The sequence below is a fragment of the Prosopis cineraria genome, unplaced genomic scaffold (genome assembly GCF_029017545.1).
Source record: "Prosopis cineraria cultivar Desert tree isolate PC_DT_omini unplaced genomic scaffold, ASM2901754v1 PC8, whole genome shotgun sequence".
In the NCBI taxonomy this organism is placed as follows: Eukaryota; Viridiplantae; Streptophyta; class Magnoliopsida; order Fabales; family Fabaceae; genus Prosopis; species Prosopis cineraria.
The window spans coordinates 4792673-4861936 of record NW_026555339.1 but is presented as its reverse complement, the minus strand read 5'-3'; the positions used below and the strand labels follow the sequence as shown (position 1 = coordinate 4861936).

The following is a 69264-nucleotide window of genomic DNA, read 5'->3' as shown; positions in this document are numbered from 1 at the left end:
CTTTCTTTTTGTCAGTTTTTGTATCACTTGAATGTGAGGTTAACACTTCATCTCATACAAATTGTTTTAGAGGTTTGTCATTTTGAGGGTGCCTTTAGTCTTTAACTATCTTGACTCTGGGAGATTCTGAAGTACTTCCGTCTTGTATGTTAGAAATGTGATGCCAGAAAGTATATCCAAAACTCTTGTAGGAAACTGCTTTGCAAGGTTTCACAAATGCGATCAATCTTGGGCCTACGGCCTACCAACATTGATTAATCAAAATTCTCAGAAGGCAAACCAATCACATACAGCTGTGTAAAATCAGTGATTAATCAACCTGAACTAAAAAATGACAGGTAAACAAGATCTGTAAACCTTTAGTCTAGTAATTTGATCATCCAGTTCGCCTGCCCCCAGTCCATCATATCCCCTGTTCATAAGGCTTATATCACCACCAGTCACCACAGTATGATTACAAGTTAAAAGACACAACAAAATTTGAGATGATTACTTCCACCGTATATGGTTCTTTGATGTTTTTTCAATCAACCCTATTCCTTCAAGAACATTTGTAATATCATAAATTCTCCTTTTCTGAACCTGCCAAAATCAACGAGATTCAGATTAGTCAAACAAATTAAATAAAAAAAAAATCCAAGACTTGCCAGCAACCGGATTTAAGTATGCAATTTATGCTGAAAGCAGAAGCAGGTAGACTTAAATAATATCACCAGAGCTTTTCTTACCACGATTCACAAAAAGCTTGTAACATGCAATGACTAGATGAGTCTTGTAAAACTTAAATAAACATAATTACGTGTTCACCAGGTATAATATGAAAGACATTTTCTATACCTCCAACAAATGATAGCAGCGTTCACAGAGGAATAAATTGTTGCTGGTGCATGCATATAGTGAGTGGAAAGGACAAAATATTTCTTTAGTGTAGACATACCTAAGGAACTATCATAACGGCAATTAACTGGGGTTGAATTAGAAGATTCTGAAATGAAAATCTCCCAGCGTAAAATTAAAGCACAAATAAAATATAATGGCACATAGATAATAAGAGAGTCATCGTCTATAAGAATACCGGAATTTGATCTTTGATTCCCTGATTTCGCATTTCTTGAAACTTCCGATTTACCATGATGTTTTCTTATGGCAGGCTCAGTTTTGAGTGGAGAAAGATTAGCTATTTTGTTCGGAGCTGGAGCTACTTCAGTATTACTCATCTGAGGCCTGGAATTATCAATTTCATATCTTTGACTTAACTGCACATAAGAATGAGAATAAATAATTAAGAGATAAAAGATGGATGTGCACATTGAAAGTGTTAAGGATGCATATTTATTCTTGACATTCAAACCCTATCTGATACCGAAAGTTGACTTCATCATAAATATGCTGGAAGTCATAGCCTACAGAGCCCGTCAATCACGCATGAAAAACATTAAGCCTTAAGAAACTCTTCAGCAATTTCGAGAATTTATTGATAAATAACTGGAGCATATTGCGCTTGATCAGATGTACCAATCAGAAAATCTCTTGACAAGTAAGCCAACAAATGCAGAGAGCAGAAGCGGATAGCCAAGCCAAGAAAAAAATGGAAAATCAAATCCATACACCCGAAAGCTCAAACAGCTTTTGCATCCATACATTATTTCTAAGCAGACAGGGAACGGTGGGGGCAAACGGGGATCCAGCTGTTTACACAGAGTTGAACATAGCAAAATCTACAGCACAACAACAAAAACGTCAAATTCCAAAGGGAATAGATCAGGAAGCTAAGAAGATTGAGCTGGAAGCGTTTTCATAGTGAAACAAGGAAGAAGAGAAAAAAAAAAGAACCCGAATAAAGCAAGTAAGGTGGGAAGTGACATTTCGTAAAGAAAGAGAGAACTCACAGCAAGCTTTGCAAAAGCAGAATGGGCATCATCAGAAGCGAATTGGTGAGAAGGAGAGGAGAAAGGTTGAGAAGTAAGAGTGCGATCGCGATGGAATTGAGAATGGGGGTGAAGAAGATGGAATTGGAATTGAGGGAGGTGATGGCGAGGGGTTTGATCCTGACGGGAAGTCGACATTCGGATTGAAGAGAGTGAAGTGTGGAGGATGAAGGAAGCAGAGAAGGGTTCAATTAGCAATAGGAAGCTGTTAGTTCGAATACGCACGCCACCCGCCTTTTGTTTTTCGCTGCCGCTCCCACTCTCTCTCTCTCTCTCTCTGACTTGGGCTTCTGTTTCTATCCATAACTGGGCTTTCTCCTGTCCGTCAGGCTTCTTTGCGGGCTTTCATGGCTCTTTGGAAATTGTACATATTTTTTAAAATTATTTGAAATTTTAATTTTTAGCTCATATTCTTTGGTTCTTCCATTAAATAGAATTCTTCTACATTTTTCATTTAAAAAAATAATACTACTACTATACTTTTTGGTAATTTTTTGTGTAATAAGTTCTAATACATTAAACAAATTTTTTTCTGCAACGTATTTATCTTTTATCTATTAACCAATTTAATTTTGCAATTAAAGAAACAAAGCTAAATAGGTTTTTTAAAAGAGATAAAATAAGAATAAAAGCATAAAAATTATTACATATAATTTATTTTTCGGTGCTAATGTTATTATGTTTTAAAGTATATATATAGTTAGATTAAAAAATATATATTCAAGTAACGGATTCAAACCCTCTCAATGGAAATATGCCAGGGCAGGTCTTGTTTAAAAAGATTTGAACTTATAATAAAGGCTTAAAACTTGAGCTTGCATGCTTGATTTTAGGTTCAAATCTAAACCTATCATAAACCTGATCAAATCTGATACCTTTTGAAAAAAGACCTCCTTATTAAGTATGCTTTTAAAAAAGTTCAAGAAATAAATTTTGAAGAGCCTTCAATGAATTTTAAACATACTTAAATTATCAATAAAGCTCAATCATTCAATAAGGATAATATAAATAAATTAAATATATTTAATATAAATAATATATATATATATATATATATGTAATTAAATAAAAAAACTTAAATAGGCCAAATCCATAGACTTATAAGTTAGGCCTTAACAAAATAGGTAAAGTCTACTTAGCCAAGCAAGCCTTATATGTGGCTTAAAAAATTTAGCTAAATAAACCAACCTACCCCACAACAAGATCAAGTTGTATGCTACTTGATAAAAGCATAGTTTATTTCTATCCCTACCTCCCATGCATTAAAGAAAGAAAAGAGGGAAGATAGCTAAGATGTCAAAGAAAATTTGAAATTGAAATTTTATTAAAAAGATATTACATGCATATACTGCACATATAAAATAAAACTAGTCATCATTCCAGGTGACGCATGCCTTTCTCCGTCCTTGCATGGTTTATATGCTTCGCATGTTGCCCTTCCAGGGTCGCATGCTGCCCTTCCAGGGTCGCATGCATCGGGAATCTTACTAGCTCTTGCTAGCTTGGATCCAAGCAACTAGTTATAAATGCACGGATTCCTTTTTATTTTTACAAATAGAAAAAGAAAAAGAAAACTAAACATGATCAGCTATAGAAATTATATCATATCCCACACATTTTTATTGAAAACTGTAATAAAAAATACATAAACTTCGAATTAGCAGGGCTGTAATGCATTAGCATTATAACCATTATAATGTTATGAAAGTACACTATAATTGAATCACCTAGAATTAGCTTGGGTGGTCAAGGTAAAGTAAAATATGGATAGTGAATAAGGATCCAAACTCTCTCCTAACGTAACTACCAGATTTAACAAGAGATTGCACTTGCCAGCTGGAATTAAAAATCATGACAGTTGAAGGGATACAGGCTGTTAAACATTGCAAAAGAACACGTATCCATCAGGCAAGGCTTTGGCTGACCAGCAACAAACTAGGAGGACAAAAGCGTTCCTGAGGGCTGGAACTAGCTGATGCATATCTTAGTCCCGCTAAGAATATATCCACCAAATGCGCTCATTTGCATGGACGGGTGAGTTCTTGATGGAAGGACCTGCAAAATTATTATGAAATTGTTAAACCAAATGAAAACTAGCTATGCGACCGCTAATTATTACTTGAGGAAAAAAAATGAATGACCACAGTTATCTTAGAAAACCTCTCCAGTTGACTAATCTTTACCTATACCCTTCTCCCAATCACATACATTGAACCAATCAACCATAAGCACACTTGGAATTGCATGATTTTTTTTTTTTTGGTCGCAGGCGTAACGCCTGAAGGAACTACAGGATTGAACCCGCATGCTGGTGCCCCAGGGGCACATTTGATGCGGAATTTCATGATTTGATTATAAAGCCAATTAACTTGTACTATAAAAAGTAAGCAATAAATGAAGCAAGCCAGAAGGTCATGCAACTACAGGATTTCATAGAGTATGAATCCAATGAATTTATCTTTAAATTTCTGAGAAGTCAAGTCACATGACGGCGGAAGGGAGAATTTTTATAAATTAAATACACAAAACAAAACGCTTCAAAGAATCGAAGTCCGAGGATCCAGAACAGACTTTTCATGAGTTAAACTTAAATTAAACCCCCTCCCCCTTCCAGGAAAAAAAAAAAAAACACTCAATCAAAACCTACGCTCTATCAAAATACAGAAGAAAATAACTCTAACCTGGTATTCACGTAACCAAGGCTCTGATATTTGCAAGCCAATGGCCATTTTCCCAACCCGTAGATTGTGCATGCAAGTAGCAAGCGGCTGTAAATTAAACAGTGAACAAACCAGAAAACCTGTTACAAGGAGGGCGAATGCAAGGATAATGTGTTAAGCACTTAAAATAGATGAAGCACTGATACTTCAAATTGCCTCACGTCTCCGTATTAATATCATATCCGATACCGATACTCACCGCTACTTCTTCGATACATATCTGTAGAAAATTGAGATATTATTTTTTAATTTCGACACATATTTGATGCTTTTAAATTGCAAATTAATACTTTAAAGCCAATACTTCAAAACTATTTTTTAAAAAATATTTTGTTTAAATATTGCGATATTTATCTTTTTTATTCCTAATATATTTTTGTGATTTGCTTCTAAAATCAAAGATTAGATTTTCTTTAAAAAAAGCTTTACATATAATAAAAAGATAAAAATTATATTTTTTTTAACTATAAAAATGTAGGAATATAATCTTTTGGCATTTAGGTGGGGAACTATTAATAGAGATTAGGCAATAGACGATTAGGTGTAGATAGAATAAAAGTGTTAGGAATAATTACGTTTTGTTTGATATTATTTTACAGGACTACATATGTATACTATTTTGCATATTTTCTAAATCAAGACTATATTTTTAATGTTTTTTATTATTTTTTTATGAATATATATATATATATATATATGCACGTATCATATCCTATTTTTTTAAAAATGAAAGTATCAAAGTATTAGTTACGTATTACTAGCCGTGCATCATAAATTAAAGTAGAAATACAAGAGTTCAAAGTGCACCACCTTATACATGCATAAAGATTTCGAGTATATGTGGGCATAGGATAGTTATATTAATCATCATACGCTAATCAATGACAATTCCTAGAAATATAAGCTAAATCAGCCAGAGCACCCAGTTTTTGATTCACACCATTAAGGAACCAAAATTAAAAAAGGATTCTCAATTGACAGGTCCCAACCCACCGCTGCCACCAAAGCACATAGAAGGAGAGACAGGGAAGTGGCAAAAGCCAAGAAAATGGAGAACTATTAGTCCAGGAAACACACACACACACACACAATTTAAAAATAGTACAGAACAGAAAAAGTAGAGCAGCAAAACAAGGTAGTCATGATGAAAAGAATTGAGGGAGCAGTTAAAGAGTTGTATACAAGGGTATAAATAAGAGAAGAGTTTAGAAAGGAGAGGAGGAGATAACTTTGGTCAGGTTTTGGGTGGAGAGAGCCAACCTCTTAAGAGTTGGCAATTCTGCTAAATTCTTGAGGTTCTAGTTCTGCATTGTTGGGTTGGAAGCTGTGTTTGTTTAGTAAGTATTCAAGTCCTTTAGTTCGTCCTATTGATAGTGTTCTGAAACTGCCATCAGTGTCTTCACTCCATCAGTGACATTTGTATTATATCAATCGCCTTTCTATCATTCTATGTTTTCTTGCTGTATATTTGGGTGTAATAGGGTTGCTGGGTTAGATCTTGTAAGCTGATACAGTGTCACATTTGTTCAGTGGAAAAGTAAAAACTCAAGGTCACCAGCTGGCTGTTGGGATAGTAAAAACAAAAGTTCCCTAGTTGCTTTCATTTCTGTTTACATTGTTCTGAGTTTTGGTTATAGAACTAAACTGGTTCTTAAGAGATTGTCGTGCATGAATGTCATCAAATTTGAATATTAGACCAAATTACCTGAAGATATTGATGATAAATAGCAAAGGGAGCCGAATTTGATAAGAGAGGCAAGAGATCCCTAGCCAATGTCCAGGTATCCAAATCTGGCGCAGCAATGATTAAGCTGTACAGAGAAATGTAAAAACAAAATTAACTCACATGATTCTTTAACTAGAGAGTACAGTAACTAAAAATTGTAGCTACCTAGAAAAACCATTTTCTTTCCACAAGTTAATGGTATCTTTTTTTGCCGTTTCTCCAGCCTTTGTAGATTTGCACGCTCTTATAGCAGGAACATTGGTATTCTCAACATTCTCTGCACCTTGATCAGAAATTTCATTTCCTGATGGACCAGAGATTTCATCCACAGTGACTGATGTAGACATTTGATTCTGCAGAGTGCGCATATAAGATTGTCTGATAAATTTACCAAACAGTTAACTGATCAAGAGATTCAAGAAGGCTGCTTAGTACTAACACTCGTCAGGCTTTCCATGTTACAAACGTCATCACGATGTAGAATTTGTTCAGGTGATTCTTTTTGCGACAGCAAGTCAGAAATGGGAGATCGAACAATTCTGGACCAAGGAAAAGAAATCATGATCAAGGAAGTGGAAAGGGCATAAAGCCTGGAAATACTTTACACATAAAAAGTGACCACCTGATGTGGCTGCAAACCAGTCATTTAGACTTACTACTTGTGATTATTTGAAAGAAACATGTAATGAGTAATAACCTAATGGTAAAGTATAATAGATGACACATCAATTATCAATGGAGAATAAGCAGAATAGACGAATCAAAGCATTTACTTAAGCTTCTTGTTTATCCCATCTGAACGAAGAAATTTTCACAAAAATAAACAGGAAAATTTATTTTCCCAAAACTGCTAGTTTCACAAAAGAAGATAACTGCATTTATATAAAATAAACAATATTTAGTATTTAAAAATAGCAATATGTACACTAGAGAGAAATAATAGGCTCAAAAATATTGAACAATTTATCTTTCAATGACCAAAACAGCTACTTTTGAAGACAAAGCTAATTGCATTTATCTAATCTAAATAATATGCAGGTGTACACTAGTGACTAGCGAGATGTTATAAGCTTAAAAATATTAAATTATTTCTTTTTATATGTCCCCAATCAGTAACCTGCTCCTCAGAAGGTTATGAAAAATGTTTGATAAATTATAACAAAATAATCAGGTCAAGTACCTCTTGCAAATTTCGTCACTAAAGTTAAATATCCTCACAATATCCATGGAATATGGTGCTGTTCCAAGATATGAGTTGCATACGAAACCTGTACCTGTAATGATTATACTATAATTAATACAAGGCATGTAATAACTGCTAAAATGACTACAAGTTCAGCACTTACAAACAGAAACACAATAAACCAGCAGCAATGCATCTGCTTCTGTTTCATTGTCATTTATCATGTTTAAAATATTTTAACTTCTTCTTTTTTTTTTTTCGGTAACATTCAAAGTATTTTATTTTTAACATTCAACTAATCTCTGAGAGACAAATGAGCAAAACTTAGAAGTCAACTTATTTGAAATACATAAGATACCTCCTAAACGTTCTGCCACAGCACCAGTAAGAAGGCCACCAACCATATCAACGACAATAATGTCTGAGTGGGAAGAGACATTAGCCATGGAGAGTAGAAGAGATAATGTATCCACTCGCAAGAACCTGAATAATTAAAAAAATAATAAATAATAAATAAAATCAAGCATAAATACATATACTTCAATCAGAGACAGGGCACCAAAATCCGAAACAACAACAACAACAACAACAAGCCTTTATCCCACTAGGTGGGGTTGGCTACATGAATTGCAAGACGCCATTGTGCTCTATCATTTATCAAGCTTTTAGGAATATTATTAATTAAGAGATCACGTTCAACAACTTCCAAGAGTGTTCTCTTAGGCCTTCCTCTACCTCTCTTAATCGGACTCAAAGTTATATGTTCCACTCTTCTCACTGGTGCCTCCCTTGGTCTTCTTTGTACATGCCCAAACCATCTCAACCGATTTTCTACCATTTTTTCCTCAATAGGTGCCACCCTCACTTTTTCGCGTATGTGCTCATTTCGAATTTTATCTTTACGTGTATGTGCGCACATCCATCGTAACATTCTCATCTCTGCTACTCCAACTTTATGCTCTTGCTATCTCGTTAAAGCCCAGCATTCACTACTATATAACATTGCCGGTCTGATAGCAGTGCGATAAAACTTTCCTTTAAGTTTATTAGGCACCTTACGGTCACAAATAACTCCTTTAGCTTTTCTCCAATTAAACCACCCAGCTTGAATTCTATGTGAAATATCTCCACTGATTTCGCCATCATTTTGAATAATGGCTCCCAAATATCTAAACTTTTCCACTTGAAGTATAATTTGATCTCCCAATTTCACTTCCAAATTATTTTCGAATAGTCTTTTATCAAATTTACAATATAAATATTCCGTCTTACTTCTACTCAAACGAAAACCTTTCGACTCCAATGTCCTCCTCCATAACTCAAGTTTGCAATTAATCTCTTCTCTTGTCTCTGCTATAAGAACTATATCATCCGCGAAGAGCATACATTTCGGGATTTCCTCTTGAATATGTTCCGTCAAAACATTTAAAATCAAGTTGAACAAATAAGGACTCAGAGATAAACCCTAATGTAGTCCAATCTTTATAGGAAAATCCTTTATTTGACCACTAGGCGTTCTTATACTAGTTTTTACCCCCTCATACATATCTTGTATGACTTTAATATAAACAATCCGTACTCCCTTTTTTTTTCAACGCTTTCCAAAGCACTTCTCTTGGTATACAGTTATAAGCTTTTTCCAAATCAATAGAAACCATGTGTAGATCTTTACCTTTACAATGATACTTTTCCATTAATCCCCTTAGTAAATAAATCGCCTCTGTAGTTGATCTACCTGGCATAAAACCAAATTGATTCTCAGAAATACTTGTCTCCAATCTCAACCTGTGCTCAATTACTTTCTCCCACAATTTCATTGTATGGCTCATGAGTTTAATCCCTCTATAGTTAGTACAATTCTGAATATCTCCTTTATTTTTATAAATAGGAAGTAATGTACTTCTCCTCCACTCATCAGGCCCCGTAAAATCACATTAAATAACTTAGTTAACCATCTCACCCCTTCTTCACCTAAACATTTCCACGCTTCGATAGATATACAATCAGGTCCGTTGGCTCTACCATTTGCCATTTTCTTAAGAGCTTCCTTTACCTCCTTATCACGTATTATTCAATAGAATGACAAATTTTGTGCTCCTTCACCAGTTACTAAATCCTTCAAGTTACTAGATGAATCCTCTCCATCATTGAAAAGTTTAGAAAAATAAGTCTCCCATCTATTTTTAATTTCATCATCTGTAACTAAAATTCTTCCCTCTTCATCCTTAATACACCTTACCTGTTCTAGATCTCTTGATTTTCTTTCCCTACTCTTGGCAATCTTATAAATATTTTGCTCTCCTTCCTTCGTCTCAAGGTTCTTATAAAATTCTTCAAAAGCTTTAGAACGAGCTTCACCCACAGCTCTCTTAGTTTCCTTCTTAGCCATACGGTACCTCTCCCAATTTTCCTCATTGTTACACAAATGTATGGCTTTAAAACAATTCTTCTTATACTTGATTTTGTCCTGTACACTATTATTCCACCACCAAGACTCCTTATCTCTCAGACCAGAACCTTTCGATTCTCCCAAAACTACTTTTGCAACCTCCCGTATCTTTTTAGCCATATCCTCCCATATGATGTTAGCACTTCCCTAAGAATCCCAAATTCCTTTATCCAAAAGATTTCACTTGAAAATATCTTGCTTCTCACCTTTTAATTGCCACCACCTAATCCTTGGTGTTACTACTTGTCGACGTTTTTGAATTTTACTCATAATACACACATCAAGGACTAGGACCCTATGTTGTGTCGTTACAGCATCTCCGGGGATCACCTTACAATTTTTACAAAGTTTTCTATCTGTGTTCCTAACTAAAAGAAAATTAATCTGTGACCTTGAGGCTCCACTTTTGTAAGTGATGAGATGCTCATCTCTCTTCTTGAAACAAGTGTTGGCAATCTTAAAATCATACGCCAATGAGAAATCAAGAAGAGTTTGTCCTTCATTTGTTTAGCTCTCCAAAACCAAAACCACCATGCACCCTCGCATACTGACCAGCTTCCCTCCCGACATGCCCATTAAAGTCTCCTCCAATAAAAATCTTTTCACTCTGTGGTATGTGTCAAATCAACCCCTCCAGATCCTCCCAAAATAATTCCTTAAGACTGGCTTCTGTCCCGACTTGCGGCGCATAAGCGCTAACAATATTAACAGTCTCACGTCCAATTATCATTTTTAAAGAAATAATTCTGTCTCCAATTCTGCTAACTTCTACAACGTTCTTCTTCCACTCCTTATCTATAATGATGCCTACTCCATTGCGTGCACTTACTTTTCCTGTATACCAAAGTTTGAAACCTTGAATATCCTTAGCTTCTTCTCCACGCCATTTTGTTTCTTGCAAGCAAAGGATATTGATTTTCCTTTGAATCATAACCCCTACAACCTCTACAGATTTACAATTTAATGTCCCAACATTCCAAGTACCAAATCTAATTTTGCTCTTATGGACTAACTTCTTTAGCCGCGTACGTCCAAAATGACGCGATAGCCCTTGCTCATTTAACACTACATCAGGGCGCCGATGCAGCGGCTCTAACTCACTTATCACAGTACTCGAGCCCTGCAGTGCGTTACTTACGGGCAACGACCTAGCATTAACATTATAACATCTATTGTCCATGTTCATGATAGATTTAACAAATTTTTACATTGGCTGTTGATGGCCTAACACAACCCTCCTCCTTTATCCGGGCTTGGGACCGGCTATAAACATAGGCGGAGTTAGGGCACCAAAATCCAAACAATCAGATAAATATATATACCATAATAACTTCCGAATGACATGAGAAACAGTTCGCAAACAACATTTAGCAATATAACACGTGCATATAAATGAATCCACCATGTCAAAACATATAGAAAAAAGTTACCTGCAACTATTTACATACTGAATTTCAAAATCAAATCAGGGGGCTTCTTCTTCTAGACTCCATAGTACATATACACACAGAAAACAAGAACATTCAACATCTTATGTCAACTCCAATGCATGAAATTTCCAGAAAAGCACCAAGTAGTAGTGTCCATATATCACGCAGATCTATCAAAACAAATGCAGTGACTTGCTCAGTTTGTTTCTTTCTTTCTTCTTGCTGCTATTTCAATCCAAACAATTTCACACAAAGATACTTCTTTGTCATTTATCAAGGTTTAACCAATACAAAATATACAGAAATCTTCTTATCCACGTCATGATTGGTCAACATTGTTTGCATTGAGTTCCAAAAGAATTCACTCTAATCTCACCAAAAATTAATGGAAATGATAAACAGGATAAAACTGAATACCAAAGTACAGTCAAACACAAGATAAACCTCACCGAATTTTTGCTGGATGCTTCTTAAAGTAGGCCTCGCATATACTGAAAAAGTAGTGATAAAACATCGGTCATTTGGAAGATTCAAGAGACCCAAAAATACGAGGCAACATTCTTTTACATACATCTTTGAGATTCAAGAGAAAGTTATAGGTCAAAAATATGCAGGGAGCAAAGGATTGTGAATTTGTTAATATGTAATAAAAACAGGTAATGCTCAAGATCACCTTCGAGCAACAGGACGCCTCAGTAATACTTTCGGTGCATATTTCTTTTGCTTCCTAAGCCTATATTTCTCCTGCAAAAATTGAATTGAATATGAGCCTGTTACAAAATAATCTGTGCACTATTTTTAATACTTCAATATACCTGTGAAAAAGATGTTTTCTTTTCAAACGTTGCACTATTGGCAATGAGAGTCTCAATAATTTCATCACCTCTAGCACCCTGACTGCAGAAGAGTTATGGGTAGTAACAAGTAAGCATTGATCAAACTTCTAAGAAAGAACTACATCTAGAAATGATTCTCCACTGATATTTGCAAGAACTAAAAGGAGATAATGAATGGACAATTTATTTAACTCCACTAAAAGGATTAAATAAAAAAACAAGTGGAACAAATCAATCTGTAGTAGTATTTGCGGAGATATATGATAGCAGAGAGAAAAGATGTCACAAGAATAACATTTAAAAGCGATCATGTTGATGTTACTAATGTCATGTGTGAACTAGGTTCCAGGCAAAAGACGTTTTTTTTTTTTTAAACTCTGCACGGGAAGTAAAGATCTTCTCACCTCTTCATAGCTTGTATATCTTCACCAGTCAGCCTTTGGGCTTTGTTATTGTCAATCAATGTCCGGTTGTCCCTGGACTCAACATTTAATTGATTGTCGCTTTTCTCTTCAGTATCGTTACCTAAAAATGTAAATGCAGAAATAAGACACATGCAAGAGAGAAATTAGAGTCTAATGAAATATCTTGATTCTCGATGAACCAGTAAATTAATAATTTTAAAGGATGAATGAGATGCATACACATACAGATCCACGTGTTTTTAGGTTTTACTTAACCGTAGGACATCATAGACGTATTTCAAGTGGGTGATTTACACATTATTGGACATACAAAAGTCACCGCAGAAGTATTTGTGAATTTAAGAGGCCGCGTAGCGATTAATCGTAAATTTCTCCCACCACCAACAGACCACAAAAATGGTGGCTTGGTAGTAACGTTGTTTGGTTCTAGAATTTACTTAACTGTACCAAACGGCATTCGAAAAGCCATGTCTGCAAAGAGGCTGATCCTCTAAGGCCATGTATATGCAAACACATGCGTTTATCACGAAAGGAGAAAAAGAAGAGCAAATCAAACCTTGGACCGAAGGAGTAACCTGAGACAAAAAAGAGCCGTCAGGTCCAATCTCAACTTGAAAAAGAGAACCGTAGTTACACCCGATTAAAGGCTGCAGGGAACAGTTCTTATTCCCGATTTTCAACTTCCTGCAAAGCCATCCAATTCTTCAAAACGAGCGAGCTTATCGATCAAACAAAGAGTACAGAAAAATTCAAAGAAACTAACGCGGCGGAGGAGAGACGAGCAAAAACGAGACGGTCGCCATCGTTGATGTCGAGCAAGACACTGCAACCTTCCGAGGTGAGCCTAGTGTTTAAGTTTGAATTGGTAGGTTCAGCAGTTGACGACATCGTCTTTATTTTGATAGAAGAATAGGATATGCAGCCGTCTCAGGAACAAAAATAATAGCTCCCGCAAAAGAACACGAAGCAGCAGTTATGGCGGTTTATGTGTTTGAATTTTCCAACAGCAACCTGGTTGTGGAAGGAGGAAGCTCCAGTGAAAGGTGTGGCGCTAGAGCAACCCCAGTAAATAACAGCTCACTGGCTCCTAAATGAAGACTTTAGCCACGACAAGCCCACCGGAAAACCCTCACCTGAACCGTTGCGAATTGCGGAGGCGCAGTTCTTCCCCATTCTATACTGGGCTTTCTTGTTTCCGGTGTCTCTGTCGGCCCACCTACTCACGACATTGGGCTCGCCAGCTTCCAAACAGAACTCTTTTTCCGTTTTGTTATGCTCGAACATTCACCCCAAAAATGGTCGCGATTATCCGGCCATGAGGTCTCAAAGGTTCATGGTTGTATGACATGGTCCTTGAGTAAATGATTACAAGTAGGTCAAGTGCAAAAAATAATGCGTGACATTTATACTTTAAGATTCGTCTCCATACTATTTAGTAGAGAGGATACTCCTGATAATTTAACCGGGAAAAAAATATATATCCATGAAGTGAAAGGATACGGTCAATGTTGACACTCCCCCAACCCCAATATATCTATATCTACATAAAATATATAAGTAGTCTCAGTGTTTAGCCATGAACAATATGATTTACATTACATCCATTTAGATTCTATGTAAAGCAAGTAAACCTTTTTAAAAAAAAAATTGCATGTTTAATTTAAAGATCATCAATTTAAAAAAATGTGGGACCCCTGATGAAAAATGGTGGTGGACATGAGATTTATGTAATGTTAGGCATGAGACATTATTTATTATTTGTATTTTACATATGTAAAAAATAATAAAATGTGGAGGCCAAAAAGATAATAAATTGTAGAAAAACTACAAATAATATCTTCAAATAATAAATTATTTTTATTTTCTAATATGCAAGGGGTGACAATTATAATTATAAATTATCTATACAAAGTGTGAAGTTTAATAGGATTTATTTTTTGTAATCAAGTTTAGTGGGATTGTTCATCAAATTTTTTTGAACATTAATCCCATTAAATTTTTTTTAAAACTAAATTTTTTTATTTTTACATTTGGAAGAAATTTTGAGAAATTGCAAGAATGTGGGGCTTATGATTTAAAAGATAGTTGTGCCACACTTTTTTTTTTTCAAGTTGTGGTACCCATGGTAAAAAAAAAATAAAACAAAAAGTAAAAATAATGAATAATAAATGTGAGAGTTGTAAGAAAAAAAATGTGAGCTCTATAATGTAACAAGAATATTACAACCTTTAAATTTACATAAATTATAAAAAAAATATGTGTGTGATTTAATGGATGAATTTTATTGTCTCAAATCTTAACTTACGTGGAATAATTTTTTTACATAAAATACTTTTTTAATTGTGAAATAAAATAAACTTATATGGGATGAACAATGACTTTTTTTTTTGGGAAAAAAATTGCATGTCGAAGGATCATATGTGGTTTATAGTAAAAATGATACGTGAGAAACTTATCATATGTCGATTATATTTTTAAATGTACAAGATAATAAAGAGTAGAATAGAATACAAAGCAAAATAACAATTTATATGACAAATTTTTTATTATTTTAATTTTAATTTAAAAGTAAATAACACATCTTAGAATAATAAATTATTCTTTATAATTTTAACATCCATAGAGTAACACATTTCTCATATGTAATTTTATTTTAATATGCATGTGATATGTTATTTATATTTTTAATGTGTACATAGACAAAAATATTCAAAATAAGACAAGGTGTTATTTAAATTTTAATTTATAGATAACACATAAATTTTAAATTTTCATTTATAAAACTTTTTTTTTTGGCATGAGCTCCGGTATAACAAGTATTTGACCTATGCTAATCTAATCAACGATTAAGGACACCTTTTGAAGGCATAAAATAATAAATTTTAAAAACAAAACTTGTTTTTCATGCGTATTTCTTAAACATCTCTTAGTTTAATAGGGTCTTCTGTCATGCTACATTTGTAATTGATAAATAATATTACCAATAATCATATATATAATATCTCAAAAATTTAACCTCCAATAATTAAGTAATTAAGCATCATTAATATGATTTACGTGGTGTGTGGTTAGAGAAGAATAATAAATATTTTTAGTTAAAATTTTAAATATAATTTAAGTTCAAAGTGAAACTGGGTCACTTAGCAATCAAAAAGTAGAGATAAACAAATAGAAAAGTCTATGTGCCATATGTTGCGCCGTGGTGCGCTGCAGCACACAAGGCCATAAAATGAGAGACTGTCTTCTTTGTAGTGCATGCCATGGCGCGTGGGGACAAGCACCGCGGTGCACGGTGCAAATTTTGTAAAAATAAGCTAAGATAAGATTTTTAAACCCATTTTTTCCTTTTCTCTTTCACTTTTTTAAGGGTTTGAGTTAGGGTTTGAATGAGGATAATAATTTCAACCGATATAGGTTATGAGTTCAAATATGTTGACTTAAATGGAATTAATAAAAGTTGTTTAGAATATTTAAATTTAGTATTAATGATTTTAGTGATTGTTGCATAGTAAGTTCTATAAATGTTGAAAAATGGACATTAAATTAATTATTATGGTTGTTGAGGTATTAATGGCAATGTGGATATTCAATGAAATTATATGACGTTAAAGATAGTTAATAAACCCAATAAGTAGACCCAAATGTAAGTAATGTGGGCATTGGATGAGCTAGAAATGGAAAATGAGTTGATAATTGTGTATGATTGACATTGTTGATGAAATCTAGTTTGATTGATTATAGATTGAACTCTTAGAATATCATTGAGGCTTGAAAAATCAAACTTGAAAGCTTAAAATTGAGTAACACACCTTTGACCTCTTAAAAGTTTGAGGTAACTAAAGAAATTCTACTTTAGGTAGTTTTATGTAAATTGCTTTATGATGTAATTTATGTGTTTAGTTTGTGAATTTTGACTTGTAATGAGTTTAGCGTACAATAAAATTTTGTGTTTACATGATCACTTGATGTGTATTAAACACGTAAAAGTGATTGCGAAATGAGTTTCATAATAGCAAATGTGATGTTTAAAATGAAAGTCACTTTATATTGTGTTTTGAATGAGTAATTAGTGATGGTATGAGAAAGATGAGTATAAGAGGTTAAAAATGACGTGTTTGTGTGATATAAGTGGAAATAAAACTCGATGCTTACTTGGGTAGCTCATGATCGTGGGCCTAATATGTAATTGTAATGATAATAAATGAATATATGAAATTGAGTGAGCATCGTCTTTGGCATGATCAATGGGTGAAAGTTCACCTATGAATTGAGAGTGGAGAAAAATTCATGTGGTATTTAGGCTACCCTTCAGTGCACAGGGGTATATTCTCATCTTACAGTTTATCGAGGAATTGTTCCATAATTTGTTGAAGGACTAAAACCTAACTTTCTCTAATAGTTTATCGAGGACAATAGCTTAGGGAGTACGACACTCTAAATATTTGAAAGTAAGGGAAGCCCCAGTCTGAGAGTGAGTATTGTGATTTTAACCGGGTCACACCTCACAATCTATAAGCTTGAGTAGTCCGATCACGTACAATGCAATCAAAGGATGAAGATGAGGAGGGTTTGGAACTAGAAGATGGGGAGGAGCATGGAGAGACACTATGTGGGGCATGTGGAGTAGTCCAGTCACACAGATGGAGCCTTATTCAATATTATAACCTACAATTTTAGTCGGAGGAGTCTAGTCATACTAACGGAGTCTTATTCAATATTTAGCTAGGTCATACCTCATAATCTGTGAGCTTGAATAGTCCGATCACGTGCAATGCAATCAAAGGATGAAGATAAGGAGGGTCTAGAAGTGGAAGTTGAGGAGGAGCATGGAGAGACACTATGTGGGGCATGTGGAGTAGTCCAATCACACGGATGAAGTCTTATTCAATATTATAGTCCATGATTCTAGTCAGAGAAAATAAGGAGGATATAAAGCTGGTTGATTATTGCCTTTGTAAATTTATGACATGTCTCATGATTGCAATATGGCAAGTTGTGTGGGTATCGGGTCATGGTCACATGTTTTAATGTCTTATGACAATGTACCTAATGTATTTGAGATGAAAATGAGTTAATATGAAATATTTATTAAAAACTTAGTTTGATATGAATATGTTTGTCTACAATTGATATATGATTGTATATGATAGGTTTTATTTTAGTTACTAAGTGGCTAGACTCACCTCCTTCAATTTAACACTTTACAAGCTCTATAGCTTTAGTGTAGAGAGGGAGAAGGCTCAAGAGGTTAAGAGTTAGTTCATTCCTACAAGATGCCTCTAAGTTACATGTGTTTTGTGAATAGAATATTATTGCCAATTCTAAATTGCATATCGTTGCACTAGCACTATTTTGTTGTTATGATTAACTGAATTGTATTTTAAGTCTTGAATAATTATGTATGATGAAATAGAATTTTTGATAGAGTCAAAATATTAGTACAAGTATAGAAATGATATTTTGAACATGTCATGATTGACTTAAATAATTGCAATGAAATTTCCTCCCCCTTTTATTTTTGGCAAAAAGGGGTTGATGAGTGATTTTGCATTATAATATTCTTTAAGTGTGAATAACTTATTGTATTGATATTCCTAGGTTCAATGAGTATGGTCTGGGTGTTAGGAATAACTTTTAACACTTATTATAGGTTTCGGATACCCTTTTTGTTTATGAAAAGAACTTTTTGTAGATACCTAGATCATGTCATTCAAATGTTGGACGGAGAATCAAGGCGCGTTGAAAGTTTTCCAATTTTGTTGTCATAAATGTGCAACATGCCATGGTGCATGGCTCTTGAGTTGCGGCACATGATACAAAGAGCAACATGCCACGACGTAGTGTGCACAAGCTGAGGCTCATTGCCTTATCTCACAGTAAATATGTTATTTTTCAACTGAGTTTGATCTCTTTACTCCTTTAAGGTATTCCATACTTCCTTAACTTGCTTTTACTCGAATATAAAAATTATGATTGATTTAAATGTATTTTGACTATGACAACTCAAGATCTTTTAATTTGAAAACTAAAATTTGGTAATCTACTTGAGAGTTAATCTTTTGATTCTATGAACTTTATTAGTTAATTATATTTAATAGAGAGAGATTTTACACTACACATGAATCTCTTTCTATAAATAATTGATAATCTATTTGATAAGTTTTTTTTTGCACAAAAAATGGATCATTAATTATTTTTTTAATTTTATCCTTTAATATTTTTTTTCAAATAGAGGTAAAGGTTAAATATAAAAAAAATATCTTTTAAATATGACATATTTAATATAAATTCATTTTTTTAGACAAAACTAATTATTTAATTGCATCTTCTACTGTGAAGTAACTAAAAATGGCTTATATACAAGACAAGAGGGAGTATTATAATGTTGATTAAGCTATTTACTTAGTTTAAAAGTATTATTTAATATATAAATAATTTTTATTTATTTTTTAATTTTGATTATAATTGTAATTTACAAAAACTATTATGACATAAATTATAGTATAGAGTTTATTATAATATTTATTTTATTTCTCCCATGATCATGCATGGTTCAACAAATTATTAAAGAAAATAAGTTATTAATTTACCCAAGACAGTCAATAATAAATTCAAGAAAAAAAATATTGATAATTATGGGAGGAGAACTTAGTAGGAAATTTATTTTTTTAACTAAATGTCAAACTTTTTCACATACTAGTCAAAATAAAAGTGCAAATGTACCCTTGGGGATAACAAATTTTAAGATAAATTATTTTTATATTTAGTATGTATGGGCAAAACAATTTTATTCTAAAATAAATTATTATTTATATAAAGGTCTAAAGGGCATATTTGCCCCTTAACTATTCACTTAAAAACATTACATATCATAAATTTACATGTTATGCACTTTTTTCATTAAATTTTTAAAAATGATGCATTAAACACCATGCATTAAAAAGATTGATTTTGGCTGTTAATTGACATTAAATTTATAAGAAATGGCTTCAAAAATTATAAGAAAAGACCCATGATATTACACATAAGTACCTCATAAAAAATTAATATTAATTAAGTTCTCTAAATTACATATAAATTATATAATATAAATGTTATTTTTTATTCGTATAAAATGCCAAAATATGATTATGACCAATCACTATTCTGGAAACTTAAATTGATATTAATTTTCTTATGTGACACTTATTTAAAACTTTATGGATCCCTTTTTATAATTTTTTTGGTTATTTTTTTAATAATTTTTCAGTCAACCAATTGTTAAAATTAAATTTTACAATGACATGTTGCTCAATGCACAATTTTAAAAAGTTGAAGAAAGAAATTACACTATATAAAAGTTTACGATATTAGGCACTTCTAAGAGAATAATTTTGGGGCAAAAATACCCTTTAATCCTTATGTAAACTAATAAAATATGACATTTTGAGTTCACAATTTTTTAAATTTATATGTTTTATTTTATTTTTTTTCTCTTGAATATTAAAATATCTTGTGCATTGAGGGGGAATAAATCTAATAGTTGGATAAAATGAGAAGAAAATATTTGAATATGTTTTATCCATTTAGCTTTTAAATTATTAAGAGCCCATGATTTGTCTTTTAGTGATATTTATTATTATAAGTGGTTATAAGTCACCCCTTAGAGTTGCTTATAAATTTAATTTACTTATTGTTTGAGAAATTTAAAAAGGGAAATAGTTTAAATTTTTTCATACCTTAACTAAGGTCTCGTTTAGTATGATGAAATTTTTTTTTATGGAATCAACTTCACAATTGAAATTAGAATTGGAATAAAATTAGGTTTTAAAAATGTGTTTAGTATGAAGATGAAATCTTGATATAATTTTAATAAATATATGTATTTAAAATAGTAAAAGACCATGGTACCCTTTAAAAAAAAACTCATCTCCACCTATTTCATTTATTGTTGCATCTTCTTCAATCTCAACTTGTTGCATCTTCTTTGATGGATCCTTCAACGTCAACAAGAATGTAAAGTGATGGGTATTTAAGCGTTGGCGAGACCGCATGATGATGGGTCCTTTAGCATCGGCGAGAATGCATGGCAATGGCTCCTTCACTACCAACTATTGTCCTTGAATCGTATCAGGTTGCGACCATTAGGTTAAAGCGACATCATCTTTTTTATTGGTGTTGTTATTGACGATCTCTGTGATAGAGATTGTCACACGCAATAAGGGAGATAATGCTGCCTTGCATTGACTGTCGGAGAGAAGGAGTAGTGGAGGGGGAGTCACTGGGGAAACAGAAGGGTAATAGGAAGACAGAGGTGTGTGATGTCGAGATTGGAGCATTGAAGTGGAGGATATTGAGGATTGAAGGAGAATTCCATGAAATTCATCTGATTCCATAGATTATGTGAAAGAATTGGATTCCTTGAGAATCACAACTCTTACCAACCAAACGCACTTCCATTAGGATTTTGTTTCCAATTTAGAGTCGATAATTTGAGCCAAGCCTGACGGGCCATCATGAACTCGTTTGAAAAAAGTTAAGGTCGAGCTTGGCTGTATAAACTTTTTTAAAAGAATAAGATACTGTAAGTTTGATCCAAATTAAGCCTAACAGCTAGAATTTCTATCTCCATATGTATATAAGGTTGGTAATTTTGGCCAAGCTTGATGAGCGAACCCGAATCTGGTCAAAAAAAGTCAAAATTGAGCTTGATTATATGGATTTTTTTAAAATGATAGGATATTTTAAGCTTGATTGGAATAAACATGACCCACCCTAATTACTGGCTCTATTCTAATTCCATTTCTTTCTTTCTAATTTAATGATATCAATCAGGGCTTAACTTGTGAGCAATTCAAAATAGTTTATTTTTAAATAAAAGATAACATAATATAACACGGTAAAATACAGAAGACAAGTACGTGATGCCCTGACAGGGCTGATGTTTGGCAAGAATTATGTTATTTACTTTTTTTTAATCCTCGATGTCCCAGCACGAAATAATTAATAAACGTGACGACAACACAGTATCGGTGAAGTAATGATTTCTGTTCATTACATTAACTTTTAGTAATGATTTCTGTTCATTACGTTAACTTTAGCTTGAATGACACTACATGGTTTTATTCCATTTTTATGCCTTCACCTATAATACGAAATTAAAAGGAAAAGGGGTTTAAAAGATTTTAAACCTAATTAATGAAATAATGCTGGAAGTGACAACATCGTAGTTCAGAGGAAGCAAGTACGAGACACAATTATAATGTCTTGCACACCATGATTACCTCAAACAACTGAACCCTTCCCTTTCATTCTCATGCCTCTTCCATCACGGCGTTTAACTAATTAATTAACCTCCACCTTAATCATTAGTTAAACTCATCATAGGACTACAGAGTATGTCCTCGTACAGCTTTGTTTCGAGCCTTTGACTGATCCAGTTTGAACCCTTTGGACCACTGAATCTCTTTGGCTGCTCACTGCTCCATTCTTCGTGCAATCACACCAAGGCATTGCCAATCGTAGGACAAGAGTGGCTCAAAATTATGCCTTCCTATAAAACCAAATTATTCTTTACAGTCAACAACAGCGAAGATATTTGGTCAAAAAAAAAAAAAAACAACAACAGCGAAGATACATAGATATTAAGGATGCGATCAGCCACGTGCCAGTCGTCACTTGGCTCCTAATTCGTTCTCCTTACTCCTTGTATGTGAAAAGAGAAAATCATGTGAAAAATATAAAACAAAAATTGCGAAGACAGACATTCCATGGGTTCCACAAAGGTCACGAATAATGATTTTCGGGGATTCGTCGAGGTTTTATATATAGGGCAGTGTGGGCCGATCATCATTCACTCCCTCTTTTAATTATCTCATCCTAAACTTCAGTTTCATGGAAAGTTATTATTAATTAGTCATCCTCACAATTCGGCGCTTAATAATCTGGCGACGGATTAAACAGAGGGAAGTTAATTACTAGCTAATCTCCTGAAGGGATAGATTATTTTATTTTGAACCAGTTAAGTTGGGAAGACAAGAGCTGGGCATGCCAATGATTCGGACACATGGGAGTCTTTTAGTAGTAATCTCTTTTGGAATAAAATCGTAGGGTTTGAAAAAGCTGGTTCTTTTTATGTGCCCTTGAGAACCAAACCAGATTCATCATAGCAACACAGACTTGAAAGTTGAAACACACATTCAGATACAATGCACAATCCTCAGACTGAGAGCTTCGTGATACAAGTAAGAGGAAGTGAAGCGCTCCCTCGACCAACAAGTGCTTCCTCGTCTTCCAAGTTCAACTGGTCGGCCATGAAGCTGTTTCATCGCTTCCGCAAGATCCTCATGCGCCTCATCTTCTCTGTTCCTTCGGCTTCTGCGTCGTCGTCGTCGTCGTCGTCATCCTCTACTTCTTCAAGGCATAGAAACTCAGATCGTTTTGAGCCACCCAAGACCTCATGCAGCTCCTATTATTCGTCTTACTCTCACTACAACGAGGCCATTGCTGATTGCATTGAGTTCTTCAATAAGTCCGCGCAAGATGGCTTTTTGGATCCTCGGAACTCCGATGTTGTCTGACTACGGGCATATTCATACTGCTTTATTCCAGTCATGCTTCACTTCTTTTGTTTTTCTTTTGAGCGCATGGCATATGTTGCATGTATATGGGCCTGCTCAATTAAGATACTTCAATTCATTGGCCACTGCGATTTCTTTTCTTCTCCCTGTTTTTTTTTTTTTTTGTTCAAAGCTATGCTTCTTTCGTTCTCCAGCCAGATCTGCTTACGTACTTGATTTTCAAAAGTTTGTTGCTGGCGATTGATCAATGGAGTTCGTTGTCTGTAATTAAGTACATCTACATATAAAACAATTGCTTCTTCTCCATGTACCACCATACGCGCACTTCGTTTGTGTAGGCGAATGATGGGATCTAATTTGGAGCTCTACATATATATTATAGAAGTCGTTAACTGTCGGGGAAAGAAAATCTCACACGCACATATATATATAAGGGAAGGTCGGAAAATTAATTAAGCAAGAAAGTAAAAATGATCAATAATTAAAATCTATCACGCTTATCACACAATAATCCGACAAATAGCATCAGACCAAAGCACATCACAAACTTGGACGAGAGTAATATTATTCGAGATGGCACCATGCTTAATTAGGCCAAAATCCGACACAATCAGCACGTACTCGTCTAATTTACAGTCTACATCTCATCTCAAGTTCGAACTCGTTTTTCACTTTTTTCCTAGAAAACAGAGCTCCGACCAAAGGAATCAGAGGCTTTTTTTTCTTCCTCCTAAGTGAGGCAGCACCGAGGGTGGATCCGAAAACGTGGCGTGGCTCTTCTTTTGGAGCTCCATATTATTATTGTTTCTTGTCCCTTGTCCGGCTGCGGAAGCTGGTTTTGATTTCAAAACTTTGAACGAACTCGACATGTTCGATCTGGGAATTAATCCAGTAGTTCATCAGGTGCTGGAGATTGCTTTGTGAATTCAAGCTCTTCCTGGAGAGAAGACAGACAATGCGCCATTAACAAACTTTCCTCTCTTGCTCCCTGTCTCCTCTATCACTGTCGGAACGCTTGCAACCCTCCAATATTACTTCTTCTGCGTGTCTGGATTTGATAGTCATGGATGCTCCGACCAAAAAAACCAAAGAGAAGTGCAAGGAGGGAGGGAGGATCAGGACGCCGCGAGCATCTCGTGTAAATTTATTCACTGATAAGGCAACTTTATGCTAACTTGCTAAGTAAAATTCCAAATATTTTCTCGTTAAATTTAGTTTCACTTTGATTCTTCATGCTACACACAGAATTTTTTTTTTTAAAAAATTGCTCATAAATAACCTGCCGTTAGACTTTGGAGACAACTTTGATCGAAGGACAGTAGGGTATTAATTATGAGCAGCCGGTGAATATTTATAAGTGAATTTTTTTTTAATATCAGTTGGCTTGTAAATTAAAATAATATAATAATTTATAAGTCTTCTTTTAAAATTTTTAAATGTTCACTGCTATAAATATTTGTATATAAGATGCTATAAAAAATGATGATTAAAAAAAATACATCATGTACAAGAGAGGTAGGTGATAATAAGAAAATAAATAATAAATTTTTTAAATAACTATCATTTATTATTTTTAAATAAATGACAGTTATTTTAAAAACCCATTAGATAAAGTTTAAAATTCAGCTTTTCAAAAAACAAAAAATAATTTAATAATATATGACTAAGCTTTAAACGACGAGTGTTGGTGTCAGGTGTTTCAAACATCCATCATATATTATGAAATAAATGATGGGTATTTAAACACCCATCATTTATTCTCTTGTAATAACTCGCTCTTGTTCATTTTTAAGTTTGAGATTGATTATCTTCCTTTGCTCTTCTCTTCTCTTCTTGCAAACGAAATCAAAAGAATTCCCACAATCTTCCTCTATTGCTATCGTCAATTGTCGTGGACTAATCTGACGTAAAGCCGCTACCTCTTATATTGTTGTTCACTGTCATTTGCCGTCTTGGTTTCTTCCTCTTTGGGTTTTCAACCTCTTTGCTTTAAGGTGTGATTTCTTTTTTTTTTTTTCATTTTCTTCCAATATCCTTAGATTTCTAGGGTATGAAAATGATTTATTTAATATTGTGAATTATTTTATTAGTTAATTTTTTTTACATAAATTTCTACTCATTTGTTGTTTATTTTGGCATAGTGGAGTGTCAAAAATTGTTAATGTTTAATGTGTTATTGACTTGAGAATGTTAATAGATGATATAGGTAGCCTTAGAATGATTGTTAGGATGAAAATATGAATGATCAAAATGAGATATTTATGATGATTGTATGTTTCTACAAAATTTTCAACAATTTATTTGAATAATTTTTAATTTAAATTATGTGCCTTATTTCATCAGAGTAGTTTTATCGCTCAAAATTATATATTGAAATGTATTAGTGTGCCAAATTTCATAACAAATCCCATTCGAGGCTGGTATATATGGTGAAGACTACTATAATATGCTTTCACTTGATATTATTGAAGTGTTTTAACATGATATGACTAGCCTCACTATTCTTAGCTTTTATACATGGTAATTTTTTCATATATGAATAGTTAGTATTTTAAATATAAACTAATTCATTTAAAATATTTATGGTAGGTGCTTATAAAAAAAAATCTATTGTTCCTTTCGATCTACAAACAAAGTTTGTCTTTATTAGTTTTCATGAGGTTGGTGCATATGCTTTAATTAAAATGGATAAGATTTTAGAACAAGCAAAGTCATTAAGTAAAAATTTCAAAGCAAAGGCTCAAAAGAAAATATTATTCATAATACCATACTTTTAAGGGTAACGTACTTCTCACTTATCGTAATAATTTTTTATTTTTAATTTAATTAATTAATTATAATTTTTTAACACTTGTTAATACTACTAGGGATCATTGGATGTTGATCACCATCGAACCATTTGGCAACACTTCAAAAGTATATTATTTTGATTCTCTTGGAGAATCAACCATGGAATCAATAATTTTTATTAGAGTTAATTAATATGTAAGTGCATAAAGTATTTTATATATTTATTTATTTATTTAAATTTCATATTGACGTATTTTTTAATGTTTTATTAAGACGATTGTGTTATACCGCACAAATACAAAACAATTAATTCTAAGGTCCTTTACAAATTTTGATGCAGTCTCCACTTGAAGTATAATAAAGATAATTGAAATCGTTTATTGAATTGAAATAAAATACATTAATATATATTCATCTGTTCTTAAATTTATAGGGTCCAAGACAAGTGAAAAATAATTTGGAGTGGCTTTTGCGTCGTAAGGTTCACAAAGAATATCATTATCCACAATGAGGATATACTTCCTGAGATGGTATGTTAAAACAATATTTGCTTTTCAACCACAAAAACAAATTAATGTATTAAAATTAATTTATAGTATATCACTTATATATTGTAGTGTTATAATGATTCTTACATTGAATAATTCAAGAATGCAAAAATCAATGAGGTAATTAAAAAAATGATGTTAGCATATGTTTCAAGTCTGAACCTCTCACAAAGAAGATCAATAAAAATACCTAAAAGAAGTAACTAAGATGTTTATAATTTTAATAGATGGTTTACTTTATAAAATTACACTTGTTTATTTAATAGATTAGTATAAGAGATGTTCATCTAGTAATTTTGCAATTAAATACAATAAATCTATTGATATTCAAATCTCTGAATGTTGGAATGGATGTCTGCTATTATTTTATTTTTTTTTACAAAGGGCTGATATAAGTAACAGCATCCATATTAAAAAAATATATAATAAATTACAGTTATTTAAATAACTGTCATTTATCTTATAATATATTGTAGTGTTATGATGATTCTTACATCAAATAATTCAAGAATGCAAAAATCAATGAGGTAATTAAAAAAATGATGTTAGCATGTGTTTCAAGTATGAACCTCTCACAAAGAAGATCAATAAAAATACCTAAAAGAAGTAGCTAAGATGTTTATAATTTTAATAGATAGTTTACTTTATAAAATTATACTTGTTTATTTAATAGATTAGTGTAAGAGATGTTTATCAAGTAATGTTGCAATTAAATACAATAAATCTATTGATATTCAAATCTCTGAATGTTGGAATGGATGTTTGCTATTATTTTAATTTCTTTTTGCAGAGGGCTAATATAAGTAACAACATCCATATTAAAAAAATATATAATAAATTACAGTTATTTAAATAACTATCATTTATCTTATAATATATGACAGGTAAACCAAATGACTTGTGAATCATTTACCCATCATTTAAAACCAAAATAAATGATGAATAAATCATTTACTTGTCATTTATAGTGACAATAAATGATAGATAAAATATTTATATGTCACTTATTTTTTTCCTTGACAGCTTTAAAATTTTAAAATTATATTTTAAGTGACGGTTATATAATCATTATTTATTGAGAGACTTTAAATGTCAGTCACATTTTATGGGCTAAAATAACATCATTTTTATTGTAGTAGTGGTTTTTTCAAAAAATTATAACTCAACGAATGCATTTGAAATTTATAAATAAATTTGTTTTTTGTCCCATAACTCAAGCTTTATATTTAAATGTATTTTTGACAAGTTAGTTCTTTAAATATTTAAAAGTTGTAGTATAGATTTTGACAATTTTTTAAAAAAATCTTTAGATATTCAAAAGTACATAGAAGGCCGTGAGGGACATCATGAAGACACTAAAATAGATAGTTTTGGATCCTATAAAGAGGGATAAAGAAAGATCAAAGAGAATAATTATATAATTTATTGAATGAGACCTCTTGATTAATAATATATTCAAAGGCTTGATTGCTGATAAAGCACGTTAGCATTGTGCAGTTCAAATAACCAATCTCACTTAATGAGACAAGACTTGTTATTGTCATTGTAACATTTAGATATTGATAACTTATTTAATAAAGGCTAATCCTCTTGAATTTTGAGATAATTATATATGATCTCTTTATCTTTAATTATTTAAAATTAATCCCTCTAATATTTTTTTTCCCAAAAACCTCCTACTGTTAGTTACCCCGTTACATTATTAGCAAAGTTTGCCATGTTAAATTAAGAAAAGCCACATAGAAAGTTGCGTGGCATCTTATGTGACAAAATAATAAATATATAAAAATTAAGTTATTTTTATAAGGGTTAAGATATCTTCTTTTTTTTAAAAAAAAAAACCTTGCTTGCCCTTTTCCATCTTGCTGTCACATATTGGCGCTTAAAAATAAATTCTTTCAGGGTTGCAAAAGGTAAAGGATTCAATTCCATGAATTATGTCCATGAATGTATTTAATTAAACAAAGTATTATATTATAGAATTATTTATAATTAATTTCTTATATTTTTTGACAATTGAGGCATTGATAGCAAAACAATATTTAATTTTTAAATATTTATTTCTCTATTAGTTTTATCTTTTTTTTTTGGTTATCAATATTGGTGCATGGTTTTATTGTATTGAAAGATACATTTTTATTTATATGATTTTTATTAATGACAGCTTTTAAATAATTTCCTTTAATTTGTTTAATATTAAGGGCTGCTTTAATTAACAAAGAATAATAAAATTATAATTTTTCTTCTAATTTGTGTTACTTGTGAACAATGGGAATAGAGTCCCTTAATTAAAAAATCGAGAACATCTTCATGCATGTTAGAAGTAAAAATTATAATTTTATCTCTGTTTAAATTGTGTTAAAAATAATAAAAATATTTTTTATGTCATGTATCATGTGTATTAAATTAATCTCACATGGCAATACCTATATTAATAACATAACAGTGAATCAAAGTAGGAAGTTTTAAAAAATAAAATTAAATATTAGGGGTTAATTTTAAACTTTTAAAAACAAAAGAGTTATGCAACTGCTTTAAAGAATATGAGAATTTTATGTATTTTGGCTTTTATTAAATATTTGCAAGTCGTAATTCAGAATTTAATAAATTATTACTTAGTAAATCTTTAAATAGGCACTATAATGTTTACAAGGTGGTTCGAATTTTAATTTTTAAAAATTCCTCCCTTGCATTAACGCCAAGTGTTTAAATCAGCGGCTTCCTAATCTACGGGGACACGAAATACGGTTCTTGCTTGATAAAATGATAGATTCTGTTGTTCTCCTTTCAATTTAATTGTCCCTTTCAACTAAATGATTTCTCACTTACTGCGTTGTTTTTAAGGTCTCCATTGATTATTAAAAATGTATAAAATGAAATAAATTAAAAATTTAATATAAAAAAATTAAATTATCTTTTTCTTTTATAATAAATATGATATATATATTATAAATGTAAAGATCATTATACTCTTAAAAAATTTTATATATTATGATTTATAATTTTATAAATTAAATTATCACTTTTTTTTATGAATATAATTTGTTGTCCCTTTTTATTGTTTTATTTTTATTTTTTTAATTCATTTTTTTCGGATATTTCTTAAGTAACGGCCTTCAGGCCTCTCGCAATGTATGTGTTTATCTAAATCTGACAGATCAAATAGAATCTGATTCATGACCACAACTCCGCCTCCCTTACACTGAGATCAACATCCCCGACGTGTACCCATCGCACTTTTTCTTGGCAGAACATTTAAAGAGTGGCCCCTAGATTTCAAGCATTCTTCATAATTCTTGTCATAAAGTTGCAGCCAGAGCAAAGTTTTGGAACCTTTTTTTTTTTTTTTTCCTCTCCCGTTGGTATCACTTTATCTGCCGGATCTCCAAATCTGATAATTTTGAGACTGACATATTTACAATTTTTATAATAATTGTGAAAAATCTGAATCACTTTACACTGTTTAACTTCTCACAATATTTTTGACCGGAGCTTCTCTTCATTTTTTTTTAATGTAACTGAAATGCAAACATACCTTCTAAACTTTTACCAAACGCCTGTGGTTCTAATTTTGTCTTTTTTAATATGAAAATTGTAAAATATGATGTATCTCTTTTTTTAGAAAAAAATAATTATTTGGTTCCTAAAATTTTTATTTATTATAACTCAATCCTTATTATTTTAATTTGGTTATAAGTTGTAATATAATCTCTGAATTTTGATTTACTATAATTCATTCCTTATATTTTAGAGAAAGATTATGAATATTAAAATTATTTTAAAATTTAAAAGTTTTTGTAATTTAAAATATTAGTTCTAAATTTTGAAATAATTTAGATCTATACAATTTGATTTTCTAAATATATGAATCAATATTTTAAATGTTTAAAATTACAGGAACTAAGGTTCTTTAACTCAAAGTTTATGCATTGAGTTACAGTTAGTAAAAGTTCAAAAATTGAATTATTATTAAATTAAAACTATAATAATTAAATGACTTTTTTCGGTTATTTATTGAGAAGTAAAGAGAAGCCAAGAAACACGAGGTCAGAGATTTGGTAAAATTTGATTCAACATTTGTATTTACCAGGAAAGCCATTATTTCCATTCTCTCGATTGTAGGCTCGGCTATAGCCTTTTAATGAATTTTTACAAACGTGGTGATCTTAATTAGGCTGAATCATGATGTGTAACAGGACTAAAACCAAGCGCAAATCACGGTTTTTTATTTTTATGGGTCGTTTACATTCCCTCCAAGTAAATGACCGTATGATGTTCATGACATTTCTTTCCCTCGCCCATGATAGTTCAGAAAGATTGATAAGCACGTAACATAACTGTTAAGATTAAAATAATCAAAGCTAGGATTAATTCTTTGCGAAGAGTGGGGCCTCGCAAGAACTTAGCGACCGCTATAAGCACGCTTTTCCTATTCAATCTAGCCTTTCCTATATTCTCATCTGCTATCCTGATTAGTCAGGCCAGAAACACAAATTGGGATACCTCTCAACGAACCACTTCCAATCTATGCCGAGCGATTGGCATGAAAAATGCAGCACTAAAACCTAACTTGAAGAAACAAGGAAGGAAACAGCGTACTGTATACCTTCCGTGAAAATGGTTCTTCTCAGATTCGCTCATCACATAGCAATTGAAGTGGTGTGCCACGACTACTAGGGAACCTACCTCTACTAAGCTCACACGCAGGAGGGACCAGAAAATTTAAACCATTTGTCCTGGTTTGGGGCAGTGATGAAGCATGGGAAATGAACTGCTGTTGCTGCTCTGAGATTGAAGCGAACTTCGATCCAATTACTTGAAGGGGAGCAGAGGATTGGGGAATCATGGCTGGATTCACTACGCTGCCTTGTCTTCCAGCTTCCCATTTAGGATATTGAGGCCTCATCATATTGCAATTTACACCAGATCTACCTTGTCCTTGAGCTGCTACTTGCACAGCCCAAAAGTTTTGCTGCTGGTGTTTATTATTTGAGGCCGTCGAACCGTTACCACCAACCCATAACGAGTTGCCATAATAGTGAGGTAGAACCTACGGTATATAAAAGTATAAATGAGGAACATAATGTTGGTGTAATAGGCACAAATTGCAGTTTATTATTAGATAATATTTGAAAAACATAATTGTAAATTTTTATACTTTACTTGCGTTTTGCTGTAAGTCTTTATACTTTTTTTTCGGTATTATAGGATCCTAAACTTTTATTTTTCGATGTTCTAAATCTCTAAATGAATCTTTCCAAAGTCCCTGCATTTTATTCATTTAGGAACTTAGAACACCTAAAAGAAGTGCAAGGACCCACAACAAAACATGAGTAAAGTGTAGGGATTTAAAATTATATTTTCTCAATAATATTTTAATAAACTTTAGCCATCTCATTCACGTAATGTACAAAAATCACGTTCTCCGTAATCTAGAAACAAAGAAAGATTAAAACCTGCGGTCCCGCAGCTGAAATCTGATGAGTAAGGTAAGAAGGGGAAGCATATTGACTCTGAGGCACAGGAAATCGCATGAGTCCTTGCAGCTGTGCTAATGGCTGAAAATAAGACACCTGCAATTTTGGCAATGGTTCCAACCTACTTCCTTCACCTTTATCAAGTTTACTATTCACCTTTAACCCGTTTCCACCAGCTGAAAAGGACAATAAGTCCAAACCCTGCACAACATGAACTTTCATCAAGATATAAGAAAAAGGGGTCAACGGGAGGCGCCATTACAAAGGGTAATCTTATGCTTACTTGCTTTGGAGGACCATGAACATCAGGTGTTAGAGCTTCATGGTAATTGCATGTCTGGTGAAGAATACTGTTCTTATTGTCATGCGAGTCGTTCGCAGTGTCAGAATGAATTGATCGAGGTGATGAAATTATTCGACTTCTTGCCCTGTTCCAGTTTTGTGCTTCCATTAGATCCCCATGCATCGATCCTTCACCGGCTCTCAGTCGGGCAGAATGATTAGCTTGCTGCAGCGCTTCCTTGCTATTTGGCATTTGTAAACTCCGAATGAAGTTACTAATGTAAACATGTGTTGCGCACCTCTTCAATAACTTTTTATGAATGACAACTTCGGAAATCTGCATGATTAACTATTGTCATCAATAAGTTGACCTTCAAAGCTAATTCAAGCAAAAGAGCAAACTAATAAGAAAATGAACATAATCCTAAATTTGAGTACCTTTACATCAGAAGAACCTCCTTGTGTCAAGTCCTGTTTAGAGGCACAATCGGACCAAACTGGAGCCTTAACAGCAGAAGACCTTAAGAAGTAAAATTAATCAGATTTAGACCACCTGAAGAAGAGTAAGGGAAGAATAATAATAAGAACAAGACTGAAAGAAAATTACTGTAAATAAGAAGCCTGGTTCCCGGCTGCAAGTGCTAATCCCGGCCACAATGTTGGACCGTCTGATAAGAAACAATAGTAGTCAATAAGGAATGGACCAAATTGATTTCACTCGCCAAAAATAAGAAAATTCACCACTATTAAATTAGGATACTATGGGCCCGTGGGAAGCATACCGTAATTATTTTGGTCCTTCATCATATGATGATGTGCTTGTTTAGATTCAATAGCTCCCGCCTGAAATTTAATCCAATAACACCAATAGTATTAGCGTGAGCTGTCAACATACGGGTCTAGAAATATTTTTTACAGGGGGCAATTTTTTTTCCCTCTCCCAACTATAGGGGGCAAAACTTCATTATCATCCCTTTTAAACCTAAATCTCCAAGGGTTTCTTTAGTAGAGTTATATATTCTAGAAGGGAAAAATTTTTCTTGGATATATATATATATATTGTCTTTTCCTTTTTCTTATCCCCTCCTTTTCTTTTTCTCTTTCTTTTCTTTTTTTGGGGAGGGAAAAGGGAAAAAATCCGCGAGTTGTTAAAACTTGAAGAGTTCAAGTGTAAACAGTAAAGTTCAAATGCCCACCGTTTCTGGTTTCCTTCCATTACGTGAAATCGGTGATTGTCCTGGCCTACTAAATCTGCAGCATGATGAGATAATACGTGATGTATGCAAAATGATCTGCCGAGGATGACATTTAAAAAATGCAGAGGAAAGCCTTCCTACCCCACTGCCAGAGTTAACTCAGAGTCATCTAATGCAGCTTCGTTGCCATTTTCACTCCTAAGTAACATAGGCATCGAGGCCAGATTTAAATTAGGAGCAACGTTATCAGATGTCATCATTTCGGCATTCTCAATGGAATCAGGCTGCTTTCTATCAATGCTTTCGACTGAAGAATTTGTAATTGCTGCGTCTCCGGATGATCTTTCTGCATAAAAAGGACGAGAATCCTGAGCACTTGCCGAGTCTGCAATATATAACCGAAAATCGAAATAAATAAAAGTCATGGATAGACAGCCACAATAAGGATAACGAGGAAGAGAATATTTATTGAACGGATGAGGATGAGAAGAACCTTCAAAAGCATCGTTAGTACTTTTATCTAAGTCCTGCAAATTTGAGTTCTCTGGTGAAGAATCGCCCTCTAACTTGAGCCTCTCATTCGAGTCATTGTTGAGGAACATTCCAGCCAGAGCATACAAGGTCTCTACAACCTCTTCCTCATCTTTTGTGATCGGCCCAGATACTGTTTGTCTCGTGGACCAGTCTGGGCTTCCTTGTTGCTACAAAAGCAAATTCCAAGAAAAGGTGAGATAGAAATCATCAGATAAAGCAACGAAGTTTAAGTTTGGAAACTGGCAGCTAAGGCGACTTACCATACTCACTTTGGTTTTCTTTATACCATCCTTTCCAGGAGATTCTATTCCATTCATCTTATGGTTCACCCTTTCTGAATCAGGTAAGCTGTATTCACGATTGCGCTTCTTCACGGCTGTAATTGAAAATGAAAACAAGAAGCAAAATTAACATTTTTCTTAAAAAAAAAAGAAGAAAAAACACTTCCAACGGCAAGTTTGATTACTGAACGGACGATGGGGTCAGCTATAGATAGATTGAGAAAATATCTTACATACAATTATTTTGATAACAAGTGTCTTACACACAATTAATTAAGAATTATTTATATAAAGTAGTATGCAGTTTCTTGTTAGTGTTCGTTGTAGGACAGAAAGAAACATGGCAGGGTCTCGAGCCTCGCAATATAAAAGCCAAACCTCGAGAGTTTGCCTCAACTGTAGAACAAAATTACCGGCTATGCATAAAATTTCCCGGAAGGGCGGCGCAACCAGAGAGATTTTTGACGGATAAATTTTAATCTTGAATTTAAGAATCACGTACCCGAGCGTAGCTTCCGGGGAACAGAAGCATGACCAACGCCATTGCAGTCATCAAAAAACTGTCAAACCACTTAATGCAGAATTAAAAGCATGATAGATGATAGTTTATACACTGTCAACGAATTGAAAATAAGCTTATAATTACTTACCCTTTTGGCAATTTTAAATCTCTTGCTTGTAGCAATGGGATTCGAGGATGGCGATTGCGCACGAAGTGAGTGTACTTTTTCATTGACATCGCAGCCCATTCTGTTTCCTTTGTTACTTGTTAAGGCTCTCCCAACAGCACTCAAGCTTCTAACCTTCTCTGATTTCTCCGGTAATTCGAAGTCTCCCTCAATACCATCCAAACCTATCACTCAGGAACAGATATTTATGCCAATAAAGCTTTGGACGGGAAAAAGAAAAATAGCGAGGGAGAAGCTTTATCCGCAAACTCTTATCGCATAGTAATTGATAATAGAACACAAATAACGACAAGTACAAAATGGGTTTTGTTTCCTTGCTCAGAAAAAACCAGAAATGGGGAGTGTTGAGTAATTTACCACCGTAGAACTTGTGTCCGGATTGTTTAGCGCGTAACCTGGATGTTGAGAACCGACTAGCTCCACGCCTCATGCCTCGAGGTTTGTCAATTTCTAGCAAGGATGACACTGAATTGAAAACGGCGTGGATGGCTCAGAGACGAGTCGTATTCCACCTCAGAACAAACGGGTGAAACCGGATCCTCACTTTTCCTCCATTCATCCGTCGGAGATTCTTCAGCAACAAAAACAAAAATGGATGGAAAAAATGTTCAGAGCTAGCAAAGCCTTCACTTCTGTACGTTGTAAGACCCAGGAGTAAAATGAGAATGTAAGGGTGAAGTGGGTGAGGACAGCGTGTAGACGCATTAAAGATTGATTAGCTTTGTTTCTCCCGAAATGTCCGCCGGGAAGAAGACCGAAAAAGTGGGTGTTTGGTTAATTTTAGTGAAGATAAAATAAATTGACCTGTCAGATATGAATCCGACTCTCTCGCTCTGCTTCAGTGAGGGGAGTTAAGAGCTGAGCTCGAAAGGATCTCACCGGTGAAGAATAGAGAACCAGGGATGGGTTAAGACTTAAGAGACAAAAAAGGCACCAATGAAACGAAATGAGAACGTAGAAAGAAAAGGAAGAAAGGTAAACGTGCCTTGGGTTCAGAGAATCAGGTTCTTTGTGAGATAAAGCAAAATGGCTACAAAGCAAGAAGAGATAAAGCCAAAAGACGAGAGAGAAAATACAAAGAAAAAAAGGGAAAAAGAACATCACAAGGAAGGAGGGATGAGGAAAAAGAAAAAAGAAAGAAAGAAAGCCCGTGAAATACCCGCGAGAAATGTATCTTATCATAGTTACGACTCAGAATTTATCAGACATTCTTGGAAAATAAAGAGGGAAGGAGGAAACGAAAGTGATTTATGCATGAATGGGTGAATCTGCCGGAACCAAAGTAATAACTCTGGCATCGGGGAGGATGTGGATTATCATTTGTCCGTTTCATTATTCGGATATATAAAATTCACGGACAAAAAGCCCGTTTAAGATTCACACGAATTCCAAGACGGGGCAGTGCGAGAGGAAAGGAAATATCAGGGATGGTAAATCGTATGCCCTTTAAACAAATGCTTCGTAATGTTTCCAATTAAGATTCACATTCGGAAATCGGAAATGAGCAGATAGTGGAATCTGTTTGGAGCTCAGAAAGCTCCGACTTCGAGTCAATGTCTAGACGGAAAAACCGTGAAGCGGAGTTCAAAGTAATCGCGAAAACGATAACAGCCACCACGCGGACCGCGGTTCTCGCCATTTTCTCGCATCACAGGAAAAAAAAGGAAAATAAAAAGGCTCACACAAAGTCTTATTTGGGGTACGGGATTGAATGCCTTTAAAGTAATCTGAGAAATGTTTAGCACGGAGATTTAAACAAGTTATCTCGTAGATATTGTTCTTAATTTTTTTTATCTCTCAGGTCTTGAAAAGGTTAAAAGCAGGCAAAGATAGTTGACAAGTGTCAGATCGCATCTCTCCGTACAGCACGGAGGAGGTAAGCAGCAGCAGGCTCGTTCCGTTTGTTTCTACTGCCTGCAGCCTGCAACGGAGAGTTTCTCCTGTTTCTGCACAATTTTTATATTGTGGCAGGGGAAGCAGGGAAGAAGAAGCCGGGGGAGATTCATTTCCACGCGCACTCGCAGCATGTGCGATGCAAGCGTCGATCATGCGGATGCTATGAAAATGAGTTTTTCATGTGAGTCGGGGGGTACACGTGCGGACGGGTAGTAGCATTCGGCGAGAAGTCGGCCGGTTGAAGGAAGCTTAAAAGACTCGTGCCGCAGGAGCTGCGTTGATCGGGTGAGCAGAAGACTCATGTTTTGCTGGGTGTCTCCGAAGTCTGATTTCTCGGTGCGTTTAGTCAAAAAGGCCATTTCATCCTTGGATCAAAATCATATTCATACGCACAATTAATGGACGTGTCGGATGAATAGGAGCTATCCATTAGACCGAATTGGGTTCTATTGCGGAGTCTCTGGTAAGCTTAATTGTGTTAAACGACGCGAATTAAAGTATGGCGGATTGTTTCGCATTTCTTTTCTTTTGTGTGTAACCGTTTTCGGCTCCATCGCAAGTTTTCTGTGCTGGCATAACGAACAACACCCCCTCCACCCAAATGTTATAGTTTATGACTTTGTGTGAAGCATTTTTCTGGACTTTCAGTTTCAAGGAATCTCCAAAATCACTGAACCCAAGAAGATAGAAATGATGAGAACAGGAGATGATTAAAAATCAGGTATGACATTAAATTTTTTTTTTTTGGCATTGAATAAGTGGGACGTTAAAATTAAAATAGGAACAGGGCGGAGAAGCACAGGCACATGGATAAAGGACTTATTTATTTATGTAGACAAACATTGTAGGACGGTTTGATGTAATAAAACTAAGGGCATTTGTGGCGGCCGCCGTGGGTGGTCATATTGGCGTAGCAGGGACACTCGTCGTAGTTACCGGAAGTTCCAGAAGGCACGCAGTTGCAGCGAGCACAACACGTTCCGCAAGCCCTCTTGCAGAGGTTTGGCCTTGACGATAACTTGCACCTCCTATCGCACTCACTATCACAATCTGCTCCACATTACAAACCAAACAAAGAATTGATCAGAATGTTGAAGAGAAGCTTCAAGCTGAAGTAACGTGACGTACCTATGTGCGGGGGGGGAGGTGAGGGGCCGTCCACCGCGGTTCTGATAACCTGAGGAACACAATTAAATAATTAATTCTGAGGATCAAACAGACCGTGCAAAATAGTCATGGATTGAGTGGGAGGACGATACCAGATGAGATTGGGCAAGTTGCAGAAGAACGAGGGTGAAGAAGATGAGGGAAGCAGCGAGAGTTTTGGAGAAGGCCATGAATGATGATAAAGATAAGCGTGAAGAGGGAAATGAGTGAAGTGAAATATTTATAAGCGGAAACAGGGGAGGGGGCAAATTTTGTATAGTAACGAGTAATCTAAGGCAAAGAGCAAAAGGAAGGTTAGGTTCTGAGATCTTGTGAGTTGTGGGTAAGGTTTTCTCAGCCGCTACGTAAAATTACAAACCATCACACATGATTCCTTCATTTATTAAACTTTAATGCTACTCCTGTAATCTCTTTTCTGAACCACATCATTTGTGTACATCTGGCCACTGTCAATTCAAGGATTTAATTTTAATTAAACATCCTTACCTTGCTTTCTGGGTTAGATCCGGCAAGTATGATAAATCTATTTTATTCAATAAGTGATTCGTATGATATAATGATATTATTTAATTTAATAGAACAGTAAATTTTATTATATAATCCCTACAAAATATCAAATCTCAAATGTTTTTAAAGAGATATTATTAATGATGAGTATTTTAATAGTAAGGATTGTTTTAATTTTTTTTAAGCATCTTGATAATTTTTCAAATATTAATAAAATTTAATAATTATAATTAAGACACTCAATAAATAAATAAATTTATATTATTCACCAAATCTAAATCATTGCATTTTCATTTAAAAAACCGTGTTTTTTTCCCCTACGCCTACAAAAAGGAGTCGTAACAGTTTATTGCTATCTTTGGATTTTGTTTGCTGGTTTTGGTTTATCTGTATTTTACATTGCTTGGCATTATATTCTCAACAAAATTGTGCGTCTTGATAACAATAAGTTATCCAATGATTCATCAAAGATTTAAAATTTTTCAAATGTTTGTTTTACAAACTTGATTGTATATGCAGCCATTTTGTTAGATAAGTGTCTAATTCACACATATAATTTTAATTGATGGAAATGCTTTCATAAAAAAATCAATGGAAATGCCTACGCCTCTTGCATTCTCGACTCAATAATCAAGATTTCGAACCTAATGACCTGATTTTTTAATTAAAAAAATTACATATAAATCTCATGGAACATATTTATTTATAAATAAATTTTATAAAATTTAAAAATCATAACTAAATTTTTTAAGACTTGAGTGTAATTTAAAATTAAAATAAAAAGATAATAATACCCTTATAATATATATATATGTATTACGTCAGTCAAATAATTTATAACTATAATTTATAATTTTTTATAACTGTAACTTTACATGTTCAATAGTTAAACTAATCAATTTAATTATTAAATATGTAAAGTTATAATTAAAAAAAAGTTAAAGTTGTAGTTGTATATTATTGATAAAATAGTTGTAAAGAACTAATGTTAATTATTTTTAGTAATACTTGATTGTTTAATCATTGGATGTGTGAAGTTACAGTTGTAAAAAGTTAAAATTATAGTTATAAATTGTTGATATAGTAAATGTAAATAAATTATTTTGTTGATATAATAAATTTTTAATACGAATATCATTGTCTTTGCAATCTAATTTTAAATTATACTTAGGTCTCAAAAAATTTAAATATAGTTTTTGAATTTCGTAAAATTTATTTATAAATAAGTTTATTCCACATAATCTATATGTATTTTTCCTTTTTAAGTTTGTAATCATGCTTTATTATCTTGTTTGCCATATTTTTTTAATTAAGTTAATTGAAATAACTAAAATATCAGTGAGTATAATAAATGCATCAATAAATTGAAACTTGACTTTTTTTTTTTAGCAGAAAAATTGAAATTTGACATTGAATCATGAAATTTCATGGTGAATGTGATAGCCATGAGCACATAACACGTGAATACTTATTCAACCAAGATATTTTAGATGTAAATTGGTACATGATTTAAGTTCACTTGTTCAACTAACGTCTCAATTATAATAATTAAATTTTATTAATATTTAATAATCATCAAGGTATATTTTTTTTTTCAAAAATTAAATCAATCCTTATGATCAAATCACTCCTCATATATTGTCTCCTCCAAAAACATGATATTTGGTATTTATGAGTATTATAAAAATAAAATTTCTTATAATTATTTGATTAAATTAAATAATTATTATTGTACCACGTAAAACATTTATTGAATAAGTGAATTTAAATCACTGATTAAATTTAAATTTATTTAATTAAATTAAACAATTGTTATTATATCACATCTACATGACACATTCATTGAATAAGTAGATTCAAGTCATTTATTGAATTCAAATTCAGTTAGTTTGAATGTCATTATGTTGGTCAAGTCTACTAAAAAAGTGGCGCACATAAGTTTTTTTTTTTAAATTACTTTTTTGGGTTATAAAAACCTATATATCTGTGAGATGTATTAGGAAACAAAGATATGAAGACATCCCATATGATAAAACGTCCCTTGTAATAATATGTCTGAGATAAACTAGTAATAAGAACACTAGTAAAAATTTTAAAACTACATGTACATCACTTAATCCATCCCTAGGTTTGGCTATTTTAAATATATTCCTCAACCATTATTTCGTGCCTTCAAATTCAAGATATCAATGTATGCCAAAGGGCTATTTATTTTTTGTAAAAAAAAAAAAAACGAAGACCAAACAAGGTTAGAATTTATGATGACTTGAAGCAATCAATCTGATTGTAAGACCTCGACATTAAATTACTAACAAATCATTTGAACAGGGGGTTTAAAATTAAACACAGCTTGCTCATGCAGGATTGGATCAGGACCAAGACTTCGTGGTCCAAGAAAAGTGGCAATTTCGTCTTTTTAGGTGAAGAAAATGGTTAGTTCTTGTTTTATCATTTGTTTTTTTTTTGGTAACATCCTTGTTTTATCTTTTCAAGCAATTTCAAAATCTTAATCGGCTCGGGCTCTCAGGCACCCCGCACCCCCCAACCAAAACAATTTTTCTAGCTTAACACAAGATACGGGCCAGGCCTGCAAGAGCATGTTTTGGGCTTGGCCTAGTTCATTCTATGCTCATTTGCTGAAGACATTTCTGATTTCTTTTTTTTTTGGGATAAAAATTACTGAAGACATTTATGATTGGCAATAAAAAAATTTAAAATCAGAGACTCACAGTGACAGTCACAGAATACGATAGATTAATTATTACTTAACCAAATGTATTGGTGTATTTTTACATGATAACACGAGAATGGTTTCTATTGACATTTCCTATAATCAAGTTAAATAAACCGTGTTGAAGAACACAGGACACAGACGTTTCATCTAAGCACGTTTCTTCTTCTCCTAATTGCCGGTCACGGGTTACCACAAGGCTTTTCCATCCAAATAGGCGAATGCTTCCAGAACATTACTTTCCAATGGAAAAGGGGGAAATATGGCTGGGGCATGCATGATTTGCTAACTAGGCATTCATGGATCATATTATTAAAAAAAAAAAAACTCTTAGCATGCACTAATTAATAGTCCGCGTCAAAATATGATATACATATTCTGGTTTAGAAAAATAAGATGAACAAATTGTTGTTATTTGACTTGCTAACTGAGAATACTTCCATAGAAAAAAAGGGGAGGGATTTTTTTTTTTTTGGTCTGGGGGGGTGAGCTTGTCATCCGCCACCATAATTATCAACTAGCAATGATGTTATCATAACTTATGCATGCATGTCCTGAGCTAGCCTAGTCATAGGATTGATTGATATCAAACACTTGCATAACTTGTGACAGTCTAGACATATATACTTTTAGACAGTACTGTTAGTTGATTGCTTACACATTAACATTTTTTTTTTTACCAATTACTATGTAGTTGGCAACTTATGCAGTACCTTAAACATGATATGACATGGTTTCGTTAAAAAAAAAAAATTGTAATCACTTGTCACAACTATATTTTAGAGTGCTAATCAGTTCCTTTTTTTATAAATTTTTTAAAGGTTAAAATACTTTTTAGTTCAAAGTCTATATAAAGTTAATGGTCAACGTCAATGTCCAAATCTAAAGGCAATCGACACTATAATGATTTTGATATATGCTTGACGAATAACATCATTCTAATCAATAGTTTAAAAGAACTAGTGCGTCTAATAGGATAATTCAAGGGCAAAATCCCTTCCTCTCACCCTTTTCAAATATTCAAAAAGTTGTCTTTCTGCTGGCAAAAAAAAAAAAAAAATCCTAAATGCATATTTTTAATGTGCACGAAAAGATTAAATGTTTCATTGTATAGTATGATAGAAACGTGTTTTTGTTAAATAGCAATATGACGATTCACTACAGAATAAATCCACATAATTTATTAGATCATCGAGTTGAAAATCGAAACAGTACAGCAGAAAGGGGGGAAAATTATTGATCGTGAATGGTACGAGTAGTAGTGTAGTAAAATAACAGGAAACAGAGTAATGATGAAGGATTCAACAATGAAGGAATGAAGAGTGATGGATTAAGGGCACTTGCGGCGGCCACCATGAGTGGTCATGTTGTAGTAGCAGGGACACACTTTTTGGTTGCCGGCCGTCCCCGGCGGCACGCAGTTGCACCGCCTGCAGCACGTCCCACACGCCCTCTTACACAGATTCTGCCTTCTTGCCAGTCGGCATCTCGCTCCACACGCTCCATTACAATCTGATCTCATATATATATATATATATCATCATCATCATCATCATCATTTCAGCGAGAGAGAGAGAGAGAGAGCCTTAATTACCTATCTTCTGAACTACAGAACCCTGCTCCTTTGCTTCTCCCTCGACCTGCTAAAAAAAAGGTTCTTTATTAATATATAAAATAGTCACAGGGGATATTTAATATATGTTATTGATTAATTAATTACCGCATCCACAGCGTGATCGTGAACAAGGATAAGGGATATCAGGAGCGAAGCAACAAGAAACTTAGAAAGAGCCATTACTATTGATACAGCAAAACACGAGCTTGGAGGAATAATAGAAGTTATTGGCTACTCCTCTGGGAAAGTCGCTTGTGCTGAAATATTGAGCAGCCAGGAGGATGCATTTATAATACAAGAAAAGGGTGTGAGCTGGGGCATATTTTTACCATCAGTGCCAAAAAAACGTGGGGCATGGTGGCCTGAAATTGAGAGGCTGTTTTAGTGACCAATACAGTGTTGTAGGAACATCTAATCCGGTAAGGAAAGAGGTTTTGTTTTGGTATAGAACAAAGGTTAAGGTCAGCTCTTTATTGTTCTCTCTGTAATGGTTTGGTTTTCTGACTTGCAAATGGGAATTGATAAAGACTCACACCCGCACGACTCTTGTCTTGACATATGGGTACTCGGCTGGTGGATAGATCCTTCTCATACGCGAACTCTCTAAATTTAGAGAACAATTTGCGATTTGGATTCAGCTCATTCAACCCAATAGCTGATATTTTTGGCACAATTAGAGTTTGTACACTTGTATACATGACCGATAAAGTGACAACATAACTAATTATTCTTTTCAGCATTTATAGGCATCAAGGACAAGCCCAAGAAGTATGTTTATAATTTGGTGAAGATCAATAACGGTTGTTACCCTGTGTTTACAAAACTCGATAATAAACCGATTGGCAGGAGTGCAACCATTTATATCAATCCAATAAATCTTCTCCAGCTGTGAATTCCTAATACAGTGTAGTATAGTAATAATCAAGTCTGATCTGATAGACTCTCTTAAGTTGTACGGATTATATGAGGTTGGTGTGCTCTCTCGATCAGGGCGCATACAGCCAAACGAGCGTATAGCATTATCAAGGGGTTGTGTATGAATATTTAGACACACAAAAGAAGAAATGAAAAAGTAAATGGAAAGGGAAATTGAAAGCTAAAGTACTGAAATCAGATTGATGTTTGAACCGATTAAGATAATAGTTAAAACTGCAGTTGAATCACGATAAATAAACCATTTTATTGAACTAATCAAGTATTGATTTAATGATTTATTAGTTAAGTCCGGCTGGTTACTTGGACTTCCATATACTATGCTAAAAGAATGAGATAATTATGAAGGGAGATCAAGTAGGGCTTGTGGAGGGTGGCGCCAGCCGAGTGAGACTTGGGAAAGATAGTGATATGGAATTTGGGATGATGCAACGTAACTTCAAATTGAGGAATATGGGAAGAAGAATGAAGAGGGAGTACGTAGAACGTAGAATCATATTCGGTTCATGACAGCTGGTGCTGCCTTTTACAGCTGTGATCTGCTAACATATTATATTATAGACAAAAAGCCAGGCTGTACACGCATATACATTGATCTACGTTGATTGAATACGATGGCGTCTCAACAAGCTAAGGCTCTCCTTTCATGATCATTTCAAATTTCTGTATCTGGTGGAAGCCTCATATGTCAAGTAATGATTTTAGGCCAGGGCAGTTATATCGCCAATATATATACAGAACTTGTAAGCTCAAACTTCATGCTCTATTAATTGCTTCGGACATTTCTCTGACTCCTTTCATTTTTCTTCTTTTGATGATGACAAGTATATTCATATATGATTTAACTAGCCAAAGTCACAATTTGCCTTGTGAATCTGTATATGCATACTATATATTATATTTCAACGTAACAGTACGCAAACAGCACAGCGACACTCTGTATGTGCATAATCATTATTGATTATTACCAGCAATATATAGATACATCTACTCCGAAAGAAAGAACAATATTTGATATGACTCAAATAACCAGCAATAGCATCGTTGATTACCTTTTGCGTGTGTGTGTGTGTTACATCTAGTATGTTAGGCTTGTCACACGTGGATAGCTAGAGATTTAATAAGAGTTCAAATTAATTCGATTGGATCAATCCAGCTTACGTGGTTCATCAATATAATATTTCGGGCTTGCCTTGCATCAAGTAATTATAGAGACAAGCAAGATCTCAGGCTAATTTGGATCAATTCAAGTTGAGACTCTTTTAGGTGAAAACTCTACTACTAATTGTTACTTCATTTTCAAGACTCGAATAAGAGACTTCTAGTAAGTCTCATGAGTCTTACATTGGAGACCTTATAATTGAAATGCGATTTATAAGTTTAAGGGACTTTATTATCCAATAAATTAATCTTTTGGAATGGACTTTTCTTTTAAAATTGTTCTCTTGACATTGGTACTTTTATCGAGAGGCCAGTGTCACAAAAAAGACTACCCATGAAGTCTTTTGATGCTCCTCTAGCAAGAGGCCAAGTGAAGTATTATAAAATGGAATTACTAGAGATGTCGATTTATAAGGGAGAGCCTCATAAGTGAAATGAACTTTACAAGTTTAAGGGGCTTTTTTACTCAATATGCTAGTTTTTTTAGGATAAGTTCTTCCTTTGGGCCACTCTTGATATTAAGGGAGTGCAACTTTTTTCCAATTAAATCAATAATTGCCTTAATTAATAATTATTATATGTTTCAATTGTAACACCCCAATCTAGGATGCCTTGTTTCCTTAGTCAATTATAAAGTAAAAACATATTCATAGGATACTGCCCTAAGAGAAAACCTGACATACAAAAAAGGGGCCCAGCGGAGGGGGCAATCACCTATTAGTCCAAATGCATAGTTATTCAAACTAAAACAAAAGAATACTTTATTTAAATTGTCAATAGTTCAACTTTCAATCAAAACATTAAAAAAAATAATTTGAAAACAAAATGACCAACCATGAATCCAACCAGAACAAAAAAAATAAGGGGTCTTAAAGTCCCTCACAAAATCATCAAAACAGATCAATCAAGTACTTAATACTTAGCACTCGCACGGTAACTCCCTATCATAGTGGTCTATGCACAGAGGGGAAGATCACTAGTCCAAAGCCTTCTTGATGTTGCTAGAACTATCACCTGCAAGTTAGCATAAGATAAAGGGAGTGAAATATCATCTCAGTAATTAGGATTTAATTCTTAATTAGATAATGCAAATCCTATAATAATTGCCAATAAGTCACATGTTTTATCTCACATGTTCAATAAAACATTTCATTCCAAATACTAATATTGCCCTTTCCCTTCTACATCAAGTAGTTTAGGATTTAAGCCAACAAGGTTCACCTTTTGGAAGTGTACAGCCTTGATTTAGTGTCACCAACCCTAACACCTTCCATCATTGAGCCACAAGAATGGTTTAGTGAAATGGGCTACACATAGGTGACATGATCCTTTTACCACCTAATCATAGGTATTGTAGTTTAGACTCATGCACTATTACCATATGGTAATAAAATATTAACCATAATTAAAAATAATCTTAAACCAAATCGCTTAGCATATCAACTGCACATTAAGTCTAAATCTTATAAACTACCAAGTTACCTTAAGTCACAAGTAAGGTTATACTTCGAATTCATTAAATTATTAAAAATATTTAAAGATTAGATAAACAGTAAAGAATTAAATCCCTAGCTACCTTTACCTTTCAAGTTAGAAGGGAAAACAAGCAATCAAGATTTAGTATAACTCCCAAAATTACAATCTATACTCCATGTGGAGTTAGGTATGGCCTATAGATCCAAACACTAAATGTAAGCTTTTGCTATAATATCTCTATTAATTAAATAAATAACTAGCATAGAAATTAACCTTAAGATAAATATGTCATGATAATCCTAACTAATTAAATCAATAATAAAAGATATCATGGAAAGAAAAAGATTAACTTTGGTAATATAAAAACTCAAAAGGTTAAGTAAGAAAAATCTTATAAAGATGAGATTCCATTAATTTTTTAATCTCAAAGCCAAGTTTAAAAGGTTATTTAAACATTATAAGTCAAAGTAAAAAGTATTGGAGAAGCATAAATATCAATTAGAGTTGAAAACAAGTCAAAACAAAGTAAAAAGGGTCATTTTTGCTTAACAGATATATTTGGCCATGGCTCATAAAAGGTTATTTAAACATTATACGTCAAAGTAAAAAGTATGGGGAAGCATGAATATCAATTAGAGTTGAAAATAAGTCAAAATAAAGTAAAAAAGGTCATTTTACTTAACAGATATACTTGGTCGTGGCCCATAGCATAATAAGCCACGGCCAACACTTCCAGTAAAGACTTAACTATAGTCAATTCTCTTTTGGCTGTAGCTAAATGCTCTCGACCACCCTTTGGCTGCGGCCAACAATTTTTAAGCCACAGCCAAGACTTCATTACAGCATTTGTCATTACAACTACCAATCATGAACTTTTGATGCACATAATTTTTGACTTAGACCTCTGATTGAGGTGATTTAAGTGCCCACAAATCAAAAATTTCATAATCTAATTAATGTTTTTAGTTTCACATCAATCCGACATCAGATGAAGAATTTAGACACCCAGAATTGAAATTTTACATTTTTTTTCCTTCTAAACCATCAATCAAGTACTCAAATCTCAAATTATAAGCTATTAGCTCACACAAGGGCTTAAATCATACTCAATAAGTTCTAGTACACTTGTCCAAATAGTCACAAACACCAAACCATCCTTAATACAAGAATGGACCACTTAACCTTTATAAGACACATGATAAGGAGGTAAAAATGTAATTTTTTACATTCAAGCTAAATGATCATTCAAAACAAGTAAAACCCATTTAACTAGTTAAAATATACTTGTTTAAGATATCTTGGCCCACTCCATGGTCAGTTTAAGGGTTGGACCCTACTAAGTTATTATGGCCAAGACAATACAAAATGCCTAAAATTAAAGTTTAAGGCTATTATTACAAGTGAATTTTAAACAAACATAAATCAATATGAAAAACCCTTAATGTTGGTAAAATAATGTCAATTACACCTATATTAACTAAAAACTTTACAAGATAAGCTCTAGTTCTTTGGCTTCAATGCCTTCCCCTTTTTCTTATCCTTATTATCTCTTGTAATGATATCAACAAACGGGAGTAAGATTAAACAATCTCAGTAATAAAAAAACTTAATTAAAGCATATTAAAGTGTGACACATATAAACGAATAAGCAATTTATATCACATAGGTCAATTACACATTAATCACATCATAACACAAGATAGTATGCCGCATGATTAATGCAACCATCTTATATCCTTCCTTATATCTTCTGACTGAACCCATAGGCTAACAACTTATATAGGTCTAGTTCATGCGATTGGATTAGCCCCACTCTCCAATTGTAAGGGGTCATCTAGGCAAAGGCTCCTTTACTCACTCTTCGACTATAGGTTCCCCTTACTCAAATTTTAGAGTGTCATAAGTGCCTAACCCACACTGTTCAATTCAGGATCAATGATACTAAGCATCGTGCCCGACCCATGTCATACCCGAAGGTTGTTAGCAATACTAACATTTAGAATAATAAAATATGCCAACCACTATGCACAAACTTAATAGAGGCCACACTACATGGATTTATCATTCTAGTCTTCTACTATTCTAATTTAGGTGCATTACATGATTTTTGACAGTAAAGTTTTGCTATCATTTAATAGCAATCGGTGCAATTTTTGACGTGCCTTATTTCTCTGTCTGACTTTCGATTGATGTAATCTAGGTGTTTACAAAGAGTTTTATCCTAGCTCTAGCTATTGGCTTTAGTTTTACAATCAAATTATCTCTCATTAAAAAGTTAGACATTCATTTTGAAATTTCCTCATTTTCACTGTTTCCATATAATTTGAGTTTTCAAAACTCATACCAAAAGCCAAAAGTTACAAACACCACCCAAACCACACTTAATGGACTATAAGGACCTGTGAAACACACCATATTAATAGCAATACTCATTAAACACATTTTCATTAGTCAATCCTTTAATCTCAAAAATAAAAAGGGAAGCTCTAATCACATAATTTGTCTATTAATCATCATAATCCACATGTCATACACAACTCTTGTACTAGTATTTTAGTCTTACTATAAATTTCACAATCCATACACATACACCCTAAGGTCCAAAATATACTATATAATATAAGAAACTCATGGTACAATTAAGTCATAAGTGGATTAATCCTAGTTGGCAATTTGATGCAAAAATATACACATAAATACTTCAAAAAGAAAAGGAGGCCTACTAATCGGATAACAATCCTATGCCTCTAGCTATTTTCCTCTGTCTTGTCCCTTTAAGCTAGTTTCTATAATAATGAAGATAATAGAGTAAGTACAATCACTTAATAATTAATATCCATCTAACTCATATTAATGCATGTTAGTTAATTTAAATACAAGTGGCAAAGATAATCAAATCTAAATCATTTAACATGTTTAAGAGCATAATTCAAATTCTTATTTATAATACATATGCCTATGAGATAATGATTTAGTAATACATTTTCTTATAGAAATAGGACTTAATACATGAATTGTTTCACTAGGGTCATAAAACAGACAACCATATGCCCCTTTTTATCACCATATCAATGATCACACCTCTCTTATATTCTCTTTATTTCTTTAATGCAAAACTGTGGGCTATAACACCTAGGGATTGTCTATTCATTGAGACTACCTTAACTAAAATATGCATAAGGGGTTACCAGTCAAGGCTTCCTATCTTACTAGTGAGTCACAGTTTCTCCCATTTCTCACACTATGGAGTGTCACTCTCTCTAGACTAACTTTCTTATTAAACAAGTAGATAGCTAGCTAGGCTCAAGTCCCTTATTGAATCAGTAAGATAGTCTTTTATTAAACAAGGGGGATAGTATAAATAATAAATATAGCCTAACCCTCAAACTCTGACAGAAGCCTTAACACGTAAATGTTAATTCTTTACCCTTCCTCCTAGGCAAACTCCAACTTTTAAGATCATGCAATGCATGAATATTCAATAATTAACATCATGGAGGTGTTCACTACCCAAATATGCACAATATCTCATATTCATTATATATTTACATTTAGCACACATCATCGGATTTCATAACGCATAACATCATTGAACTCTACTATCACACAATCGTTGAACTTCACTTAACATATAATCACATTATTAAACTCCACATGATAAACATTCATAAAACTCCCATGAAACACAATTTCATTGAACTTTTTACTTTTTAAGGCATTGAACTCTTCATAACACAACAATCATTGAATTTCACAAACCATATTATTAGATTTCATACAATCACACATTATCATGAAACCCCATTACACATAATCATAATTGATTTTTAAAATATTTCATGCCACATTGCAATTTAAATAACTTCACATACTCTAAACATAACATTTTAAAATAATAAATCAATTAACACACAAAATTATGAGAAATAGTTTTTTCCGGTTACCTTAAACCTTTGAGAGGTAAAAGTTTTCATCTCTCAAAAACTCACTCCCAAAGCTTTCACAAAGCTTGAATAGTGCCAATCTGCACACTTTATAATTAATCACAATGATTCATTAATACCCCTTTTTTGGGATAATTTTATCTCTTAACTCAAACCTTTCTTTACTCCTAAGATTTAATATCTTCTCTTACAAGGGTATCCATAAGGTTTTTTAGCTTCGCCTAACTTACATTAACTTCATTGAACTCTTATATAACCATTAATGGAGCCACATTGCTCTAACTATCATATTTATGGTGGAATTTTCATGTATTTAATGCCCTCAATGACCAACACTCACAAAGCAATAAATGCTAGGTTTCATTAGTTTAATCAATCTCAATTAACTCTATTTAAGTCAATGAGTACAAACCTATAGCTTTTATGGACTGAAAATCATCATTATCAATTAAACCCTAACTTTACAACTAGAGAAAATGGAAAAGAAAGGGAGATTCAAGCTTTAGAAACTTACCTTTGGTGTTTTAAAACTCTAAAACACTTTAAATACTCGAGTCCCTTAAGCCTTAGTAGAGCTCTTTTATTTCTCCTTTGGTTTTCCTTTGTTTCTCTTCTATTTTGCATTAGTTTCATGATTTTATTTTTTTTAAAAAAGTGACCATTGCCATGGCACATGGCACAAAGAAGTCTTTTCGCTCATTTGCTCACATGCATTGCAGTAAATTATCTAAAAGTAGTGGCATGTGGTATAGAACCTCACATTTCAAATTTTCTTCCTCTTTCATATTTGGGTGACCTGATTTCATTCGAACCCGCATTTAAAGCTAAAATTACAACCAAACACGTTTGTTAGTCTTCTCTGGCCACACATTTAACTAAAGAACTTAATTACTCTAATTAGACTTAATTAATCAAGTTTAAATTTTAAGGATGTTATATCAACTTTCTTCAATGGCATGTAAATGTTCCCAAAAGTAGCCATACCAAACCTAAAACGTTAATGTTACTGTTAGGGTTATATAAAGGATTGGATGGTACTAAATTTCGACCTAACTTGAAGTCTATTGTCTTTCATGAAAAGGACTGGGTTAGAAAATTTGTAATCTGGTCTTGTCTAATAATAATCCATAGATTAATAGGGCCAAATTTAATCCATAGGATTGGAAGACTAGTCTTATTAGTCTAATATTCACTTAGCTCTTTTTTTTTTCTTTTTTCTCTATAAGAGGCAATAATCTGTTTCAACCTAATAAACTTAATTAAGATAATAAAAATACTTATAATCATAATAAATCCATAATAGTTTCTAACAACAAGAAAAAATATTTTAGTTACAATTCAAATGATTTAAATTTATTATTTCAATAAAAATAACACTCAACAAAACTTCAACAATAATACATTACAACATCAATTTAAAAACAAACTCAATAAATTTTCATGCAATCATTTCCTTAACATTAATTACACTTGAAGCATTTATAAAAAATAAATTAATAGGACTAGATTAGACCATATAGTCTAGATGCCTATTCTCCTGTCTTCAGTCTAACTTGAAGAAATAGCCTAGTCTTTTCAATCATTTTGGTCCTGAAGGACTAGGGTTTATATGAATTGGATAGGACTAAGCCATCTTAAGTCGAACTGGGTCGAACCAGATTGGAGGACTTTTGCACAGCCCTAGTTACCACATGCTTAAGTAAAGTCCAACTCTAGGAATTTACAATCAATTAAACGATCATTATGTTTTCCATTTGATCTTTGAAAAAAAATATCATCTCTCGTTTAGTTTCCTAAACCCTTTTTAAATCAAAACTCAAAAATCTGTGAAAGGAAACCATAAATACTTTTGGGAGAATCATTTTAATTTGTTTTTAAAAATAAAACTAGATTAAAAAATTATGGTATTTTAAGAACTAAATTATCGTTTAGGTGAAGGGTCAAAAATATCCCTGAAATACACATGAAGGGTCATAAATGATTCTAAACTTAATTATGGATCATCTATATCCCTTAACTTTAAAAAATCACTGCTCTATTACCCTGACGCAATAGATATGTTATGTAGGTCCCACATATAATTTTTTTATTATAAAATTTTTGCTTATGGGTCCCACATAACTTTCTTATATTTTTTCCTCCTTCTTTTCCACGTTCTCTCTCTCCTTCATGCATACATCTTTAAGAACCAACAGGTATCAGAGAAAAGCAACAAAAACAGAGTATGCTCCTTGTTTGCACTCTCTTTCCGTCTATTCACTCTATCTTATTTCCTTCTCTCTTCCCTCTCTCTTCCCGACTCTCTTCTTCATTTCTGCTATAGCTGCCTCTTTCTCAAGCTTTCTCTTTCCTATAGGGAGTCCTCTGCCTTACATGCATGCATGCTCTGTTGTTGAACTCTGCCTTACACATACACGCATGCACATACTCTCTCTCTCTCTCCATACACATACGCGCACATACTGTTTTGGTTTTAGAGGGAGGTGATGGAGAGAGGGGGAGTTGGATGAGGCCATAAGGGACAGAAAGGGAAGAAAGAGCTTTGCATGTGTGCATCATCTCCAGCCCATCCACAGTAGTCACCAGAGCTATCATGGCATTAGTGAGGATGATGACCAGAAGGAGAAAGGAGAGGACGAGAAGAAGGGAGAGAAGAAAGTAGAGGAGAGAGAGTAAAGAGGGAGATTGAGTGAAGGAGAGAGAGGAAAAGGGAGTGAGAGAGACATCATCCTAAACCATGAACAAGCCAAACATTGACAGATTTGACAAAAAAGGTCATGACCCTATTAGAGACAACACAAGTGACTAGAAGGACATGGCTAGCCGAGGCTGTTGAGGATGGCCTTATAGCTGAAATATGTGAGGCAATCAGTATTGCACTGGTTTGAGACACATTTGAGGAGGTCGGCGAGGGAGGGGCTACGGGAGACGAAGTGACACTAGACTTATGGCTAAGATGGAAGAGAGAGAGGCTGTAAGGAAGAGAGAGAGAGACTATATGGAGGAACGGAGGGACGGAGAGATAGGAGCTAGGAGAGATGGGAGGGAAGGAGTATGTAGAAGGCACAAAATTTTTTTAAATTATTAAAAAATATAAAAATTTTTGGTAAGCCCTATAATGCAATATTTTATAATAAATAAATATTAAAAAATTTAATGTGGGCCCAACTAACGAAGGAATTGATGGTAAAAATGGCAGGGTAAAAAATTTAAAAATTTTAACGGTAAAAAAATATAAATGACCCATAATTGAATTTAGGGTCATTTATGACCCTTCGTGTGCACTTCAAGAACATTTTTAACTCTTAATCCTTGTTGTTTCACAAATAACTTCTCTCTAGACAACAAAATCCTACCAATAGTTGATTGTTTTTTAAGTAAAAAAAAGGAGCATATTTGATAATTTTAAACATCAATATATTTCATTTTAACCTTGAAATTAAAGAAGTCATTTTGTTAAAAATTAACATAATTTAAAATATTATTCTAGACAAAAAATTAAATAGCGAGTGTTTAGTTTTGAAATGTTTGCATTTTATGGTCAACAGTGAACACAGAGAAATAAAAGTTATAAATTGCTAATTTCTTTATTTGTAAAAAAAAATCCGAAAAATCTAGTTATTTTTTGGGCTTTCTTGGCCCAAAATCGAATGTTGGGCTTTTGCTAGGTGCCATGGTAATTCCAAAATTATGACCCAAATATAAAAATAAAGGAGCAAGGGGTGCATTTTTATTTTAAATATTTTGGGAGAAAAGTACGACTCATCAGTCTTCATTGTGCCTCCATTTCAAATCTTGCTCCAACGGTCTTTTTTGTTTCTGCTCCGAAACACTGAAACTCTGCTCTCTGTCTTTCCTCTTCTTTCTGCAATTTATTATCATGCGCAAGGCAAAAGCTTCCAACCTCTCCATTGAGCGGCAAAATTGGGAGAAAATTTTTAATGGAATGGTTAACATGTTACGCTCTCAGCAACAACAGCTTTTGTCCCTCGCCAGCGAGCGCAAACTTCTTGAAGATCGCATCCGAATGCTACACGAAGGATGGGAATCTGATATTCGTCTTTATAAGGATCAAATTTCTGAGGTATTTTCTCAACTGGGGTACAATTTTAACTTTTTTTGGGCAGATTGTCCGCTAGGGTTTAAGTACATGTATTTCTTAAAATGATTTCTTCTTTTCCCTGTAACGTTTCACAGATGAAGGGAGTTTCAATTTTTGAAGAGAAGAGACGACTACTAGACGGGGCGAAAGCAGAGTTGTTGCTGGGTTTAAAGCAGAGAGAGGTTTCTATTCTCAATTATCTTTTAGGTCAGTGAAGTTTGTGGATTCTGGGGTCTGTAAGAAAAGGGGAGTCTTTTGATTCTTGATAATCCAATTTTGTTCAATATATTATTATTTAGCGATTAAACATTACAAAATAATCTTCATCGAATTAAACGTGAAGAATCCACAGTTCTTTTGTTATCAGTTCTAGTTTGTTGGTTGTCTCTTAAATTAGCAGAGATAATTATTTATTTTGATATAAAAATAATTTTTTTCTGTGTGTGGTTTCAAAGAAAAAAGTCTCTGAGTTGAGGCGTGGAGGAGGCTATGGGCTGTAATAAAACCTACACATCAATGCCCTCTGCCCACAAATCCTAATTTCGAACTATTTGCATGGGAATGAGGTTAAACTTATAATTCCCACACACCTGGAAACCTACTTAGAAGATATTTGGATATGACACATATGTTGTATATGTTCTGAATGCTATACGGATGGTGATTCTTTATATATATCAAGCTTAAATGTTTCATGTATCTATCTCCCAGTATTTAGAAAGTTAGGATACGTATATGCCAAATAAATATATGGTTGTGAGTCTTTTGGCTGGCATGGAAATGTTTTAGATTCTATCCCCATGGTATCACTTTTCACTCCTCACATGGTTTGGAGATAGCATTTATATTAAGCCCCTTTACATTATCCATGGACATTTCTTTTTCATTGCCGTTTATGGGGAATTTTTATGAATGTTGAAAATTGGGGATTGACTCTATTTTTGTCAATTTGGATTTAATTTAATCGCATCATTCTTGGCTCTGTCCTTTTGTACTTGCAGAACACCAAGAAGATGAGTTGGCAGATTTTAAAGCTTGGTTTGAATTCCTTTCTCGGCAGTTATCTGATGCAGAAGTATGTCAACGTTGCATATTTCTTGCATTTACTGATTTTTGTTCATGCAGGCATCATTATACTGACTGCTGAACATTAACTTTATTTCAGGACCAAGGGAAAATATGTCAGGATACTGGCAAGAGAAAGAAAGGAACCACAGATAGCGAGAGCAAGTCTCTTAGGAGGAAGTCTGTTAGGAACATGGCACAAGCAGAGAACTGCTCCAACGAATTGGAAGCTGAACTGAAAAGGTTAAAGCGAGAGTATGAGATTGCTTTGGGAACTAATTCTAAGGCATCAGCACTCTTGACAGAAAAGGAATTTGTATGGAACCAGTATAAAATAATGGAGAATGAGTACATGAATAAATTAAGAAGCAAACATCGTGAATTGGAACTAGCAAATGAGAAGATAGAGAAACTTGTTTCGAGTATGGAGCAACTGCACTCAGCAAAGGACGAGACTATTTCAGAGTTAGAAAGTAAAGTGGGTACTATGGAAGATGAAAGGAAGAGTTTAAACGGAAAATTATCAAAGCTCTCGGAAGAGTTAGAGGCATTAAGGAAGTCAAGTAACACACAAGTCACACCGATTTTAAATCCTTGCACAGCAAGGACTAAAGGTTCTGGCTTACGATGCAATACTGGAAAGAGTAGTAGTCGTTTCAAGAGAGAATTATCTGTTCCCAAGGCTGCTGATCCTGCAACAAGCTGTGGAAAGGTATGCCTGTTGGGTGTTTCTTATTCTCATATATCCATCTGATGTCTGGCTGATTAAAAATTCAAATATTTTCTTCTGTCCCTCTCTCCCTCTCTCCCTCTTCCTTCTGGATGATTGATATTCTTGCCTTTTCGTTACAAGTCATTACCGCCCACTTTTCTTTCTCTGTCTAGGTTAACAGAAGCTCGAAGAGGAAGAGGGGTCCAGTTATTCCGGATTCCGCGACCCCAAAATTGTTCTCTTCCGATTTCAAGATTCCAAAACTGAAAATCCTTTCTCCAAACATCAGATGAAATCTAAAATTACCATTACACTCTTTTTTTTTTTTGAAAAAAAGAATGTATTTTTGTTGTACAATCATTCTTTGACGACCCATGCTTATGTAAATTATGTATCAGCCTATAGTTTGCGACTGACTTGCTTATTAATATTTTGATGTGCGTGGTTATTTAGGTCATTTTATTGGGTGTGCGGCTCTTGCAAAATGCCAACAACACTAACCTTAAGTCTCATTGTGTATCAAGAGATTGCTTGTTTGAGGATGAAAACAAATAGTTCATTTAATTTTTGTCCTGTCACAATTTTCATGACTTGAAAGTCCACAATGTATCCACCTTAACTCGTGACCAATGATATTGCAATAAATATAATGGATGCTGATATCTAATTTTATTTAATTGATAAGCTTGGTAATAGTTACACTTGTCATGATTCCCACCTGATAGGGATCTTCCACAGTTGTCGTGTAAGCTGTCAGTTGAGCTTTAGTCACTGACTTAGTGTATTTGATTTTTAATTTACATTTGTCTAAAATTTATTTGAAGAATTTAATTATTTGTTGAATTTAATAAAAATACATTTTAAATATAGTTTGAACTTATTTTTGAGGATTTTCCAAACAAATGAAACCAAGTGACACAAACCTGTCAGAAAAATATCTCAATATTCCCTATTTTTTCTGTTCATCCCTGTCAATGTGGACGAACATTATATACATGCTCACGAATAAACAAACAGAACAGTCTCACACTGTAGGACGACTACTTGCCAGAAAACCACCATATTTTATTGCATAAAGAGTTGGATACAATTCATAGTTTCATACACAAGATAAACATAATCCAAAATATTAACTCACAAGATAGAAAATCATGCGAAGAAATGTAAAATGTTTCAAACGAAAAGCTGATATAAATCAAGGAGAATTGTCTTTTTTTTTTGGGAAGAAAATAAAAGAGAGAGAAGGAGGGGGGAAAAAAAAGACAGTGACGGTAGCACGATTCAGGGAGGTACCATTGTTGAATTCGAGTTACTAATCCTCATAGGCCTCTTCAACGCCCTCATCATAGTCATCCTCCTCCTCTGCAGTTGCGTCCTGGTATTGCTGGTACTCGGCTACCAAATCGTTCATGTTACTCTCTGCCTCCGTGAACTCCATCTCATCCATCCCTTCGCCGGTGTACCAGTGCAAAAAGGCTTTGCGCCGGTACATGGCTGTGAACTGCTCGCTAACCCTCCTAAACATCTCCTGAATTGACGTCGAGTTCCCAACGAAAGTTGACGACATCTTCAAATTCTTGGGTGGAATATCACACACACTCGACTTCACATTGTTGGGGATCCACTCCACAAAGTATGACGAATTCTTGTTTTGCACGTTGATCATTTGTTCATCTACCTCTTTTGTACTCATCTTTCCCCTGAACATTGCAGATGCTGTCAAGTAGCGCCCGTGTCGTGGATCAGCAGCACACATCATATTTTTGGCGTCCCACATTTGCTGAGTCAGTTCCGGGACAGTAAGTGAAACGTACTGCTGAGACCCCCGAGAGGTGAGAGGCGCAAACCCCACCATAAAGAAGTGAAGACGTGGGAATGGGATCAGATTGACTGCCAGCTTCCTCAGGTCTGAATTCAGCTGTCCAGGAAACCTCAAGCAACACGTAACCCCACTCATAGTCGCCGAAATCAGATGGTTTAGATCACCAACTGCAACAAACCATTAGCAGAGAAATGAATAAAACTTATGATTGATCAGTTACGCCTAATCTGAAAGCTGATCGAAGCAATTGGGGCAGGGACGAGGACAAGGACTAAGGGGATATGGTACTCACAGCTCGGAGTGCTAAGTTTCAAAGTCCTGAAGCAAATATCATAGAGTGCTTCATTGTCAAGAACCATGCACTCATCTGCATTCTCCACCAGTTGGTGCACGGATAAAGTGGCATTGTACGGCTCCACAACTGTATCAGAGACCTTAGGAGAAGGGAAAACAGAGAATGTGAGCATCATTCTGTCTGGGTATTCTTCCCTAATCTTTGATATCAACAGTGTCCCCATGCCAGACCCCGTGCCTCCTCCAAGCGAGTGACAGACTTGAAAACCTGAACAGGATATGTACAGCAACATAAGTTTGATTTTCAAAACTCCTAAATGAGATATGTGATGATGAAAATATTTCCTTGTCAGTTGCTGCTACGTAATATTCATAGAACAACACCAAGAAGGCATACCAATTACGTTCTGTGCTTGAGCCTTGAAGTTACTATACAGCAAAAATGAACAAAAATGAACAAGTCCACCATGTTACTAAGATAATGCAAATGCAGATCAAGACGTTAAAAATGGCATCCTGTTTGTAACTGAAGTTAGTTTGATATTTGATTGAAATAATTTATCATTTTTTAGTTCAATATATTATTTTGTGTAGAAAAGAAATAAACTGACAAGAAGTTATTTGGATATTTCCTCTCTCACTATCCTATTTTATCATTGATTTAAAAAAACGCAAATTTTTTTAAAAATAGTTTGAATAAGTTTTAGAAAAGTGTAACTCTAAATTATTTTATTTTTGCATGAGAAATTATTCTCAGTACAGCTTATGTAGAGCAATAAAGAAAAATTGAGTTAATTATGACCACATGTCTCTCATACACTGGCAATATTTTATACGCAGTTTATTCGCGTCCTTAGCGATGAGCAGAGGCTTCTTATACCAAGGCAATAGTTAGGGGTTGGTCTCCCAAGTCCAAATTAATAGAGTCGGACGTGTTAATTTAATCTTCGTAAAATCGCTGAAATAAATGCATCGCGTCGGTGCCGTATAAATCTGACTTTGTTTTGGGAATCACAATTCGCAGTAGTGTGGTGGAAGAAAAGCAACTATTCATAGCTATAGATTTTTTTTTGCTGATTTTATTATCGCATCAGTAAGGATAAAGAAAGGCTGTGTGGTCCCTGCATGTCCCCGGACAAGACAATAAGGGCCCTGTTAATGTTAACTGCTCAGCCTGACCGCTGAATTGATGATAAACACAAGCAATCCGAGGGCTAAAAATTGGCATCCAAAATAAAAAAATAATAATAAGACAACAACGATTTCAGAGCAAAAGCTGGTGGGAAAAGATCAGCCGAAAAGATTCCAGATCTAGTGATCTATTGTTCTTCTTTCAACCGACCTACAGATGCTAGTTTAGCAGGAAAGAATAGATAGAAAATGGTTCTTACAAAGGCGAATGGAAGTAGTTCTTAAAAGTTTTATCCAATAATTGAGGCAAAACAGTTCGAGACAAAAAAACAAGTGACCAGAGCATCATCATATCAAATGGTGTCCATAAAGGATGAGAAAAAGGAGCTACGAATTATTTAAGAATAAGAAATATAAAAACTCTTTTGTGCATCAGCCTTTCTCATTGAGGTTTTGAAATAAAGGATTAAACGATTCGGTCTTTAAGAAGCGAATGGATAAATATGAGTTGCCTAGAGCATTTTCTCACTTAAAAGCAAGATCTTATCCTCTGTTTGTCAGCAAACTCCACTAATTTTCCGTAATTGTGTCCAGAAAGATTAACAAGAATTTCACGTGTAAATAAATGAATAACATCTAATCAGATGATCAGGACTGAAAAGTCTTCATCACGCAAGGAGAACGGTGGTCAAAACTGATAAAACAATTATCATGCGCCGTAGATATAAATCGCCGTGTCAAACAGACGCAAAACTTCATCACAAAACAAGTATTGAAATCAATGACAAAAGAATGGAGAACAGCATCTATACTACAGCTGCGTCGTTGCAAAACCATATAGGAAGTTCAAAAATACTCTGCTCATGCATTTCAATATGCGATTTAATCAACCAAATTCGAGATCGAGCATATGACAAACAAGCAAAATATGGACCAAATGTTGGAAGAAGGAATAACGTCAATGTCTAAAACAAGGGAATACGGAACGGAGGAAATAAAACTGAAATTCAGAGAACCGCAGGTTACCTTGTAAGCAATCGCAATTTTCAGCCTCTTTGCGAACCACATCAAGAACTGCATCAATCAGCTCGGCTCCTTCGGTATAATGACCTTTAGCCCAATTGTTCCCGGCTCCGGACTGTCCAAAGACAAAGTTATCCGGGCGAAATATCTTGCCATAGGGACCCGATCTGATGCTGTCCATGGTACCAGGTTCAAGATCCATGAGCACCGCCCTGGGAACATAGCGACCGCCCGAAGCCTCATTGTAATAGACATTGATCCTCTCCAATCGAAAATCCGAATCGGCACCGCCGATGAACTTTCCGGTAGGATCGACGCCGTGCTCATCGCAGATAACCTCCCAGAACTTGGAGCCGATCTGGTTGCCGCATTGGCCTCCCTGGATGTGCAATATCTCTCTCATGGTCGCAGTGAGAGGATCGAACAAGGATGAGAAGAGAGACGGTTACGGGAATAGCAGGGAGGGAAGCGAAGGAAGGGAGAGCAAGAGCATGCAGTTATATGGACGAGATGAGAGAGAGAGAGAGAGAGAGAGAGATTAGAAACGCAAGTGTGTTACAGAATCAGAGGTTAAAAATGAGAATGAAAATGTGAAGCAGATGGTAAATGGATGAATATATTAGTACAGTTCTTTTTGTTTCAATGCGATTGTGCCGTTTCGATGTTGATGAAGAGTGGGGCACCCACGGTACGGGCAGCACCACCAACAAACCCAGCTCACGTTATGACTGTGAGGCCCACCTTTCTCACCATCCTACCGTCTTAACGTGCACCCTCCATACATTTCGGTGCCATGTAGTCATAACCTGATCCAAACAAATATATTAAATTAGAATTACCCATCATCATTGTCACAGGGTGAATCCCCTCAAAAATAATAAGATCGGGTTCTATAAAAAGTTAATCCTTTGAACTAAAATTTAAATTTTAATTAAAAAATGTGTTTATATTTAACCTCCGTTAATGTTTTAAATAATATTGTCTTGATGCTTGCCAGTCAGAGAAAATAATCTCCTCTTTATTTTTTTAATTTGTATTATTGGATTGGACCCCTCGCTTCCTCCAATGCAAGTGGCTAAGTCAACACTCGAGATTTCGCCCCGGGGGGGTTATCCTTAAAAAATAATTAGTGATTTTGACTGGTACGTTCATTATTCTGGTATTTTACTGTCAGAGGTGTCATTAGCTTTTTCCTCAATGAAGGTCTTTTTTCCCCTGTTACTTGTAGATTGAAGAGGTTAAAGTTGGCGGATGATCATTTTAATTAGTCGGCGAAGTGTGTTACATGATAATGGTGTCCATGTATTGCTATTAAAAGTAAATCATCACAATTCATCTCCCTACGTATATATGTGACAATATACGTAGATGATTCGATCCAGGATAGATAAATGGTGCACGAAGGATGACAGGAAAAAGCTGGTGTGCGGTCTTGCTGTATTTGCTTGTTTTATTTACAGGGTTCTTGTTCTCATGACACGACGAATCTTTTCTAATTTGACAAAAATATATTCTTTTATTAAGCAAATAGATTTTTTATACAACCCGACATGGAGAAAACTGTTAGCCAGTGCCTTCTCTGATATTTTTAGCCATCGCTGCCACTCCCTTTCTCATTTCTATTTCAGCAAACAAAACTACAATAATTCCTTGGTTAACTTGAGGCTCGGAAGTTCTCTAACGTACATTTCACTTCTTGTTCATGGTAAATTACTTAATTATTACTTGCTGAAAGAGCCAACAATTTACAATTCACGTTTTTATGGAATGCTAATAATTAGTCAAAATTTCATCGATCAATAATATTAAAAAAACATAGCATAGTTAAATTTCCTCCCCCACCCCACAACCAAGAAAAAAAAAATCATTTGAATGTGCCAAGAGCTTTTGATAAATTTTATTAAATAATAAATATAACATCTGAAAAGAGAAAGAAAATCAACTCCTACATTGAGAAATCCAAAATAATAAAGAGCTGAAAAGCAACGCCGTAGAACCAACGTCTAAAGATCCTTCTTTCTAGTAGTTGAATCCCATCCTGAATCCCCAATCCTTAATTTCTTTATATCGTGTAGGTGTCAGGAGCGTACAACTTGTACTTGTTTTGATTAATTCAATTTCATTTTAATCATATTAGGATGAATTTTGTTCCAATTCAAAAATAATCAAAACAGAATGAGAAAGGAGTTTGGAATAAGATGGTATATGAGATTACTCTTAAAATATCTCGTCTCATTTCGAATATTATATATATATATATATCTATATAAGTTTTTATTTTAAAAATATAAACTAAATATATTAATTATATTGATACAATTTATACTTATATTAATTATATCAAATATAATTTTAATACATGTAATTTTAATTTAAAATTAAATTTTTTTTACATTGATAATTTTATGGGAGGATTTTAGTTAAAGACCACTGTAGCTACTTAATTACAAGTGAGTCCAAAAAAATTTTAAAATTTTAATTTAGTTTAGGAAAAAAATGTCAAAACAATGATGAAAAGATCAAAATACCCTTTACTTGTTATACAAAATTACTCATTAATTTTCTTACTTTATATATTAATTTATCAATATTACTTATAAATTACATCTGTTTATCAGACAATTAATAACATTAGTTGTTAATTTGCTAACTTTACTAGTTAATTTACTAATATCAATTATAAATTATAAGACATGTCAGTGATTTACAAATTATGTTAGTAAATTACAACACTTGTTAATAATTTATAATTGATGTTAGTAAATTAATAAATAAAGCTAGTAATTTAACAATTGATGTTGCTGCTTACAATTGAACAACCGATGTCAAATCTTATATAATTATTGACATGTTAACTTAAATAATTTACAATTCATATTAGTAAATTAATAAATGAAGTAAGAAAATTAACAACAAGTGATTCTGCATAACAAGTAAATGATTTTTTGATCATTTCATTGTCAAAATACTTTTGACTTTTTTTTCCCTAAATTGAACTAAAATTTCAAAAAAATTTTAGACCCACCTATAATTAAGTAGCTACCATGAGCCTTAGTTAAAATTCTCTCTAATTTTAATGATGCATAGTGAGTAGTACAAGGTAACATTCTTTTATAATATATTAATATTATTAATACAACTTATTCTTATATTTATCTATTTAATAACTTTTATTTATATCGTATTTTTTACTTTATTTTTAAAAGAATAATTAACTAAATATATCTCAACTGAAGAAGAAAAATAATTACTTAATATTATATCTAACTTATCTATTATTACTGCTTTTATAATCTAAAATACGCTTATAATTACTATTATCATATATTATAGACTTGTAGTTTGTAATTAATACAATTTAAAAATTAATTTTAAATTATTGTGATTTATACACTCATATAGTTTTGATTTTAAACTAACAAATAATGTGATCTGAAATTTTAATGAATGTTATTCTAACATTTCTCCCACAATGTCCAATTTATCAAAATGGTGGCCTTAACTGATAGAAGACAAATTCAATCTCAATCCTTTTTAAGAATGGGACATGGGATAAAAATGTCCCGATCTTTTACCATGAACACCCCTAGTGGGTGTTAAAATGTGTGTCAGCATACATTCAAATGATCTGATTCTATATTAGCCTTAAAATCTTCAAGGGGGGAAAAAAAGAAATATCATTTTTTTAAGGCAAAGGGGGCAAAAACTTTAAAGGCACTTTTCTTCTCAACAAATTTTCACTTCAGAAAACTTTACGAATCACCCCAACGGATCTGAATCCTAATCTGTAGAATGTACCTCACCATGGTTAGAACGACAAGCCTCCAGGGATTTCTTCACCGATTATCAATAGTAATACAAACCCTAACGTAACTGGGGGCCAAGAAAACAAGTTGACTGACAGCAATACATTTGTACTTCCATGTGCAATACCCCTCCGAGCACAAAAAAACAAAACAAAACGTGCACTTCATCAACAACTTTACACGCTCAGATTGCCATAATATCAGGGGTGAGCAGAACATCCTACGGTAATTCTCCTTGCTATTGAAGCTGTCCCTCATTCAACTGCCTCTTGAAGTTTAGAGCCTCATCTGCCAGAAACTCACTATACAGAACATTATCACGTTAAGCTAAAACATGATGCAGGGCAAAAGGAAGGCATCACAAAACAATACTGCGAGAAATATTCAAATGACTCACAAGATCCGCTCAGCCATCGCTGATGCTTCCCATCTTGGGCTCCATGGGTAGTCAGTCAAAATGCGGGACTTAATGGGCGCCATGTAAGAATTGAAATGCTGAAAATTAATAGAAAAAATTGAACAATTTAGATAACAAGGAAGGAGCTTCAACCTAAGATCATAACATCCATAGCAAACATTACAGAATCTGTTCTCACTGAGAACATAAAACTCCTGCCAAGTAGTTTTCCTAAAATAACACATTATATTGTACAGCATTATGAACCACGAAAATTACAAATTCATTTCCACTTTCGTGCTTCTGAGTATTATTGAGAGAAGAGAAGAAACCATTATCGCCTACCTTTTAGTTTCAAGAGCATTTCCATATTAATGACTGAAATTCACATTATATCCCTTTCATGACGATGCAATAAAACAAAGTAATTCCTCTTTCTACATGCTACCATTACATTCAAACTTAAAAAATACATCGCTATACCAAATAAATAAACATACCAGTTTATCAATCAGGGTTCAGGAATCTGATTGGGCTTCTTTTCACATTTATAACAAAAGACTAGAATCAAAACACACACACACAAGTATGTCACCATAATCAATACATTGACTGAAAGAATTGTGTGTTCACGTTTTATGTTCTCATTTGGTTGATACAACATAAGCAATGTTTACAATGCAGAGGCTTATTTAATCTGTCACCTAATTTTTAGACCTTACATCGTACTCAAGCTTAAAAATTTAAATAAATCATGACCAAGACTTTGTAGTTCTACCTGAGAACTTTGAAGGAGAAGAGATGGCTGTTGCTTTGGAAACTGTGCTGGTATTAGGAAGTGTACCTACGAAAACAAACCCATCAGAATATTGGTCAACCATAAACAGAAAGGTCAAAGTCAGGCAACTTGAACCTCAAAAAATGTAGGGAAAGAATGAACAAGATATCAGTATCATGCATTGAACATATTTTACCAACAGGAAGACTATAGTCAACCACATAATTGTATAACAGTACCACTAGTATCAATGAGCATTTCAAAAAATCAATTATAAATTTCATCTTATCTTTTTCCTTTTTCCTTCATCTGATCCTCACTCCAAAAGTTATTGGCAACAACCTTGAAATCCATTTTTAAGTACAAGTTTCTGTTAACATATACAGACAGATATCATGTAATAAGAATCATATATTACCAAGAATGTGAAAACTCCAGATGCAGCAAGAAAGGTTGCCTTTCTGCAAAAGACCTAGAGATTGAAATAAAAAACCAGTCATTAATGTACCCAAACTAAACGGTTCTGGGTTTGGCAAGCTGTAATTAAAGTTCAAGGAAATACCGGATCAGCTTCAATAGGCCTCCCAAATTGACATGCTAGTGCCTCAATAAAGTGCCTTTTAACATCAATTAATGAAACAGCCTCCAAGACCTATGTTCAAGATTATATTTTATCATAATTATAGCAAAAAGACAGAAGTAAAGATAAGCAATATACATCTAAATACTGAAGAAATTTTCACCTAACCTGTTTCTCAAGAGATTCTTCAAGCTGAGGCAGATATTCTGCCAGGCACCTTTGGAAGTAGAATTAACACATAAAAGTTTCAGCATGAATTATCTCGATCTTGCAGTATTTATAGCACCGTAGAATGACAAAGGGCATAGAATGCATGGCATAAGAAGATCAAAGATGCAAGCAACTCACATTCCGTCTAACCAAGAAGGTAACTTCACATCCTCAATGGAAAATAGAGCTTTCAATTCAGGTGTAGATACTAACTTCAGGCGAGGTGCTGAAGGAGCTGACATGTATTTTCTCCCAACAGGATATATGACCTAGGTTTACCATAACATAAAATGATAAGTTGATAGCCCACAGAAAGTACTGAGTCAAAGAGAAAGTAAGGATATAAATAACAAAAGGAAAGAAACGAACCTGCAAGAATATTCTTTGAGTTTGTCTCCAGGGACATCCTGGCACCATCTTATTTATGTTCATGTCCGTTAGGGGAACAGCAAATTTAACCTCTTCTGGCTACGCTAAAATTTAAAGTCATGCAAATCAAGAACACTGTCAAAAGCTACATGACGTTATTTATAATTTTCACTGGTAAATGAATTCATGATGCCAAATTAAAAAAAAAAAAGAAGAAGAAGCCAAAATTTTGCAAAGAAATACCTTTTCAGCACCAGAACTTATCTGCATTTCTATTCCCTGTAGGAGAGAAGATGAAGTAAGTTTCGATGTTTGATTAAAGAAAAGATGATAATCACATAAGTTCAAGTCAAAAAATGGAGGACACACACCACAATAAGGTACAAAATATGACAACAAATTACATTATTAAAAGCTTAAAAGATAAAATAAATTGAAAATGAATTATACCATTGTGCTATAGTATCCACTCAACAAGAGGAAAGACAAGAACTCAATTGACATAAACTTAACTCCTACAGACCTACACAGGTCATTGTAATAACAAGCATCCACCATATAAAATGGCTGACTTCAAACTCCTCCACCCCCTCCCATTTTCCTCAGCCTTTTACTTCAACAGTGCCACCAGGTGTGCAATTAGGTGGCACTATCTTGATGATATTGGAAATGGACATCTATCGAATACAAACAGCCCCCATATCCACTATGCACATCATTCCCAGTCCTTGTCTGTTACTATTTTAAAATCATCATGCATGGAAACCTTCTAATTAAGATATGAATATAGCATGTGCTTCATCCATGTAAAGGACATAAATGGGAAACAAGGAATTATGAATTTACAATTGATTTTCTGAACGTTAGCATGATAACATTGGTATGAAGAATTACCTCTCTCGATAATATAGTGCTGATTTCAAATTTCAATCGATCATCATCAACTTCTCCAACACGCTTCCTTTGATATGATACGTATTGATCTCTATCGAGACATTAACAAAGCAAGTAAGCAACTAATTCACTATTCATGAATTCAATCAACACTTGTAAACATCACCACAAACAAAAATAATTCTCTGAAAGTTCTTGCCTCAAATATTGAATAAGAGCCAGTAAACGTGCAGGATCTTTGTTGTTCCAATCACTTAAACAGTTATTTAATGACTTTAAGTCCAACTGTCCTTCAGCAGACTCCATATGAAAAGGGTGAAAATCTTCATCTTCTAGCCCAAAAATAACATCGGGTGCAGCTGTTGGACTCTCTATGTTGTATATAACATCCCCTAAAACAAATTAATCTATCAGAAACTTGGAAGAGAAAACCAAATTAAATACCAATGGGGTTGAATATAAAAAGAACAATTGGCACAGTTTTCCTACATCTGATGAAGTCCAAGCAGTAGGGAATAACTAAAGTGAACCGATCAAATACCCCAGAATAGTGCTTGCTACCGGACCACATCTGTTCAACCTGCAAAGTAAATAGAATAAAGGATACAGAGTGATTTCCGGAGGAGATCCACTAAAATTACACACAAAGAACTGGCACTTTGCTTCCTTTCCTAACAGTAAGAAAGAAGAGAACCAAGATTCGCATATTATGTGATTCCAGCAAAGCTAAGGCTCGAATAGCAAGAAAAATAGGTTAAACAGTGACAGTTCCATAAACTGGACATTGAATACTAAAATAGATAAATGAAAGTTGAAATTTTGGATCTAAGAATCCAATTAGCCTATGTATTTTTCTTGAAAACGATATGAAGGAATTGGGCGTTACCTTGAGGGTAAGAGGGAAGTGAGAAAGAAGGTGACTAAGCTGAGCAGCGATGAACGGAGGGACATTATCTGAAGACATGGCTATTTCAGAGAAAGAGAGATCGTTTCGGTTGGAACTTGAAAGAAGGCGATCAACTTATTTCGCGACGAGAGCAGAAAGGACGAAATTTAGCCACGACGGTGGAGGCACCTCCTCCCCACGGTTTTTCCCTTCTTTTCTTTTCTTTCTTTCTTGCTTTCTAACTTTCTTCTTTCTTGGTTTGCCTTGGCCAACACCGGAAATTCCAATTCCAAGTAAAAATAACTTCGAAAAAAAACCCGCTTGGTCCTTAACCCTTTTTGTTTATTGAGGTAAGGGAAAAAAAGTTTGCCTTATTTAATGAATAATTTTAAGATTATGAAAAATAAATCTTTATATTTCTTTTTTATTAGCTATCTAATCTAATATTTATTATACATGTGGTGGTCGGCCCTGTAGACAAAGAAATTTAAATCATTGAAGAGTTTTTTTTTTTTTTTTTGGCCGAATCATTGAAGTGTTTACGTAATGCAGGGCCTCAATTTCAATCAAATCTCCATCCAATTAACAAAATCTCTTTGATTATCAGTCATTGTATATGCGTTTCACTAGATAAATAATAGGGAAAACGTATTAATGTTTAACGTTAAAAAAAAATCCTTTTTTATGCTACTTTTTAACGAAATATATATTT

At 33.7% G+C, this 69264-nt stretch overlaps 9 protein-coding genes across 16 annotated transcripts in view; 2 read left to right on the top strand and 7 right to left on the bottom strand.

The window, feature by feature from the left end:
* Positions 1-2143, bottom strand: part of LOC129317953 (transcription factor E2FC-like) — a 4801-nt gene extending 2658 nt beyond the window's left edge. Inside the window, exons 1-5 of one of the 2 annotated variants that reach the window (XM_054962408.1) lie at positions 1890-2143; positions 1642-1718; positions 1076-1256; positions 494-582; positions 358-412 (exon numbers count right to left, since the gene is read on the bottom strand). In XM_054962408.1, coding sequence (XP_054818383.1) covers positions 358-412; positions 494-582; positions 1076-1132 — 201 coding nt within the window. In that variant the 5' untranslated portion in view covers positions 1133-1256; positions 1642-1718; positions 1890-2143. The remainder of the gene's footprint in view (positions 1-357; positions 413-493; positions 583-1075; positions 1257-1641; positions 1719-1889) is intronic. The other variant, XM_054962407.1, reaches the window with a different exon arrangement.
* A 1374-nt stretch (positions 2144-3517) lies between these two features.
* On the bottom strand, positions 3518-13848 carry LOC129318204 (uncharacterized). Of its 3 annotated transcripts, XM_054962840.1 has the most exons (14): positions 13461-13845; positions 13254-13381; positions 12677-12797; positions 12252-12333; positions 12110-12180; positions 11886-11927; positions 7916-8040; positions 7555-7648; positions 6814-6913; positions 6540-6727; positions 6354-6459; positions 4848-4868; positions 4610-4696; positions 3518-3983 (listed from the first exon to the last, which is right to left on the bottom strand). In XM_054962840.1, exons 1-14 carry the CDS (start codon positions 13583-13585, stop codon positions 3897-3899), a joined length of 1377 nt encoding a protein of 458 aa, XP_054818815.1. In that variant the 5' UTR covers positions 13586-13845; the 3' UTR covers positions 3518-3896. The 3 variants fall into 3 exon arrangements, with proteins under 3 accessions (XP_054818815.1, XP_054818817.1, XP_054818816.1); XM_054962842.1 differs by lacking the exon at positions 4848-4868 and having other exon boundaries at positions 4610-4728; positions 13461-13848; XM_054962841.1 differs by lacking the exon at positions 4848-4868 and having other exon boundaries at positions 13461-13840.
* Positions 13849-22882: 9034 nt separating this feature from the next.
* LOC129317763 (uncharacterized) lies at positions 22883-23489 on the top strand. The gene has a single exon (XM_054962130.1). It carries the CDS (start codon positions 22885-22887, stop codon positions 23254-23256), a length of 372 nt encoding a protein of 123 aa, XP_054818105.1. The 5' UTR covers positions 22883-22884; the 3' UTR covers positions 23257-23489.
* A 7304-nt stretch (positions 23490-30793) lies between these two features.
* LOC129318154 (uncharacterized) lies at positions 30794-35933 on the bottom strand. Of its 5 annotated transcripts, none has more exons than XM_054962765.1 (13): positions 35411-35933; positions 35015-35217; positions 34867-34924; positions 34344-34459; positions 34043-34250; positions 33691-33895; positions 33550-33604; positions 33136-33196; positions 32961-33021; positions 32792-32873; positions 32355-32702; positions 32051-32272; positions 30794-31644 (listed from the first exon to the last, which is right to left on the bottom strand). In XM_054962765.1, exons 1-13 carry the CDS (start codon positions 35481-35483, stop codon positions 31222-31224), a joined length of 2115 nt encoding a protein of 704 aa, XP_054818740.1. In that variant the 5' UTR covers positions 35484-35933; the 3' UTR covers positions 30794-31221. The 5 variants fall into 5 exon arrangements, with proteins under 5 accessions (XP_054818740.1, XP_054818737.1, XP_054818738.1 ...); XM_054962762.1 differs by having other exon boundaries at positions 33691-33934; positions 35411-35888; XM_054962763.1 differs by having other exon boundaries at positions 33691-33934; positions 34353-34459; positions 35411-35888.
* A 1823-nt stretch (positions 35934-37756) lies between these two features.
* LOC129318155 (gibberellin-regulated protein 11-like) lies at positions 37757-38379 on the bottom strand. Its single transcript, XM_054962768.1, has 3 exons — positions 38209-38379; positions 38078-38126; positions 37757-37999 (listed from the first exon to the last, which is right to left on the bottom strand). The coding sequence occupies exons 1-3, from the start codon at positions 38284-38286 to the stop codon at positions 37818-37820; spliced, it is 309 nt and encodes a 102-aa protein (XP_054818743.1). The 5' UTR covers positions 38287-38379; the 3' UTR covers positions 37757-37817.
* Positions 38380-42508: 4129 nt separating this feature from the next.
* Positions 42509-43457, bottom strand: LOC129318908 (gibberellin-regulated protein 1-like). Its single transcript, XM_054963909.1, has 3 exons — positions 43075-43457; positions 42949-42994; positions 42509-42866 (listed from the first exon to the last, which is right to left on the bottom strand). The coding sequence occupies exons 1-3, from the start codon at positions 43147-43149 to the stop codon at positions 42685-42687; spliced, it is 303 nt and encodes a 100-aa protein (XP_054819884.1). The 5' UTR covers positions 43150-43457; the 3' UTR covers positions 42509-42684.
* A 10795-nt stretch (positions 43458-54252) lies between these two features.
* Positions 54253-56926, top strand: LOC129318014 (uncharacterized). Its single transcript, XM_054962499.1, has 5 exons — positions 54253-54567; positions 54681-54792; positions 55587-55660; positions 55751-56362; positions 56536-56926. Exons 1-5 carry the CDS (start codon positions 54364-54366, stop codon positions 56653-56655), a joined length of 1122 nt encoding a protein of 373 aa, XP_054818474.1. The 5' UTR covers positions 54253-54363; the 3' UTR covers positions 56656-56926.
* Positions 56927-57406: 480 nt separating this feature from the next.
* On the bottom strand, positions 57407-61207 carry LOC129318013 (tubulin beta chain). The gene is made up of 3 exons (XM_054962498.1): positions 60636-61207; positions 58477-58746; positions 57407-58351 (listed from the first exon to the last, which is right to left on the bottom strand). Exons 1-3 carry the CDS (start codon positions 61033-61035, stop codon positions 57675-57677), a joined length of 1347 nt encoding a protein of 448 aa, XP_054818473.1. The 5' UTR covers positions 61036-61207; the 3' UTR covers positions 57407-57674.
* A 3143-nt stretch (positions 61208-64350) lies between these two features.
* LOC129317204 (uncharacterized) lies at positions 64351-68830 on the bottom strand. The gene is made up of 13 exons (XM_054961568.1): positions 68553-68830; positions 68156-68246; positions 67866-68058; positions 67667-67757; positions 67016-67051; positions 66773-66871; positions 66542-66672; positions 66362-66410; positions 66176-66265; positions 66032-66085; positions 65614-65679; positions 64836-64933; positions 64351-64740 (listed from the first exon to the last, which is right to left on the bottom strand). Exons 1-13 carry the CDS (start codon positions 68628-68630, stop codon positions 64677-64679), a joined length of 1140 nt encoding a protein of 379 aa, XP_054817543.1. The 5' UTR covers positions 68631-68830; the 3' UTR covers positions 64351-64676.
* Positions 68831-69264: the final 434 nt, after the last annotated feature.

Bases quoted from the DNA above. Each gene is read 5' to 3' on its own strand.
- LOC129318155 (XM_054962768.1), bottom strand. From the start codon at position 38,286: ATGGCCTTCTCCAAAACTCTCGCTGCTTCCCTCATCTTCTTCACCCTC. The intron at 38,127-38,208 runs GTATCGTCCTCC...TGTGTTCCTCAG, and splicing joins AACTTGCCCAATCTCATCTG to GTTATCAGAACCGCGGTGGA. The intron at 38,000-38,077 runs GTACGTCACGTT...AATGTGGAGCAG, and splicing joins ACCTCCCCCCCCGCACATAG to ATTGTGATAGTGAGTGCGAT.
- LOC129318204 (XM_054962840.1), bottom strand. From the start codon at position 13,585: ATGTCGTCAACTGCTGAACCTACCAATTCAAACTTAAACACTAGGCTC. The intron at 11,928-12,109 runs GTGATCTTGAGC...CTACTTTTTCAG, and splicing joins AGGCGTCCTGTTGCTCGAAG to TATATGCGAGGCCTACTTTA. The intron at 4,697-4,847 runs GTGAGTATCGGT...TTTAATTTACAG, and splicing joins TATGTATCGAAGAAGTAGCG to CCGCTTGCTACTTGCATGCA.
- LOC129318013 (XM_054962498.1), bottom strand. From the start codon at position 61,035: ATGAGAGAGATATTGCACATCCAGGGAGGCCAATGCGGCAACCAGATC. The intron at 58,747-60,635 runs GTAACCTGCGGT...TATCCTGTTCAG, and splicing joins AAATTGCGATTGCTTACAAG to GTTTTCAAGTCTGTCACTCG. The intron at 58,352-58,476 runs GTGAGTACCATA...GGTTTGTTGCAG, and splicing joins GAAACTTAGCACTCCGAGCT to TTGGTGATCTAAACCATCTG.
- LOC129318908 (XM_054963909.1), bottom strand. From the start codon at position 43,149: ATGGCTCTTTCTAAGTTTCTTGTTGCTTCGCTCCTGATATCCCTTATC. The intron at 42,995-43,074 runs GTAATTAATTAA...TTTTTTTAGCAG, and splicing joins ACGATCACGCTGTGGATGCG to GTCGAGGGAGAAGCAAAGGA. The intron at 42,867-42,948 runs GTAATTAAGGCT...ATATGAGATCAG, and splicing joins TTCTGTAGTTCAGAAGATAG to ATTGTAATGGAGCGTGTGGA.
- LOC129317763 (XM_054962130.1), top strand. From the start codon at position 22,885: ATGCACAATCCTCAGACTGAGAGCTTCGTGATACAAGTAAGAGGAAGT.
- LOC129318014 (XM_054962499.1), top strand. From the start codon at position 54,364: ATGCGCAAGGCAAAAGCTTCCAACCTCTCCATTGAGCGGCAAAATTGG. The intron at 54,568-54,680 runs GTATTTTCTCAA...AACGTTTCACAG, and splicing joins ATAAGGATCAAATTTCTGAG to ATGAAGGGAGTTTCAATTTT. The intron at 56,363-56,535 runs GTATGCCTGTTG...TTCTCTGTCTAG, and splicing joins CTGCAACAAGCTGTGGAAAG to GTTAACAGAAGCTCGAAGAG.
- LOC129317204 (XM_054961568.1), bottom strand. From the start codon at position 68,630: ATGTCTTCAGATAATGTCCCTCCGTTCATCGCTGCTCAGCTTAGTCAC. The intron at 66,086-66,175 runs GTATTTCCTTGA...TTCAATCTCTAG, and splicing joins GGCCTATTGAAGCTGATCCG to GTCTTTTGCAGAAAGGCAAC. The intron at 64,934-65,613 runs GTAGAACTACAA...ATTAATTTTCAG, and splicing joins TTCTCCTTCAAAGTTCTCAG to CATTTCAATTCTTACATGGC.
- LOC129318154 (XM_054962762.1), bottom strand. From the start codon at position 35,483: ATGAGGCGTGGAGCTAGTCGGTTCTCAACATCCAGGTTACGCGCTAAA. The intron at 33,605-33,690 runs GTAGGAAGGCTT...ATCATGCTGCAG, and splicing joins GAGTTAACTCTGGCAGTGGG to ATTTAGTAGGCCAGGACAAT. The intron at 32,874-32,960 runs GTAATTTTCTTT...TTACTTCTTAAG, and splicing joins AACCAGGCTTCTTATTTACA to GTCTTCTGCTGTTAAGGCTC.